The sequence below is a fragment of the Martes martes genome (genome assembly GCF_963455335.1).
Source record: "Martes martes genome assembly, chromosome: 7".
Classification (NCBI taxonomy): domain Eukaryota; kingdom Metazoa; phylum Chordata; class Mammalia; order Carnivora; family Mustelidae; genus Martes; species Martes martes.
The window spans coordinates 52,407,392-52,479,480 of record NC_137894.1 but is presented as its reverse complement, the minus strand read 5'-3'; the positions used below and the strand labels follow the sequence as shown (position 1 = coordinate 52,479,480).

The 72,089-nt window shown below is 39.3% G+C and overlaps 2 protein-coding genes and 1 pseudogene across 3 annotated transcripts; 1 reads left to right on the top strand and 2 right to left on the bottom strand.

The window, feature by feature from the left end:
• Positions 1-2,536: 2,536 nt before the first annotated feature.
• Positions 2,537-2,938, top strand: LOC308346649 (NHP2-like protein 1; annotated as a pseudogene). The gene has a single exon. The product of its transcript is annotated as an NHP2-like protein 1 (transcript).
• A 29,265-nt stretch (positions 2,939-32,203) lies between these two features.
• On the bottom strand, positions 32,204-33,147 carry LOC308346648 (olfactory receptor 4F21-like; the record flags this gene model as incomplete). Its single annotated transcript, XM_080809703.1, is given in 2 exon segments — positions 32,204-33,130; positions 33,133-33,147. Coding segments are annotated over 2 exon segments (942 nt in total).
• A 30,349-nt stretch (positions 33,148-63,496) lies between these two features.
• LOC308346846 (olfactory receptor 4F17-like) lies at positions 63,497-64,465 on the bottom strand (the record flags this gene model as incomplete). Its single annotated transcript, XM_080809893.1, has 1 exon — positions 63,497-64,465. The coding sequence occupies exon 1, from the start codon at positions 64,412-64,414 to the stop codon at positions 63,497-63,499; it is 918 nt and encodes a 305-aa protein (XP_080666019.1). The 5' UTR covers positions 64,415-64,465.
• Positions 64,466-72,089: the final 7,624 nt, after the last annotated feature.

Sequence of the window (72,089 nt, the reverse complement as noted above, 5' to 3'; positions counted from 1 at the left end):
CCCAAAGATACAGATGTAGTGAAAAGAAGGGCCATCTGTACCCCAATGTTTATAGCAGCAATGGCCATGGTCGCCAAACTGTGGAAAGAACCAAGATGCCCTTCAACGGATGAATGGATAAGGAAGATGTGGTCCATATACACTATGGAGTATTATGCCTCCATCAGAAAGGACAAATACCCAACTTTTGTAGCAACATGGACAGGACTGGAAGAGATTATGCTGAGTGAAATAAGTCAAACAGAGAAAGTCAAGTATCATATGGTTTCACTTATTGGTGGAGCATAACAAATAATATAGAGGACAAGGGTAGGTGGAGAAGAGAAGGGAGTTGAGGGAAATTGGAAGGGGAGGTGAACCATGAGAGACTATGGACTCTGAAAAACAACCTGAGGGTTTTGAAGGGGCGGGGTGGGAGGGTGGGGGAACCAGGTGGTGAGTGTTAGGGAGGGCACAGATTGCATGGAGCACTGGGTGTGGTGAAAAAACAATGAATACTGTTACACTGAAAATAAATAAAAAATTTAATTAAAAAAAAAAAGAAAAAGAGAGAGAGAGGGACAGGAAAAAAGAAAAGAAAAAAAGAAAAGAGAAGACCCAGCCCAAACGGGCCCCAAAGGTAAGTTTTATAAAGTATACGAACAAAAGCAGACCGACAAAAAGACCGACAAAGTAAATGAGAAGGAAAAAAAAAAAAAAAGAACCCAGCCAAAATGAACCCCAAGTATAAGATTTATATACTACCAGAGCAAAAAGAAATACACAGAAACACTGACAGAAGAAAAAGATGAGAGGGTGGTTATAAATTCTCAGTTGGGTGAAGAAGGTTATTTTGATTCTCACTGGATGTATCTTGATATCTTTGTTAAAGGACTCAAATTTCCTGAGACAAAAGGACATTAAAACTGGTTTATACACAGGGGTAACGTTGACTGGGGAAAGGGGGTTACCTTGAAGCTTATCTCTATATGAATATTAAAAAATAAATAAAATTTTAAAAATTTTAAAAATAGTAAAGCATAACAAAAACAGGTATATGTATCCAAAAAGTTCAAGTTAAAAGGTTATTATGGAATTTGTTGTACTGAACATCTCATTGTGATGGTAAATAGGTTAAAATTTTATTTAAAAAATTGAAAAGAATAAGAATAGTGGGAACAAATGAAAATAAAAGTTGTATCTATGAAGTGGTTGTTGTCCTCTTGTTTTTTTGTGTGTGTTTTTTGTTGTTGTTGCTTGTGTGGTTTCTTTGGTTTTTGTTTTTTTGGCTGACTTTCTGGGGGAGGGGCCTGCCTTGTTGTTTTTCAGGCAGTCTCGCTAGAGTTGAGTCCTCCTGCCCCCTATCAAGGGGCTAGGCTCTGAGGAAACCGGTTTTTCAGACTTTTGTTCTCTGGAGGGTTTTTCCCCCCCTCCCCTTGGCAGCTTTTGTTGGCTGTTTGGAGGTTTAGAGGGAAACAAACTGCACCCAGACCTCAGTCTCAGAGAGAAGCCTCAGTCTTTCCCCTCTGGGTGCTCCAGAGCACATAAATTGCCCCTCTACTGCCAGCAGAGCACGTCCCCAATCACAGTCTCAGGGGTCATAGGAACTCCCGCTTTTACCCAAAACCATGAGAAGTAGTAATCCAGAGAGCTGGCTTCCAGCGGCTGCCTCTGCCATGGCTGTCTGAGTAGGTCCAGTACTCTGGAGAGGTCCAACCAGAGATAGCATACTGAGATTTTCACGCTGGCCCGGGCTGGGAGTGTTCAGATTCTCCTGGTCCTAGAGAGCACTGGCTAGTGCCTGCTCTTACCTCTCTCAGGGGAGGGTGTGGAGCTTGACTCAGACCCCGGTCACACAGTGCACATGCAGAGTACCAAGGCTGTGTTTCTAGAGAGTGCCAGCTGGCATCCACACCAGACCCTCTCACACGAGCCGCCACCCAGATGCTCTCCTGCACACCAGCGCCTCAGGATCCAAGGCCTGGCTTCTTCACTGCACTCTCTCTGGCTCAGTGCCAGTGATGGCCATCCTGGGTCCCCGGTCTTAAGGCCCTGTCCCTAACCGCCTGATTCCACCAATTTCCTCTTAAGATCTTTTGCTCTTTTTGAGTGCTTTCCACCAGACTCCAAGTTAATGCTGGTCCCCAATCATAAGGCACTCTCTTATGGGGGTATTACTTTCCAATGGGTTGCTTCTGGTGGCTCCCTCCCCCTTTTGTTTATCTCCTGATATCAGTCCGATGTTCCCACTCTGCTTTACCTGTCCACAGGTGTCTTCTGCCCCCATAGAGGTCTAGAAGTGTATAATTCTAATCTCAGGCTGATTTCATGAGTGATCAGAGTTCTTTGGTAGATAATGAGCTCACTTTAGGGGACTGGCTGAAACTGCACCTCCTACTTCTCCGCCATCTTGTCTCCCAGCATCTGGAAAGATGCTTTTTTATTATAAAACTGCACCTGTGCCATTCCTCCCATGCAACCTTCTGGTCAAGGCAGGCTTGCTCCTGCTATTAAGTCCCCTTGCTCTGAGGGGTGGTGGGACTGCAGAAACACAGATATGACTGAGAGTGATATAAATCCGAAGGTCTACCCCCTCGCGGATGCCCACCTCACCAAGAAACTACTGGACCTTGTTCAGCAGTTATGTAACTAAAACAGCTTTGGAAAAGAGCCAATGAAGCCACCAAAACTCTCAACAGAGGTGTCTCTGTGTTCATCATGATGGCTTCAGATGCTAAGCCCCTGGAGATCATCCTACAACTTCTGCTGCTGTGTAAGGATTAAAAATGGGCCCTAGGTGATTGTGTGCTCCAAGCAGGCCCTGGGGTGGGCCAGCAGGGTTTCCGAGCCTATCATTACCTGCTCTGTCACCATCAAAGAAGGCTCCCAGCTGAAGCACCAGATCCTGTCCATTTAGCAGTCCACTGAAAGGCTCTTAGTCTCAACCAGTTGCCTCTGACCCACTCTTCACTGAGTCCTCCCCCTCGCATTGTGTATCATATTGTCTGTATTATCATTTAGTTTCTCTAGCTACCTTCTCTTGTCATATTCTAGTACTAAATCTGGGTTTTGCATTTTTGTATTATTTTTCTTTTGCTTTACAGGTTGTTATTCATATATTAATCCCCCACCCCACTCCAATCTTCCATTCTACTCTCTCTGCTGTGCTATCCTCCCTTTTTATAAAATGAGCTAATGCTGAGACAGAGTTAAACAAAGTGTTGAGGGGCACCTGGGTGGCTCAGTGGGTTAAGCCTCTGCCTTTGGCTCAGGTCATGATCTCACGGTCCTGGGATCGAGCCCCGCATTGGGTGCTCTGCTCAGCATGGAGCCTGCTTCCCCCTCTCTCTCTTCCTCCCTCTCTGCCTACCTGTGATCTCTCTCTGTCAAATAAATTAAGAAAAAAAAAACAGAAAAAAACACAGTGTTGATACCTTTGAAAGACAAGGAAGAGCCAGGACAGAGATCTGGTTCCAGTGCTCAGGTGCTAACTTCGTGTTTTATGTAGGACATGATGGATGTAAATACCATTCACTTAGTATCCCTTGTGCCTGAAACACAAAATCATTCCATATGTATGTTAGGGTCGATTTAATGTTAAAACCTGTTTAGCTATTAGGGCCTGCTTAGCCAGAGCAACTCCATATTGCCTAGGTAGCCATAGTGTTGTTTACATCCACAGACTTCATTCCGGGAATAAACGCCCCAGCAGTTCCTGGTATCGGTTCTGGGTATCGATTCTGGGAATAAACGCCCTAACAATAGAAGCCACATGCCTTGAGGTCTGCAGTTATGCACTATAAAATGAGCCTGTAAGATCGGGGCGCCATCGCTCTCTTATGAGGTGGCCCTGACCGGTCAGTCTGGTTTCTGATGCCTGGCATGGAAATAAAGCTTTGCTTAACCTTTGCTTGTATCAGTCTCGCTCCTTTGATCACAGACCCCATCTTCTGGGGGCTCGTCTGGGATCAAGCATCGAGAACTGAGCCAGCATCAGATTTCTGGGAAAAGCCTCTGGAGGTAAGATCTCGAGATCCCGTTCTGCGAGATCCTGTTCTGTCTGTTTGCGGAGCTCCAGGGGTGTGGCCCACCAGGGAGAAACTGGATGCAGTATTGCTCCCCAGGGCTGGAGTGGATGCAGGGACGCCCCATCCCTCCACTAGTAGATCACCAGGGGGGTTGAGTCCCCCTAGGCGGTCAGGGGACAGAGAAAATCCCCACCAGTGGCAGGTTGTGTTTTTGAGTTGGGATTATATCTTGCACACCCTTAGACTTGATATCTGGTTGAGGAAGGGCCGCTGGGTCTGTGGTTGTCTTTGTCTTGTCTTTTTGTTGTCTGTTGTGTTGCTTGTTGTGTTTGAAGAAATGGGGCAAGCAGGGAGTAAGGGACCTGTGACACCCCTAAGTCTTGTTCTCCAGCATTTCAAGGATTTTCAAGGTAAAGCCACCCACTCGGGTGATAAGGTTTACCCAGGAAAACTAAAAACACTCTGCCAGTTGGAGTGGCCCACTTTCTCCACAGGATGGCCACTGGAAGGACATCGTGGCCTGGTGATACCTGGTGGACGAGCCACCATCGTGGCTCCAAGTCTCACCTTCCCCCTACTAACAAAATTTAATTAGTCTCTTGGAGACTGTCTTTCTTACCCAGCAGCCCACCTGGGTGGATATTCAGCAGCTCCTTATGGCCCTCCTTAATGCGGAAGAGAGGGATCGCATTATGCGAGAGACCCATAAGGTGATAAGTGAGAGACTTGGCCGGGACCTCGATCCCCGGTGAATGGAGGACTACTGACCAAAGGAACCCCCTGACTGGAATCCAAACTCCGGTGAAGGTAAGGAGAGCCTATGTTTCTACTGCCAGGCTCTGCTGGGAGGCCTCCGTGCGGCTGTGAGGAGACCCCTAAATTTATCTAAAATTAGTGTGGTGACTCAAGGTAAGGATGAGTCTCTGGGGGCTTTTCTAGAAAGGCTTATTGAAGACTATAAAATGTATAGCCTGATCGACCCTGAGGCGACTGAAAATCAGAGGGCAATAAATCTTGCCTTTGCCAGTCAGTCAGCCCCAGATATAAGGAGGAAACTTCAGAAAATTGAAGGATTTGAAGGGAAGAATCTGACTGAGTTAGTGGGAATAGCAGAAAAGCTGTTTAACAACGGGGATACACAAGAAGATGAAAAAGAGACTAGAAAAATAGTTAAAGTTTTAGCATTACATAAGGCGGGAAAGAGACAGGGGGAAAGAGGTCAGTGGAAAAGGAAAAGGCAGGTAGGAGATGGTCAGTGGAAAGAAAAGCCTAAGCACAGAGAAAACAGGTGGGAAGACTTAGATTCAGATCAATGTGCTTACTGCAAGGAAAAAGGACACTGGGCCAGGGAGTGCCCTAAAAAGAAGACAGCAATGCTGGCCACCAAAGACTGAAGGGGCCATGGTTTGGAGCCCCTCCCCAAACCTTGGGTTAAAATTGAGGTGGAGGGGAAATCAATTGATTTTTTCGTGGACACAGGAGCCCAATTTTCATCATTACTAAAGCCTATGGGAAAACTATCTGGAGAGGAAGTCTGGGTACAAGGGGCAAATGGCACAGAAAGACATAAATGGACAACAGAAAGGACTTTAAATTTGGCCTTGGGAGTAGTCAAACATCGATTCTTGGTCCTCCCTAATGCCCCGTATAACCTAATGGGAAGAGATCTCCTCCACAAACTACAGGCTGGCATTCAGTTCTCGGAAGGAGACTTGACTGTGACTTTGGGACAACCCACTGTGCAGATGCTTGTGGCAGCAGTAGATGAACAGCTGCTTTATGAGCCAGTCTCAAAACCAGAGGATACAGGGGAGGAAAGCCTTCTCCAAGCCCTACAGATTGAGTTTCTCGAAGTCTGGGCAGAAGGGAAGCCTTCTGGCGTGGCCAAGGGACGGCCTCCAGTAGTGGTACAGTTAAAAGCGACGGCTATGGCCGTTCACGTCTGGCAGTACTCCCTCCCCTGGGAAGCAAAGGAAGAGATCAGGAAACACATTAACCACCTCTGAGGAGACGGGGTCATAGTTCCTTGCAAGTCTCTAGGAAACACACCTTTGCTGCCCATCAAAAAGGCCGAAACTGGGGAGTACCGACCTGTTCAGGACTTGCGGGAAGTTAACAAATGGGTTGAAGATATCCACCCGATGGTGCCTAACCCCTATACCCTACTCTCCCTCCTGGGCCCCAAAAGAACTGTGTATACCGTCTTAGATCTCAAGGATGCATTTTTCTGCATACCTTTGACAAGGGAGTCTCAGCCCCTCTTTGCTTTTGAGTGGTCCGACCCACAGGAAGGGTTCCAGGGCCAGCTCACCTGGACAAGACTTCCCCAAGGATTCAAGAATTCACCCACCATCTTCAATGAGGCCCTACAAGAGGATTTGCATGAGTACAGAACCTCCAACCTGGGAGTCACTCTGTTACAGTATGTTGATGACTTGCTAATAGCTGCTGAGGACTATGAGTCATGCTTGTGGGGGACAAGAGCTCTCTTACAGACTCTACAGGAAAAAGGGTATTGGGTTTCAGCAAAGAAAGCACAGCTTTGTCAGAGCCATGCCACTTATTTAGGCTTTGATCTCCACAAGGGAGTGTACTCACTGTCTGAGTCCAGGAAACAGGTGATCACCCAATACCCCCGCCCCATCATGCCCCAACAAGTGAGGGAGTTTCTTGGGACGGTGGGCTACTGCAGACAGTGGATACCGCGGTTCACAGAGATTGCCTGACCTCTCTACAAACTGACTAAGGGAGGACTCACTACAGTAGAGTGGACAGCTGAGGCAGAAGGAGCACTTCGAGAATTACAAACAGCCTTACTGAGTGCCCCAGAATTGGCCATCCCAGATGTTACCAAGCCCTTCCACTTGTATGTGGATGAAAAGGCAGGGGTGGCCAAAGGAGTTTTGACTCAGCTCTGGGGCCTTGTCAAAGGCCAGTAGCCTATCTTAGCAAGAAACTAGATCCAGTAGCGGCTGGGTTCCCCCCTTGCCTCTGCATAATTGCTGCCACTGCCCTCCTGGTCAAGGATGCAAGTAAATTGACTTTGGGTCAAAATCTCATCTTCACCACCACTCATGCTATTGAGGGCCCCCTCCGGACCCCACCAGACCAGTGGATGACAAGCGCCCAAGTGACGGGGTATCAAGCCCTCCTCCTCAACAAACCGAAAGTGACTTTCTGACCCCCGGCGGTGCTATATCCAGCCACGTTGCTGCCAGAGGAGCTGGTTGACCACCCATACGACTGCGGGGTGGTCCTAATCAAGATCACAGGAATAAGGCCGGATCTCAGAGACACTCCTCTCCCGGATGCGGAGATGACTCTGTTCACAGACAGGAGTAGCTACATGGCCGATGGAAAGAGGTATGCGGGGGCTGTGGTGGTTTCTCCTGAGCAGGAGCTCTGGAAGGCGGCCCTGCCACACAGAACCTCAGCGCAAAAAGTGAAGCTGATTGCACTCACCAAGGCACTGCAGATGGCCAAGGGTAAGACTGCCAACATCTATACGTACAGTAGGAATGCCTTTGCTACTGTGCATATACATGGGGCTATTTATAAAGAAAGGGGCCTATTAACAGCAGAAGGAAAAGAATTAAAAACAGAGGAAAAATATTGGCTCTTCTTCTGGCTATTTGGGACCTGAAAGAGGTGGTGGTTATGCATTGCCCGGGGCACCAAAAGGGGACTGATCTGGTTTCAAAAGGAAACCAATTAGCAGATCAAGTCACAAAGCAAGCAGCCTGAGAAAGGTGCAAGAACTGGTTACACTCCTGACTCCAGCTCTACCAGAAAAACCAGACTATTCAGAAGAAGATTTACAATATTTACAAAAATGGGCTAAATTAGACTATGAAGGGGATTGGGCTAAGACTAGGACAGGAAAGTTAATTCTTCTTCAAAGACCAGGAAAAAAATTAGTAAGCCAAATACATCAGGGCACTCATTTAGGGACCCTCAAGCTTAAGGAGTTCATGGGCAAGCAGTTCCAGGTTTCTAAATTAGGGCGTATGGCTCAGGATGTGGTTGATAGATGTGCTTAATGTCAGGCGGTAAATGTGGGAGGAAGTAGGATGCGAAGAGGAAAAAGAGAAAGAGGTAGGAAACCAGGAATTTATTGGGAAGTGGATTTTACAGGGATGAAACAAGGAAAGTGTGGACACAAGTATATGTTAGTTTTTGTGGATACCTTTTCAGGCTGGGTAGAGGCTTTTTCCGCCAAACATGAGATGACAGGAGTGGTAGCCAAAAAGCTACTAGAAGAAATAATTCCTAGGTTTGGTTTGCCTCTCGCGGTCGGGTCAGACAATGGTCCTGCATTTGTGAGTTCAGCCTCACAGGCATTGGTCAAGGTCGTGGGCACTAATTGGAAACTATACTGTGCCTACCATCCCCAGAGCTCCGGACAAGTAGAGAGAATGAACCGGACTCTTAAAGGGACCTTGACAAAGTTAATTCTGGAGGCTGGAGGTGGATGGGTGGTTCTCCTTCCCTTCGCCCTCCTTAGGGTGCGGTGTACTCCCTACTTAAACAAGATCACCCCATTTGAAATAATGTTTGGGAGACCCCCTCCACTCTGCCCACAGCTACAAGAGGTTGCCCTAACAGAAATAACTGATCAGTCTGTACTCCAGTCACTGCAGGCTCTACAGTCTGTCTTAAAAAGAGCCCACGCAGGGTTATGAGCTGCCTACACTGAGACGGAGACAGAGGTGGAACCACATCCTTACCAACCCGGAGACTTGGTTTGGATACGCTGCCACCAAGTGGGAAACTTGGAGTCTCATTGGAAGGGACCGTTTACTGTCATCCTATGGAGGACCCGAGAGATTCCAACATCTTACTGCAGGGATAGAATGGACAAAGCATGTGGTTCCCATCTTATTCCTAGAAAAAGGGGGGCTTTGTGTAGCCCTGGGAGAGAAATGCTGCTTCTGGGTAGATGAGCATGACCAACAACTCAGGAACTCCCAGGGATGGTATAAAAGTTTGTTCAACTGGTCTCCATGGATGACTTCCCTAATATCAGCAATTGCAGGCCCCCTGGTTTTACTGTTACTAATGCTACTTTTTGTCCCCTGCATTATTAATGCCCTAATGTCATTTGACCAAAAAAAGAATTGGAGCGATAAAAATGTTAGTCCTACAAACTCAATATAACCCCTTACAACAGGAAGACATAGAATTGGCTGAAGAGTCAAGGAATTGACTAGTCTCCAAAGAAAAGGGGGAAATGTTAGGGCCAATTTAATGTTAAAACCTGTTTAACTATTAGGGTCTGCTTAGCAAGAGTGATTCCATATTGCCTAGGTAGCCATAGTGTTGTATACATCCATGGACTTCATTCCAGGGATAAACACCCCAGCAGTTCCTGGTATTGGTTCTGGGTATCGATTCCGGGAATAAATGCCTTAACAATAGAAACCACATGCCTTGAGGTCTGTGGTTATGCACTATAAAACGAGCCTGTAAGATCAGGGTGCCGTTGCTCTCTTACAAGGCAGCCCTGACTGACTGGTCAGTCTGATTTCTGATGCCTGGCATGGAAATAAAGCTTTGCTTAACCTTCGCTTTGTATCAGTCCCACTCCTTTGATCACGGACCCCATCTATGTGTTTGCTCTCTGGGGGATTATGTATTATTTGGGGAGAAAGCATGTATTCTGTGAGGTTGTTAGGTGTATGTCCAAGTTTCACTAGCCAATATGACCCAACTGTCTGATTTGGTAATGTGATGTTATTCTCCCTCTCCCCCAAGTCCCAAACATGCCCCTGAGGGTGGTACAGCAGCAGCATACCAAAGAGATGTGCTGCAGAATTCCAGAGGCTGCCTGGTCAAGTTAGACATGAGGTAGCTGACCTAGATCTTGAAGGAGTCCAGAGCGGCTAGAAAAAAGAGGGTTAGCTGATGCTGGAATGAAGTCTGGACAAGTCATGGAGACCTGACTGGAAGCTATAGAAAAGATGCTGGAATCGAGGAAACATCCTCTCTGGTGGTTGGGGATGTCTCCAGTGGACAACTGGTACCAGCTCTGAGAGCTCTTACCCTTGTTGCCTGCCATGATGTAGGCCAGATGTATGTATTACTTATCACATCAGAAGGGCAGTGCTAGTGTGTTATTCCTGTGAGCATCCTAATAAAGAAATATATTCATGCTCAAAAAAAAAATGCAGCTGTCATGGTTGGTCCCTCTTTCTATTCCCCTCAATTCCTCTTTAGTTTCTACTCTTCGGTAAAATATTTGTGTCAGAAGTTTTCTCTTATTAAAAATACTTCATCCTTTTATTTTACACCATCACTCTCTTATTCTCAAATTTCAATCATTGCATTATATGGTCTTATCAAATCAATTCTACACACAAAACCTTTTGATATGTTTAATCTGTCTCCATAATGTGAAGATTTTCCAAGACTCATGTGCTTCTGACTTTTGTGCTCTCCAATTCATTTTAAACTTTTTCACTGTGCAAAACAGACATCTGGCCTCAGTTATTCCTGTCCTATTTGAGAACTAAATTCTGTTTTAAACAGGAGGAAGGAAATTTCAATCCTCTACCTCCAGGATTCTGGTGTGTTTCCCTTTCCTTCAGTATTACTTTCCTCCACGTTTGAAGGATATAGCCAATGCCTAGTATAAGAGGTTATTCTCAGAGTCAGAAATCTTCTGGCCCGCATACCAGGGGATGGTACAGAGAAGCTGATAGCTACAAGTTCTGAGATGGAACTGTTCAAGGACTAACCAGGTTGTGTGAAAAAAAAAAAAAAAAAGCAGGAAAAGAGGGTTAGCAAGAGAAATTCCCAGTGGCAAAAAAAAAAAAAAAAAAAAAAAAAAATCTTTTGGGAAGGGAATCCAGTATTTTTTTTTTTTAAGATTTTATTTATTTGACAGAGAGAAACACAATGAGAGAGTGAACTGAAGCAGGGGGAGTGGGAGACGGAGAAGCAGGCTTCCCTCCAAGCAGGGAAACTGATGTGGGGCTCGATCCCATGACTCTGGGATCATGACCCAAGCTGAAGGCAGACCCTTAACAACTGAGCCACTAAGGTGCCCTGCCAGTATTATTTTAAATGAGATTTTAAAAACTCAGGGATCAGAGCCCTTCCTAATGAGGTTAGAGTGATCCTATCAAACATAAATTATTCTAGCTTTTTCATGACTCTATTAAGCAGGTATAGAGCATTACTGAGGAAGACGATTGGACTGGAAGTTAGGCTGACTTCTAGTTCTGGCCCTGTGAATGTAACACTGTGAACACACTGGCTAGCTGTTTACCCTCATGGGGTTAGTTCTCCACTGGCAGAATGAAGTAACTGAAAAAGATTCCCTCAAAGTTCTTTCCCCCTTCTACACAAACTTATAATTCTGATAATCTTATTTGTTTAATATGTGTCTATATTTCCTGTTTAAAAGATGGGTCTCCCCAGACCCTGAATGACTGAAAAACTTTACATCTCCAAAAGGAAGGATAGCGAACTTTGTGGAGACTTGGCCTCTGATGAACTCCTGAGAGCCTCACAAAGTAACCAAGATTTTCTGAAAAGGTAGGGAAACAAGTGCACGGTCTTTTTCCCCAAAAAGCTCTCTCAGGTCATCAGGATTTTCTCATCAATGATACATGGTAATCTGAAATGTTTGTTAACAGAAAGGGTGAAAATTTCTTCACTCAGCTCAATACCCACTTTTTATGTATATATAACTGGGTTATCACCAGGAAGTACAAGTTTGTGGAGAAGGTACTATTAAATCAATTTCTCTATGTATTTGTGAGGACTACTGTTTTGTTTCTTCCATGAGCAATTCAATACCTATTTCTAGGAAATTCTAGGAAATATTTTCTAGGAAATACATGTTTCCTGGGCTTTTTCTATATGCCAGCCACTATTTTAGGCAGGTGATATACTGTTAGACAAAGCAGAAAGGGTCCTATATCATAAACTTCAATATTATATTTATGAAAAGCTATAAAATCCTCTTTATTTGTCTTTTAGGATTTTCTTTTCCATTTTCTTATCTCTTCTTTTATTCTCCCAGTCTCTTTCCAATCCATCTTTATTCTTCCTTTCTTCTCTGCTTGTTCCTTATAGATTCTACTGATTGTGACTCCACCACATTGATTGCACTCACAGTTCCATCTTTTGTATTGTGACTGTCTCATTTTAGAATAATTTAGATCATTAACAGATTAAATTACATGTTATAAATAGAAGCTTAGAGTCTTTAAACTATTATGTTCGTGTAAGATATTCCTGCTTAAAAAAAGTTAATTATCACTCAAACTCCAAGACACACATTTCAGCAGTACTAACAGTAATAAAAATTTCCCAAATCTCACAAATTAATTCAGAGACCTTAATTGACTTTGTAATATGAAACACCCACTTTCATGGTGACAGTCCTAAAGCATTAGGTTTATATGTTTCATCGCAGCCTAACAGGACAAAACATATTGCCTTAAGAAGTCAACATAATTCTTCATCTGCAACCTTATTAAAGGCACTGAATTGGGTGGTTAGTTTATGAAATCACCAAACACCTTTTGTTCAGCAGCATAGAGGGTATTGCCATGAAATTTTCCAGGGATAATATCATTAATTCTATAATGTTTCCCAGATTAATTTCTCTTCCCCAAATTCTTTGCCCCTATGTCTCTGTAACTTGGATGATTTAAATATGGGTAAAAAGTCCAGTGACAGTAGTATGGATGAATTGAAAATAAAACATAGAGGGGGAAATCTGTCCATGATGGCGATATAGTAAGGTCCTGAACTTACCTCCTCCTAAAGAATAACCAAGAGCTGACTGAATACCTTCTGCATAACTAAAGATTGAAGGGTAAGAGAGAATAGCCATAGGGAAGAGACAAATATACAGTAAGAAAGGAAACTTCCACCATTGATGTTGCAAAGTACAGTGAAGAGGGATCATGCTGAGGGAGTGGAAGTGCATTTATCTGCCCTGGGGCATAGTAAAACAGCCACAGTTTAAAAGAGCAACTAGTACACAATAGAGCCAATGTCAGAACTTCAAGTGGCAAGGGAGCTGCTGGAACTATCTCTGGATTGGAGGAGCTAGCAAGTGCCATAGTTTACATTACCCCTCCACCTTGAGAGTACAGACCAAAGCAGGGTCTGGATGCCACAGCCAGCCTGCTGTTTCAGAGTGCCCTGGGCCCCTATCCCACACCAGCCCTAGCCATCCCACTAAAGCAGCCCCAAGGTAGTACACACCAGGACACCCCTGCTCACTACAGCTCGAGCAGCTGCACCAAGATGACAGAGGTGCAAAACACCCCTGATTATTCCTTGCCCAGACCACTGCAACTTTAGATGGCTGGCTAGGGAGCCCCCAGTGAACAGTACTCAGGGACCTCCTAGCTAATGCCTACTTTAGCTCCAAACTCCTCAAAGGGGCACCTCCTGAGCTGAGCACACCAGGGCACCCCAGCTTATACCCACTTCAACTTCAGCTATCTTGCCAGGGCACCCTCAGTGTAGGGATTCTCTGGACACTCTAGCTAATGTCCACTTTGATTTCAGCTATTCTGCCAGTGTACCCTCTGCTCGGAGAGACCAGGTACCACACTGGCCCACACCTAACTTCAGTTTGAGCTGCCCTGCCATGGTACCCTTTATGCAAAGAACCCCAAGACCACCCCAGCCACACCCACTTCACTTACTGCTATCCTTCCAGGGTGCCCCTTCATAGTGACCTAGGACACCCTGACCTCTATCCTGTCTCAACTCCAGCCACCCTACCAGGGCACTCTCCGAGCAGAGTATTGGAACGCCATGGTTAACACCCACTTCAACTTCAGGTATCCTGCTAAGGTGCCTTCTTTGTGTAGAGCCTCAGGAACCCCTAGCTTGCACTCACTTAAGCTTTAGTTGTCTTGCCAAGACACCTGCTGCAAGGAGACACCAGGGACCTACTGTCCCGCACCCTGCTTTACCTCCAGCCACCCTGCCAGGATACCCTCCATACTGGGCACCCCAGGACACCCCAGCCTGGACCCACTTCAGCTTCAGCTGTCCTACAAGAATGCCCTCTACATAGAGAGCCCCAGGACCTCCAGCTCGCATCCATGTTACTTTCAACCATCCTGACAGAATGCCCTCTGCACATTGAGTCTTGAGACACTCCTGATCTGCATTCGCTTAAGATGCAGCAGTCCTTTCAGTGTTCTCTCTTCATAGAGAACCTCAAGGCTCCCCCAGCCGAAGCCCACTTTAGCTCCAGTCATCCGACCAGGACAGCTCCAGCATAAAGTGATCTGTGACCCCCAGTCCATGCCAGCCATAGCTTGAGGTAACCCATAACCTTCAGCCTACAAAATTCACCAAGTATGCACAGGCTACACAGGAGACAAATAAACAAAAGACAATTTCTGCAAGTTTAGAAGAAGCTGCTCCTCCTAATTCAAAGAAATAAACACAAAGTTAAGTGACATGGGGAGACAGAGGAATATGCTCTAAAAGAAAGAACAAGACAAAACCTCAAAAAGAACCCAATTAAATGGGGGCATCTGGGTGGCTCAGTCAGTTAAGTGTTTGCCTTCAGCTCAAGTCATGATCCCAGGGTGCTGGGATAGAGTCCCAAGTGGCACTCCCTGCTCAGTGGGGAATCTGCTCCTCCCACTCACTCTGCCCCTCCCCCTTGCCTGGACATGCTCTCTCTCTCTCCCCCTCTTGTCTCTCAAATAAATAAATAAATAAAATCTTCTAACAAAAGCAAAACAAAATAAAAAAAATTTCAATGAAATGGAGGAAACCAACATACCTGATAAGGACTTTATAGTAATGATCATAAAGATGTTCAGCAGGCTAGAGAGAAGAGCAGAACAACTCAATAAGACCTTCAATAGAGAAATAGAATATATATTTTAAAAGAAAGCAGAGTTCAAGAATACAATAACTGAAATGAACAATACATAAAAAGAAATCAACAGTAGATTAGTGGATGCAAAACACCCAAGCTGATCAGACAAGATGGCAGAGAAGTAGGAGGAGATGCCATTTCAACCTCTCCCCTAAAGTGAGCTGATTACCTACCAAAGAACCATGACTACCCATGAAATCAGCCTGAGATTAGAATTACACACTTCTGGGTCTCTACGGGGACAGAAGACACCAGTGGGCAGGTAAAGTGGAGTGGGAACATCGGACTGATATCAGAAGATAAACAAAAGGGGGAAGGAGCCACCAGAAGCAACCCATTGGAAAGTAATATCCCAATACGAGAGTGCCTTGTGATTGGGGACCAGCATTAACTTGGAGTCTGGTGGAAAGCACTCAAAAAGAGCAAAGGATCATAGGGAGAAATTGGGGAAATCAGGTGATTAGGGACAGGGGCTTAAGCCTGCGACCCAAGACAGCCACCACTAGTGCTGAGCCAGAGAGAGTGCATCGAAGATGCCTGGTCTTGGTCCCTGAGCCAGTGGCATGCCTGAGAGCATATGGGTGGCGGCACCTGTGAGGGTGAGGGAACCACACCAGCTGGCAGAACCACAGCCTTTTGCTGTGTGTGCCCACGTGTGTGTGCACACGCACGCTGCGTGACCAGAGTCTGAGTCGTGCCCTACACCCTCCCCTGAGAGAGGTGCGTGCAGGCGCCAGCCAGCCAGCACTCTCTAGGACTTGGAGAGTCTGAGCACTCCCAGCCTGGGCCAGCATGAAAATCTCACTGTGCTGGGAACCTGGGTGGCTCAGTGGGTTAAAGCTTCTGCTTTCGGCTCAGGTCATGATCCCAGGGTCCTGGGATCGAGTCCTGCATCAGGTTCTCTGCTCAGCGGGGAGCCTGCTTTCTCCTCTCTCTCTGCCTGCCTCTCTGCCTACTTGTGATCTCTGTCTGTCAAATAAATAAAATCTTTAAAAAAAAAAAGAAAATCTCATTGTGCTATCTCTGCTTGGGACATCTTTGGCGGTCTGGACCTGCCCAGACAGCCACGGATAGTATTTCTCTTGGTTTTGGGTACAGGCGGGAGTTCCTGTGACCCCAGAGACCATGACTGGGAATGAGAACGTACTCTGTCAGTGGCAGAGGGGGAATTTATGTGCTCTGGAGCACCCAGAGGGGAAGAAACTGAGGCTTCTCTCTGAGAGGGAGGTCTGGGTGCAGTTTGCTTTCCTCTAAACCTCCAAAAACCACCAAAAGCCACCAAGGAGAGAGAAAACAAATGAACAAACAAAAAAACTTCAGAGAACAAAGGCCTGAAAAAGGGGTCTCCTGAGAGCCCAACCCCTTGATGGAGGCAGGAGGACTTAACTCTAGCAACACTGCCTGAAAACCCACGGGGCAGGCCCCTCCCCCAGAAAGCCAGCCCCCCTCCAAAAAAAAGACAAGAGGACAACCACCACTACTTTGTATATACGACTTTTATTTTTAACTCGTTCCCACTATTCATTTTTATATATAACTTTTTAAATTTTTTTATTTTTTTATATATAACTTTTTAACCTATTTACCATCACAATGATTGTTCAGTACATCAAATTCCATAATAACTTTTTAACCTGAACTTTTGTGATACATACACGTGTGTTTTTCTTTTGCTTTTCTATTTTTAATTTATTTTATTATTATTTTTTAAATATTCATATAAAGATAAGCTTCAAGGTAATCCCCTTTCCCCAATCAATACTACCCCTATAGGTAAACCAGTTTTAATCCCCCTTTATCACAGGAAAGTTGAATCCTTTAACAAAGATATCAAGATACATACAGGAAGAATCAAAATAACCTTCCTCATCCACAATGAGAATTTATAACCACTCTCCAACTTTTTCTTCTGTCAGTGTTTCTGTGCATTTTTTTTTTGTCCTGGTAAAATATAAATCTTATACTTGGGGTTTTTTTTTTGAAGAGGTTCTTTTATTTATTTATTTATTTATTTTCTCTTATCTATATTTTTTATGTTGTTCAATGTTTAATTGAAAAGCAAAGTAGGAAGGATAAAGAAAAAAAGCAGCTAAAACCAATCAGCTATGATTTTATGCCTCATGAACATCATTTTTCCCCTTTCCTGTGGTGTGCTATGTCTTAATCTGGAGTTTTCTCAAGGATGATGGTTTCCCACAGAAATATTGTTCTGTGAACAATGTCTGCTATTTTTTTTATTTTTTTAATAAACATATAATGTATTTTTTTTCATATAATGTATTTTTATCTCCAGGGGTACAGGTCTGTGAATCGCCAGGTTTACACACTTCACAGCACTCACAATAGTACAGTACATACCTTCCCCAATGTCCATAACCCCACCACCATCTCCCTCCCCGACTCCCCGCAGCAACCCTCAGTTTGTTTTGTGAGATTAAGAGTCACTTATGGTTTGTCTCCATCCCAATCCCATCTTTTTTCAATTATTCTTTTCCTATCACCCGAACCCCCCATGTTGCATCTCCATTTCCTCATATCAGGGAGATCATATGATAGTTGTCTTTCTCCGATTGACTTATTTCGCTAAGCATGATACCCTCTAGTTCCATCCATGTTGTCGCAAATGGCAAGATTTCATTTCTTTTGATGGCTGCATAGTATTCCATTGTGTATATATACCAGCTCTTCTTTATCCATTCATCTGTTGATGGACATCTAGGTTCTTTCTATAGTTTGGCTATTGTAGACATTGCTGCTATAAACATTCAGGTGCACGTGTCCCTTCGGATCACTACATTTGTATCTTTAGGGTAAATACCCAGTAGTACAATTGCTCGGTCATAGGATAGTTCTATTTTCAACTTTTTGAGGAACCTCCAGGCTGTTTTCCAGAGTGGTTGCACTAGCTTGCATTCCCACCAACAGTGTAGGAGGGTTCCCCTTTCTCCACATCCTCACCAGCATCTGTCATTTCCTGACTTGTTAATTTTAGCCATTCTGACTGGTGTGAGGTGATATCTCATTGTGGTTTTGATTTGTATTTCCCTGATGCCAAGTGATATGGAGCACTTTTTCATGTGTCTGTTGGCCATCTGGATGTCTTCTTTGCAGAAATGTCTGTTCATGTCCTCTGCCCATTTCTTGATTGGATTATTTGTTCTTTGGGTGTTGAGTTTGCTAAGTTCTTTATAGATTTTGGATACTAGCCCTTTATCTGATATGTCATTTGCAAATATCTTCTCCCATTCTGTCCGTTGTCTTTTGGTTTTGTTAATCGTTTCCTTGTGAAAAAGCTTTTGATCTTAATGAAGTCCCAATAGTTCATTTTTGCCCTTGCTTCCCTTGCCTTTGGCGATGTTCCTAGGAAGAAGTTGCTGTGGCTGAGGTCAAAGAGGTTGCTGCCTGTGTTCTCCTCAAGGATTTTGATGGATTCCTTTCTCACATTGAGGTCCTTCATCCATTTGGAGTCTATTTTCATGTGTGGTGTAAGGAAATGGTCCAGTTTCAATTTTGTGCATGTGGCTGCCCAAATTTCCCAATGCCATTTATTGAAGAGGCTGTCTTTTTTCCATTGGACATTCTTTCCTGCTTTGTCAAAGATTAGTTGACCATAGAGTTGAGGGTCTATTTCTGGGCTCTCTGTTCTGTTCCATTGATCTATGTGTCTGTTTTTGTGCCAGTACCATACTGTCTTGATGATGACAGCTTTGTAATAGAGCTTGAAGTCCGGAATTGTGATGCCACCAACTTTGGCTTTCTTTTTCAGTATTCCTTTGGCTATTCGAGGTCTTTTCTGGCTCCATATAAATTTTAGGATTATTTGTTCCATTTCTTTGAAAAAAATGGATGGGATTTTGATAGGGATTGCATTAAATGTGTAGATTGCTTTAGGTAGCACAGACACTTTCACAATATTTTTTCTTCCAATCCATGAGCATGGAATGTTTTTCCATTTCTTTGTGTCTTCCTCAATTTCTTTCATGAGTACTTTATAGTTTTCTGAGTATAGATTCTTTGCCTCTTTGGTTAGGTTTATTCCTAGGTATCTTATGGTTTTGGGTGCAATTGTAAATGGGATTGACTCCTTAATTTCTCTTTCTTCTGTCTTGTTGTTGGTGTAGAGAAATGCAACTGATTTCTCTGCATTGATTTTATATCCTGACACTTTACTAAATTCCTGTACAAGTTCCAGCAGATTTGGAGTGGAGTCTTTTGGGTTTTCCACATATAGCGTCATATCATCTGCAAAGAGTGATAGTTTGACTTCTTCTTTGCCAATTTGGATGCCTTTAATTTCTTTTTGTTGTCCGATTGCTGAGGCTAGGACTTCTAGTACTATATTGAATAGCAGTGGTGATAATGGACATCCTTGCCGTGTTCCTGACCTTAGAGGAAAAGCTTTCAGTTTTTCTCCATTGAGAATGATATTTGCACTGGGTTTTTCATAGATGACTTTGATAATATTGAGGTATGTGCCTTCTGTCCCTACACTTTGAAGAGTTTTGATCAGGAAGGGATGCTGTACTTTATCAAATGCTTTTTCAGCATCTATGGAGAGTATCATATGGTTCTTGTTCTTTCTTTTATTAATGTGTTGTATCACATTGTTTGATTTGCAGATGTTGAACCAAACTTGCAGCCCTGGAATAAATCCCACTTGATCGTGGTGAATAATCCTTTTAATGTACTGTTGAATCCTATTGACTAGTATTTTGGTGAGAATTTTCACATCTGTGTTCATCAAGGATATTGATCTGTAATTCTTTTTTGATGGGATCCTTGTCTGGTTTGGGGATCAAGGTGATGCTGGCCTCATAATATGAGTTTGGAATTTTTCCTTCCATTTCTATTTTTTGGAACAATTTCAGGAGAATAGGAATTAATTCTTCTTTTTTTAAATTTTTTATTTATTTTCAGTGTAACAGTATTCATTGTTTTTTCATCACACCCAGTGCTCCATGCAATCTGTGCCCTCCCTAATACCCACCACCTGGTTCCCCCAACCTCCCATCCCCTGCCCCTTCAAAACCCTCAGGTTGTCTTTCAGAGTCCACAGTCTCTCATGGTTCACCTCCCCTTCCAATTTCCCTCAACTCCCTTCTTTAAATGTTTGGTAGAATTCCCCTGGGAAGCCATCTGGCCCTGGGCTTTTGTTTGTTCAGAGATTTTTGATGACTGTTTCAATCTCCTTACTGGTTATGGGTCTGTTCAGGTTTTCTATTTCTTCCTGGTTCAGTTGTGGTAGTTTATATGTCTCTAGGAATGCATCCATTTCTTCCAGATTGTCAAATTTGTTGGCATAGTGTTGCTCATAATATGTTCTTATAATTGTTTGTATTTCTTTGGTGTTGGTTGTGATCGCTCCTTTTTCATTCATGATTTTATTTATTTGGGTCCTTTCTCTTTTCTTTTTGATAAGTCTGGCCAGGGGTTTATCAATCTTATTAATTCTTTCAAAGAACCAGCTCCTAGTTTCATTGACTTGTTCTATTGTTTTTTTGGTTTCTATTTCATTGATTTCTGCTCTGATCTTTATTATTTCTCTTCTCTTGCTCGGTTTAGGCTTTCTTTGTTGTTCTTTCTCCAGCTCCTTTAGGTGTAGGGTTAGGTTGTGTATTTGAGTCCTTTCTTGTTTCTTAAAAAAGGCTTGTATTGCTATATATTTTCCTCTCAGGACTGCCTTTGCTGTGTCCCACAGATTTTGAACCATTGTGTTTTCATTATCATTTGTTTCCATGAAATTTTTCAATTCTTCTTTAATTTCCTGGTTGACCCATTCATTCTTTAGAAGGATGCTGTTTAGTCTCCATGTATTTGCATTCTTTCCAAATTTCCTCTTGTGATTGAGTTCTAGGTTCAGAGCATTGTGGTCTGTAAATATGCAGGGAATGATCCCAATCTTTTGATACCAGTTGAGACCTGATTTATGACCCAGAATGTGATGTATTCTGGAGAATGTTCCATGTGCACTAGAGAAGAATGTGTGTTATGTTGCTTTGAGATGAAATGTTCTGAATATATCTGTGATGTCCATCTGGTCTAGTGTGTCATTTAAGGCCTTTATTTCCTTGTGGATCTTTTGCTTGGATGATCCGTCCATTTCAGTGAGGGGAGTGTTAAAGTCCCCTACTATTATTGTATTACTGTTGATGTGTTTCTTTGATTTTGTTATTAATTGGTTTATATAGTTGGCTGCTCCCATGTTAGGGGCATAGATATTTAAAGTTGTTAGATCTTCTTGTTGGACAGACCTTTTTAGTATGATATAGTGTCCTTCCTCATCTCTTCTTATAGTCTTTGCCTTAATATCGAATTGATCTGATATAAGGATTGCCACCCCAGCTTTCTTCTGATATCCATTAGCATGGTAAGTTGTTTTCCACCCCCTCACTTTAAATCTGGAGGTGTCTTAGGGTCTAAAACTCATATTGATATTAACATATAGTAACATATTGATGGGTTTTGTTTTTTAATCCATTCGGATACTCTGTGTCTTTTGAATAGGGCATTTAGCCCATTAACGTTCAGGGTAAATATTGAGAATATGAATTTAGTGCCATTGTATTGCCTGTAAGGTGACTGTAACTGTATATTGTCTCTGTTCCTTTCTGATCTAATCTACTGCTTTTAGGCTCTCTCTCTGCTTAGAGGACCGCTCTCAATATTTCCTATAGAGCTGGTTTGGTGTTTGCAAATTCTTTCAGTTTTTGTTTGTCCTAGAAGCTTTTTATCTCTCAAATTTTCAATGATAGCCCAGCTGGATAAAGTATTCTTGGCTGCCCCTTATCTATTTTTGTCTGTCTTTTTGTTTGTCTGTTTTTGTTTGTGTATTTCACAACATTTTAACCTATTCAACATCACATTGAGATGTTCAGTACAACAAATTCCATAATAACCTTTCAACTTGAACTTTTTGGATACATATACCTGTTTTTGTTTTGCTTTACTATTTTTAAAATTTTTAAAATTTTATTTATTTTTTAATATTCATATAGAGATAAGCTTCAAGGTAACCCTCTTTCCCCAGTCAATGCTACCGCTGTGTATAAACCAGTTTTAATGTCCTTTTGTCTCAGGAAATTTGAGTCCTTTAACAAAGATATCAAGATACATCCAGGGAGAATCAAAATAACCTTCTTCACCCAACTGAGAATTTATAACCACCCTCTCATCTTTTTCTTCTGTCAGTGTTTCTGTGTATTTCTTTTTGCTCTGGTAGTATATAAATCTTTTTCATTTCACTTCATTTTGGCTGGGTTCTTTTTTTTTTTCCTTCTCATTTACTTTGTCGGTCTTTTTGTCGGTCTGCTTTTGTTCGTATACTTTATAAAACTTACCTTTGGGGCCCGTTTGGGCTGGGTCTTCTCTTTTCTTTTTTTCTTTTCTTTTTTCCTGTCCCTCTCTCTCTCTTTTTCTTTTTTCTTTGTCTTTGGTGGGGACTCCCGATTGCTCAGAAGCATCCCAGGATGCACCTTGCCTGTACCACGGTTAATACATTCAGCTACACATCCATTCAGCCATCTCTCACCAAAATGACTAGGAGGAGAAACTCCCTACAGAAGAAAAATTCAGAGACTGGGCGCTCTCCATCAGAGCTATTGGATATGGACATAGACAGTATGTCAGAAAGGGAATTCAGGCTAACAATTATCCAGGCAATGGCTAGGTTGGAGAAAGCCTTTGATGACAAAATGGAATTGATTAGGGCAGAAGTGAAAGCCACCAGGGATGATGTTAACCATGCTCTCAATGAGCTCCAATCTAATCTAAATTCTCTAACAGCTAGGGTAACTGAAGCAGAAGATAGAATTAGTGATCTAGAGGACAAACTGATAGAGAAAAAGGATCAGGAGGAAGCCTGGAACAAACAGCTTAGAAGACATGAAAACAGAATTAGGGTAATAAATGATGCCATGATATGTTCCAATGTCAGAGTTATTGGAATCCCTGAGGGGGGAGGAGAAAGAAAGAAGACTAGGAGATATAGTTGAACAAATTCTCCATGAAAATTTTCCCAATCTGGTGAATGGAACCAGCGTTCGTGTCCTAGAGGCAGAAAGGATCTCCCCCCAAGATCATAGAATCTAGAAAGACCTTGAGACACCTGATTGTGAAAACTGATGAATCAAATTTTAGACAGGCGCTCTTGAAAGCAGCTAGGGTGAAGAAATTCCTTATGTACAGAGGAAAGCCCATCAGAATAACGTCAGACCTGTCCACAGAAACCTGGCAAGCCAGAAAGGGCTGGCAAGAGGTGTTCAGGGCACTAAATGAGAAGAACATGCAGCCAAGAATAATTTATCTAGCAAGACTGACATCCGAAATGGATGGAGAGATAAAGAGCTTCCAAGACCGGCAAGGCTTAAAAGAGTATGTGACCACCAAGACGGCACTACAAGAAATATTAAGGGGGGTTCTATAAAAGAGGAAAAAACCCAAGAATATCATTGAACAGAAATTTATGGAGACAATCTATAGAAACAAAGACTTCACAGGAACACAATGTCAATAAAAACGTATCTCTCAATAATCACTCTCAACGTGAATGGCCTAAATGCACCCAGAAAACGGCACAGGGTTGCAGACTGGATAAAACGACAGGACCCATCCATATGTTGTCTACAAGAGACCCATTTTGAACCTAAGGATACATCCAGACTGAAAGTGAAGGGATGGAGAAGCATCTTTCATGTCAATGGGCCTCAAAAGAAGGCCAGGGTAGCGATTCTCATAGCAGATAAATTAGATTTTAAAGTAAAGACTGTAGTCAGAGATACAGAAGGACACTACATAATTCTTAAAGGGACTATCCACCAAGAAGATCTAACAATTACAAATATTTATGCCCCCAATAGGGGAGCGGCCAATTACATAAGAAAACTGTTAATCAAGATAAAGAGTCATATTGATATGAATACATTAATAGTAGGAGAACTTAACACGCCACTCTCAGTAATAGATCATCCAAGCAGAAAATCAATAAAGAAACAAGAGCATTGAATGACACATTGGACCAGATGGGCCTCATAGATATATACAGAACATTCCACCCTAAAACAACAGAATACTCATTCTTCTCGAGTGCACATGGAACCTTCTCCAGAATAGACCACATACTGGGTCACAAATCAGGGCTCAACCGATACCAAAAGACTGAGATTATTCCCTGCATATTCTCAGATCACAATGCTTTGAAACTGGAGCTCAATCACAAGGAAAAGTTCAGAAGGAACTCAAACACCTGGAAGCTAAAGACCCCCTTGCTTAAGAATGCTTGGACCAACCAGGAGATCAAAGAAGAACTTAAACAATTCATGGAAACCAATGAGAATGAAGACACTTCACTCCAAAACCTATGAGATACAGCAAAGGCGTATCCTAAGGGGGAAATACATAGTCATCCCAGCCTCCCTCAAAAAAAATTGAAAAATCCAGAATACACCAGCTGTCTCTACACCTTAAAGAACTGGAGAATCAACAAAAAATTAAGCCAACTCCACACACAAGAAGGGAAATAATCAAGATTAGAGCAGAGATCAATGAGATAGAAACCAGAGATACAGTAGAACGCATCAATGAAACTAGAAGCTGGTTTTTTGAAAGAATCAGTAAGAACGATAAACCATTGGCCAAACTAATCCAAAAGAAAAGAGAAAAGGCCCAAATTAATAAAATTATGAATGAAAAGGGAGAGATCACAACTAACGCCAAGGAAATAGAAACAATCATCAGAAATTATTATCAACAGTTATATGCCAATAAGTTAAGCAACCTAGATAAAATGGATGCATTCCTAGAAAACTATAAACATCCAAAACTGAATCAGGAAGAAATTGACAACCTGAATAGACCGATATCTAGTAACGAGATTGAAGCAGTGATCAAAAACCTCCCAAAAAACAAGAGTCCAGGACCTGACAGAATTCCCTGGGGAATTCTACCAAACTTTCAAAGAAGAAATAACACCTATTCTCCTGAAGCTGTTTCAAAAAACTGAAGCAGAAGGAAAACTTCCAGACTCTTTTTATGAAGCCAGCATTACCCTGATCCGCAAACCAGGCAAAGACCTCGTCAAAAAGGAGAATTTCAGAACCCATATCCCTGATGAATACGGATACTAAGATTCTAAACAAGATTCTAGCTAATTGGATCCAATAGTACATTAAAAAGATTATCCACCATGGGCAGGTGGGATTTATCCCTGGGTTCCAAGTGTGGTTCAACATTTGCAAATCAAACAATGTGATAGGACTAATCAATAAGGGAAGAGAGAAGAACCACACGGTTCTCTCAAAAAGCATTTGACAAAATCCAGCATCCATTCCTGATTAAAACACTTCAAAGTATTGGGATAGAGAGAACATTCCTCAACTTCATAAAATCTATCTATGAAAGACCCACAGCAAATATCATCCTCAATGGGAAAAAGATGACAGCCTTCCCTTTGATATCAGGAACACGACAAGGGATGACCACTCTCACCACTCTTGTTCAACATTGTATTAGAAGTCCTAGCAACAGCAGTCAGACAACAAAGAGAAATAAAGGCATTCAAATTGGCAATGAAGAAGTCAAACTCTCTCTCTTCACAGATGACATGATACATTATATGGAAAACCCCAAAGACTCCACCCCCAAACTACTAGAACTCATACAGCAATTCAGTAACGTGGCAGGATACAAAGTCAATGTCCAGAAATCAGTGGCTTTCTTATACACTAACAATGAAAATACAGAAAGGCAAATTAGAGAATCGATTCCATTTACTATAGCACCAAGAACCATAAGATACCTGGGAATAAACCTAACCAAAGAGGTAAAGGATCTGTACTTGAGGAACTACAGAACACTCATGAAAGAAACTGAAGAAGACACAAAAAGATGGAAGACCATTCCATGCTCTTGGATTGGAAGAATAAATATTGTTAAAATGTCTATACTGCCTAGAGCAATCTATACTTTCAATGCCATTCAGATCAAAATTCCACCGGCATTCTTCAAAGAGCTCGAGCAAATAATCCTAAAATTTGTATGGAATCAGAAGAGACCCCAAATTGCCAAGGAAATGTTGAAAAAGAACAACAAAATTGGGGGCATCACGTTACCCAATTTCAAGCTTTACTACAAAGCTGTGATCACCAAGACAGCATGGTACTGGCATAAAAACAGACACACAGACCAGTGGAACAGACTAGAGAGCCCAGATAGGGACCCTCAACTCTATAGTCAAATAATCTTCGACAAAGCAGGAAAAAATATACAGTGGAAAAAAAGGCAGTCTCTTCAATAAATGGTGCTGGGACAATCGGACAGCTATATGTAGAAGAATGAAACTTGACCATTCTCTTACACCATACACAAAGATAAACTCGAAATGGATAAAAGACCTCAAGGTGGGGCAGGAATCCATCAGAGTCCTAGAGGAGAACATAGGCAGTAACCTCTTCGCCATCGGCCACAGCAACTTCTTTCAAGATATGTCTCCAAAGTCAAAGGAAACAAAAACAAAAATGAACTTTTGGGACTTCATCAAGATCAAAAGCTTCTGCACAGCAAAGGAAACAGTCAACAAAACAAAGAGGCAACCCACGGAGTGGGAGAAGATATTTGCAAATGATAATACAGGCCAAGGTCTGATATCCAGGATCTATAAAGAACTCAAACTCAACACACACAAAACAGGTTATCATGTCAAAAAATGGGCAGAAGACACGAATAGACACTTCTCCAATGAAGACATACAAATGGCTACCAGACACATGAAAGAGTGTTCATCATCACTAGCCATCAGGGAGATTCAAATCAAAACTACATTGAGATACCACCTTACATCAATTAGAATGGCCAAAATTAACAAGACAGGAAACAATGTGTGTTGAGAGGATGTGGGGAAAGGGCAACCCTCTTACACTGTTGGTGGGAGAGCAAGTTGGTGCAGCCACTTTGGAAAACAGTGTGGAGATTCCTTAAGAAATTAAAATAGAGATACCCTATGACCCTGCAATTGCACTACTGGGTATTTACCCCAAAGATACCGATGTGGTGAAAAGAAGGGCCATCTGTACCCAATGTTCATAGCAGCAAAGGCCACAGTCACCAAACTGTGGAAATAACCAAGATGCCCTTCAACGGACGAATGGATAAGGAAGAGGTGGTCCATATATACTATGGAGTGTTATGCCTCCATCAGAAAGGATGAATACCCAGCTTTTGTATCAACACGGATGGGATTGGAAGAGATTATGCTGAGTGAAATAAGTCAAGCAGAGAGAGTCAGTTACCATTGGCTTTGCTTATATGTGGAGCATAAGAAATAACATGGAGGACATGGGAAGATGGAGAGGAGAAGTGAGTTGGGGGAAATCAGAGGGGGAGACAAACCATGAGAGACTGCAGACTCTGAAAAACAATCTGAGGGTTTTGGAGGGGAGGGGGGTAGAGCATTGGGTGAGCCTGGTGGTGGGTATTATGGAGGCACGTATTGCATGGAGCACTGGGTGTGGCGCATAAACAATGAATTCTGGAACACTGAAAAGAAATTTTTTTAAAAAAAGCATCTTTCCTATCTGTCTGTTCAGCCACAGGATGTACATTTTTAGGAGAAGAGAAATTCAGAGAGCTTAATTTCTGTGCATAATCTTCCCTCAAGAAAAAGCTGTACAAAAGATTCTCCAAAATGGGAAATAATTAGCTACACAGGAGAGTGATCAACTGTTGTCACAGAGAAGACCAATAGTGAGCCCGGTATTAGTTTCTCTTGGGGAACTAAACCTTTGAGTCACATTGGCTTCCCCAAGAGAGAAATTGTGAAAGAGAAATTGCGTGGTAATGAAACAGAGGGGAAGAGGGATGGTTTGTAGGCAGTATGTTGGTTTGTGTAAAAATATCCCTATATTGGTTACACGATCTTTGGGATGAAATCCTTAGAAGCACTGGGATAGGGAAAGAGGGTGGGAAAACATATCCTGAGTATACAGACATACCTTCGCTCATGTACCATACTTGAAGAAATAGATGTAAAACCCCTGATATGTAGAGATAATTCTTTTTTTTTTAAGATTTTATTTATTTATTTGAGAGAGAGAGACAGTGAGAGAGAGCATGAGAGAGGAGAAGGTCAGAGGGGGAAGCAGACTCCTCACGGAGCTGGGAGCCCAATGGGGGCCTCGATCCTGGGACTCCAGGATCATGACCTGAGCCGAAGGCAGTTGCTTAACCAACTGAACCACCCAGGTTGCCTGTAGAGATGATTCTTAAGACTGACAGTGGGAGAATGTATTGATCATTTTCCTCTTATCAGTCATAGCCTATGTTAACCTGTATATATTTACCTGTGGTCCCAAACTTTGGAGTGTTGAGGATGAAGTTCTTCTTGAATGTTTTTGACCCTTATATTTCCTGAGTTGACTGTATACAGGTAAAATTTGTATGTAATTAGATCAAGTTCTTAAGACATCAAGGGAAGGAGATTAAAAGCAAAAGAGGAAAATGTAGGGAGTTAGAGTTGTTTCTAAGAGGAGCATGTTTACCTGAAGGAGATACTCATTCAAAGGACCTATGATAAGGCTTTGTAACAAGCCTAGTGTATCTCTGTAAAAGTAAGTCTTTCTTGATTTTTGATGTGGAAATATAAAGAATAAGATCTCCAGGCTATCATGGGGCTCCAAAGTGTGAAGGATCTATCTTTGTTTAGAACTGCATTTATTTAGACCTGTATTTTATTTTCTCAGGTCAGAAACAAGGAAGAATCTTAATTCTCTAGTTATGGAATGATAGTCTCAAATTAATTTTCAAAAAGTATTGACATTACAAAATGTATAAACAAGAATACAAACTGTGGAATCCTGTGGGCTGATAAAAAATAAATAGCTAAGCATGGTCAGTTGCATGAATCATAGTATATATCAGATGAGGTAAAGCAATTTATTTACCTAGAAGAAGCACAACTACTCTGAGATAAGAGGAAAATTTCTCCTGTTGCTTCCCAACCTTCCAAAAGCTCTTCTGCAACACAGTGCCCTATAAAATCATTCTATCATGTCAGTGTGCTCCTGTTCCAATATACCAGTGTTCTAAGTCAGACACTGGATACCAGGCAGAACAACAGATTAAGATGAATGAGCAGCATCTAGGTAAAAATAAAGTCCTGAGGAGTTGGTCAGGTAGACACAGAGCAAGCTGTGATTTGAGAGCCATCCTCTAAGGAATGGATCTTGGGTTTGCTTGGCAGCAGAAAAGGCTGCTGGGTCAAGAGGAGCAGGCATTGCTAACGTAGAGTTTATGAGACTTAGAAGTATTAGAGAGGGTGGAGACCACTAATTTATTGGTTGATGCAGCTGAGATTGGCCCAGGCTTTGAATTGGCTTAAGTCTACAAAAGGTACTCATTAGTAGATTTCACTGTATTCAGGACACACAGACAAGAAAATTAACTGAGAAAAGGAGAAAGAAAAGGACAGAAGTTCTGTAATCCTATGACCTTTGACTGAATGTACAAAGAAAGCCCAAACAGTATTCAAGAAACTATTCACGTTATTTGTTTTTACTCTTTGTTGGTCTTGCTCATTTATTTAATGATAAACATTTATTGAGCATTTTCTGTAGAGTTCTTACTCATTAACATTATATCAGTGACTATGATGGACCCAGCCCCTTCCTCATGTGGAACTTAAACTATAATGAGGAAGACCTACATCGAATAAGAAATTATTATAGTTCATTATTATTAATTATTATTATTGATGTTACAAAAGTGGCATTAGGGAGTGGTACAATATATACAATGGAAGGAGTTCTTCTGGACCCAGGATCTTGGAAGTGTTTCTTGATAAAAGAATGTTGAAACTGAGATTTGAAGAATGAATAGATATTAATAGGCAAAACATGAAGGACAGATGTTTGAGACAGAATGATTAGCCCGGGCAAAGCCTCGAGATGAGAGAGAATGAAGTTTGTTTGTTTGTTTGTTTGTTTTTAAAGATTTTGCTTATTTATTTTATTTTAGAGAGAGAGACAGAGGGATAGAACCTCAAGCAGACTCTGTCCTGAGCACAGAGCCTGATGCAGTACTCAGCTCTGGGTTCAGTCTTATGAACATGAGATCATGACTTGAGCTGAAACTAAGACTCTGAAGCTTAAGGGACTGAGCCACTTGGTGCCCAGAGAAAATGAAGTTTTAGGCAAGCAAAAGAAAATAAAATTTCCTCTGGAATTGTCCTCTGAGCCGGGAGAGGAGGATGAGGGCCAGGCCTTGGATCGCCTGATAAATCTTGAAAGAGAGTTTGTATTTTAACTTAAGAGCATTGGTAAGTATGTGAGAGGTCTTAGGGAGAACAAGCATGTACTTAAATTTATACTTAAATCTCTCATTCTGAATGTAGATAATGGGAATAAAGGCAAATGAGCTTTGAAGGGAGAAGACACATAGTGACTCATACTCGGTTTGAAAAATGACATGTGAAGACTTAGACAAGAACGGTGACATTTGGAAGAAAGCAAAGGACATATTTAGGAGGTGTTTAGAGGTTGGAATTAATATGATTTGCTGATTTATTGAATATTGGCGATTGTGGATGGAGGAGTCCATTATTACTCCTAGATTTTGCACTGAGAGACTGGGTTAATATTGGTGCCACTTACTGTGACTAGGGACCTGAAAGAAGAACAGGCTTGAGGATAAGATAATTAGTTTAGTTTCAGATATGCTGAGTGGGAGATGCCCTTGAAGCATCAAGCCAGTAGGCAGTTAGATTTATGAAGTAGGAACTCAAGAAATAATACCCTGGCTTAAGAATAAAAGCTAATAATAAAATTAGCCGAGATGGTAATTAAAGCCAAGAGAATGGATGTCCCCTAGGGAAAGAATACGGAGTGAGAAAAGACCAAAGTTGCAATTCTGAGGAACACTGAGTTTGGTGGTGGAGCAGATGAGAGAACTCAGCAAACTGTTACTGGGAAGGAATTCCCCAAGAGTAGGAGGGAAAAGCGGGAGACTGTACCATCTCAGAAGCCCAGTGGATTGTTTGTAAGAGGGAGTGGTTAACAATGATCAAGTAAAGGACTTCCCATCCAGATGAATACCAAAGCATTAAAAGAAGTATTAATGATTAATTTACATGGAGTAAGCAGAGATGTTATTGAAAAGGTTCCTGGAGAAACACTGGACAAAAAATATAGGCATTATTTTCCTTAATTGAGTAGATTTTATTTACAGAGAAGTATAAACAAATAAATGAAAACATCTGTACTTTAATAAAGCACTTATTCCAAATGTAGAAGTGCTCAATCAAATTGAATATGCCTTACCACTTTTGGCTTTTTATTTATCTAAGATACATAAACTTTGGGGGAACATTTTGTCGGATCAGCAAACCATATTCGAAGAAGCCAGAATCTCTAAACATACATCTTAGGGTGATTATTCTTCAGTGAAACAGCTATTAGTTTTAAATTTTAGTTAATTAAATTTTTAAATATTTTATTTATTTGAGAGACAGCACAAGCTGGGGGCAATTGCAGGGAGAAGGAAAATCAGGCTCTCTGCTGAGCAGGGAGTCCCACATGGGGCTCAGTCTCAGGACTCTGAGATCATGACTTGAGCCAAAGGCAGATGTTTAACAGACAGAGCCACCTAGGTGCCCTGAAACAGCAATTACTTTTATGGAGTTTTTTTTTTTCTTTGAGAATAAACTAGGATAATTGAATATTTGAAAATCTTCATCTTTAGAATAGTAGAAAGTGAGACAAAATTTCAGAGATCTGTGGTTTGTGTTTATTTGAAGTATTTATAATGCAAAGAATTACACTTCTCTATTTATAGCCAATCAAATCTAAACAACTAAAATAGCATGCTTAATCTAAGTAACAAATAGTTGATTTTGTTTCTTATTCTAAGTTAAACTCAAACTAAAATAAAAATTAAAAAGTAGAATTTATTGATTTTGATTGACTCAAAGTTACATTTTATCTATTAAATCCATAAGTTACCATGAGATATATTTATCACTTGTTTGACATATGTCTTCATAATTGAGAGTAAATACAATTAGCAAGTCACAGAAAAAGGTATTTGAATGCTAAGTTTACTCCTATAAATCAGCTCAGTTTTCTTTCTCGCCTTTCTTCTCAATGTAAGTAGGTGATGTCAATTTATTCTCTGTCATTAGCAAAAAAAGTCACCTCTGACTCAATAATCAATTTCTACAGGGGGACTTTTGTTGAACTATCATAACAATAGTAGTTCTTACCATTGTAATGATGATAATCACATGACTTGCAGTGTTCTTGGTGAGCCTGAAGCATGTGGTATCTAGATCTGCTCCAATTCATTGTGAGATCCCATGAGGACCCACGATCCGTTTGCCCAGTCTTCTCATGGCCGCTCCCATGTCTTTGTTTCTTAATGTACAGATGGCAGGATTCAAGAGGGGAGTGATAGCAAAATCAACAATGAACAAGTACTTATCCAGTGATGTTGTGGGGAAAGGCCACGTGTAGAGAAACATGCATGGTGTAAAAAACAAAATCACTACAGTGATGTGAGGTGACAGTGTGATAAATGCTTTGGATAAGTCTCCCGAAGAACGTTTCCAGACAGTGACCAAAATGAAGATATAGGATATAATTAAAGAGAAGAAGGTAGCCATGGATATAAACCCACTGTTAGCAATGATTACAAACTCTAGCTTGTAGGTGTCTACACAAGCAAGTTTCACGACCTGAGGAAAATCACAGTAAAAACTATCTACTTCATTAGGGCCACAGAAGGGCAAGTTTATGACAAAAACAAACTGAGATACAGCATGGATTATCCCCACTATCCAGGCAGTCACTACGAAGGAAACACACGTTTTGGGGCTCATGATGGTCAAGTAGTGGAGAGGCTTACAGATTGCAGTGTACCGGTCATATGCCATGGCTATGAGCAGCACCATCTCACCTCCACCCATGACATGAATAAAAAATATCTGTATTATGCATTTTGGAAAGGAAATGATTTTGCGGTCAGCAAAAAGATTAGTGATTGCTTTGGGCACTGTGGTAGAGGACAGACCTAGATCAAGGAGAGAGAGGTTGGCTAATAGGAAGTACATGGGAGTGTGTAAATGAGAGTCAATAATTACCATGAACACAATGAAGAGGTTTCCCAGGATAATTCCCATGTAGAACACAGAGAAGAACCAAAAGAGAAAAAGATGCATCGCCCATGAATTTGAAAGTCCAGTCAATACAAATTCAGATACCACAGAGAGACATTTGTTGTATCCATTGGCTCAATCAGTAGAGAAGATGCTGAAGTATTCTAAAGGTAGAAAATAAGGCAGAATTGAGAAATATGGGAACTGAACATTGATATGTTGTTTGCCCATCAACGATTTTGTGGAAAATACGTGGCAAGTGTCTAATCTAAAAGTTCAAATACATACAGAGAGGACAGGGGAAAGGAAGGAAAAAAATAGAAATGAGATAATCAAAAGTTAGGCTAGGATGACAGGGAAAGAAATCATGTGAGAATAAGGCAGGTAAAGTGGAGGAATTAGGAGCAAAGAGTAACATCTTCCTGGTAGAAAGCTTCTTTACCACGCTCATTGAATAATAATTTGGGCTTCTTCTGTCTTCTCCATATATATTCAAGAAAACGTCTTCTGTGTCATAAATAGTTAACCATGATTTGAATGTTCAAACCCTTAATCATATTTGTGCACAGATACTGTAGCAGAATGTACTCTTTGATTATTCTTTTACTTCACACCTGCAAAATTTCAGGCATTAATCACTCATGCAATAGTGAATAGTGACCAGACAATGAGTGTAAGAGTGTTGACTCTAAGAGCAGTCATAGCTTAAAATGAATAGGCTTAGTCCTCTGATAGTTTCCAATATTGTGACTGCAACCAGTGCCTTGGGTAATTAAAATGTACCTTAAACTGGTGAAACGCTAAATCCCAGAGTGTCAGCAGACTCTGAAAAAGGGCTTCTACTTACTTTGCTAGGATAGAGATTTTGTGCTTTTGATAGGTCTATTTTAGGATTAATAAGTGGCAATTCAAACACAAAACTGAGAGATTGGTGACTTTACTTAAACAAAATGTTTAATCATGATATACTAAGAGCATGTGAAAACTACATGACCCCAGAGAGTCATGGAAGATAAAGGTCATGAGAGCTTGTCTTCAAGTATTTGAAGCTTAGTTTAACTAAAATGCTATTTGAAGGTGAGTAAAATGGCTACAAACAACTTTTTCAAGGGAAATATCTGTTATCACTATGGATAAATAGAAAGGTTAAAGATGGGGAGCATAGATGGTGCAGTCGGTTAAGCATACAACTTCTTGGTTTCGGCTCAGGTCGTGATTTGAGGATCGTGAGATAGAGCCCTGTGTGGAGCCAGAGCCCCATGTGGGCTCTGTGCTCAGCAGGAGTCTGCTTGAGATTCTTTCTCCCTCTCTCTTTGCCCCTCCCGCTTGTGCTCCCCCCCCCCCTCAAATAAATACCTAAATCTTAAGAAAAAGAGCAAGGCTGAAGATATGTATAGATAGCTTGTATTTGGATCCATTCATTATTTAATGTAAAAGGAAAAATTAAAGGTACATTTCAAAGAAATGATTAGAAATGAGAAGATACTCAGAAAGGGGGATTTGATAAGATGAGCTAGGCCATCATAAAGAAGCAAATTTAGACTTGTTGAGATGTCTGCTAAATTATTAAGAATAATTATTTATAAAAGAATATGCATTTGATGTGCTCTTTATACACTACAAAAATATGTAACTATATGAATCAACATTTTAGATCATTTTGGATAATGACATTTTAGGTGCTTCTAATAGTAAAAATGTTGACCATCTATGTTTTGTTGTTTTCTACATTAGCCATGTATTTGTAATAAAAATTATGAAAAGGAGGAAATGGACCTACAAATACGGAGAATAAACTGGTAGTTGCCAAGGAGAGGGTGACTGAGGGATGGGCAAAATAGTGTAATGGGTAGTGGGATATAAAACTTGCAATTATGGAGTAAATAAATCACTGGAATGAAAGTTACAGCACAGAGAATATTGTCAATGGCACTGTAATAGCATTGTATGGTGAGGTATGGTAGCTACACTGTGGTGAGCATAATCAAAATAATAATAATTATGAAAAGGAATTGGAAGGAAAGCAATAAGAGAGGGGCAAGAACAGGAAAAAGAATTCTATGAAATATATGGTTGGAGTAGAGTATGCATATATGTGATAGAAATCGATTATTAATTATTACTATTGTTATTATTATTTTGATACCAACATTCCTCAGCAAGTGATGATTTCTGGGGATACTATGAAGAAAACCTTCATGTTTCATATCTAATTTTAACCAGAAAGGTACAGGCTTCCCTGCTTAGAGAACATTAATATACATGAATGAATTTTGGGTCAAGGAGTATAATGACTGGATGGCATTTTACAGAATGCTGGTGTGTTTGTTATTTGGAACAGGCAAGTCCTACACCAAGAACAGGAAAACACTAACCATAAGCCACTCTTTGCCTTGCCAACTGAAATTTCCGTATATTTCCTTATAGTCTCTAAAAGAGAGAACACCTATCTGTTTAGGTATTTGATGGAAATTGCCACACTTTGTAAGAAGGTAGGTTCTTATTTTAGCCATGGGTTGAAATATGAATAATCTATGTGACTTGACCATGGATTGGTGTCAGAGGGGCATGTAGCCAAGTTTTGATGAGATACAGAACAATGACTTCTGTGGAAGGTTTTCTTTCCCAGATTAAAATACAAAGATTAATGTAGAGAAGTCTCTTCTAGCTCTTCCATTCCTGCATTCGATATTAATGTGATGCCCAAAGATGCAGCAATCATGACCTTTGAGAGTCTACATGTTAAAGATGATATTATGAACAGATAGAAAAATAATCCAGTCTAAAAGGTCTTTGATGGATGTCAGCAAATGTCTGCCTTCTTAGGACACCTGGGTGGCTCAGTACGTTAAGCGTCTGCCTTTGGTCAGGTCACGATCCCAGAGCTCTGGGATCCCGAGCCCAGCATTGGGCTCCCTGCTCAGTGCAGAGCTTGCTTCTCCATCTCCCACTACCCCTGCTTGCCCCCTCTCTCTCTCGCTCTCTCTGTCAAATAAATAAAATATTGGGTATTATGGAGGGCGTGTATTGCATGAAGCACTGGGTGTGGTGCATAAACAATGAATTTGGAACACCGAAAAAAAAATGAAAAAAATATTTATAAAAAAAGGTCTACATTCTGATATCCTATAATGGAATAAAAAAAAAAAACTTTAAGAGACTGTAAGTCAGGCATTGTTAACTTCCTGAAGCTGAATGCATTTTTGCATTCTTAGTCTTTGCATAACAGAGCTCTCTTGTTTTTTCTCCTACATCTCTAACTTCTTTCACTGATGCATGGATTTTTTTTCCTGCTTATTTTTGAGGGTTCCTATGTAACTCAGGAGACCTAAATTTTTTTTTTCATTTCAAACATGCTTCATTCTTTTAACTACTCCCCACTTAAAAGATTTCTATATCTATAGCTCTATTCCTGGACTCCATATCCAAGACTGTACTTTAGTACATAAATGGACATCCCTCGAGCACTTCAAAGTTAAATTGTGCAAGTCTGAGCTCATGATTTTATCCCCTTTTTAATGTCTTGGGAAATATCATGACTATTATCTCTCAGGTGCCTAATCCAAGAATCAAGAGGCAACTTTTCTCCCCTCTCACCTTATATGACAGACAGGAAATTGTACCTCTTGAATATTTCTGTTTTGTGTCCTGGTCTTCATTTCCACTGTCAGTTTTATTTCAGATTTATATATTTTTCATTTCCGAATGATTTCTCTCTCCAATCTTAGCTACGTTTAGTCTCATTTCTATACTCTGCTTTCAGATTTATCTATCTAAAACTCAAATATGGTCCTATTACTCTCTACTCTAAGCCTTTGGTTCTATCATTCAGGATATTTAAAATTCAATTGTGGTGGTGCCCGGGTGGCTCAGTAGGTTAATTGTCTGACTCGGTTTTTGCTCAGTTCATGATCTCAGGTTTATGGGATCAAGCCTTGTGTCTGGATCAGCATTCAGCACAGAGACTGCTCAGGATTCTCTCTCCATCTTTTTCCTTCCCCATCTGCACCTCCCCACCCTCTCTGTCTCTCTCAAATAAATAAAAATATACTATGGACTCTGAAAAACAACCTGAGGGTTTTGAAGGGGCGGGGTGGGAGGGTGGGGGAACCAGGTGGTGGGTATTAGGGAGGGCACAGATTGCATGGAGCACTGGGTGTGGTGAAAAAACAATGAATACTCTTACGCTGAAAATAAATAAAAAATTTAATTAAAAAAATATAAAACCTTAAAAAATAAAATTCAATTGTGTATCTTCTAAGAAACTTTATGAACTGAACACATTACTATATATTTTTTTCACATTTCATCTCTTTCATATACTTTCATGTATGCTATTCCTTGTCATTACAAAGTGGAACTGTCTTTGGCTCTTAGACCTAATAACTTGGTTGCCATTTTAGTCCTGTCACTTGTGAGTTATATAAACTAGGGTAAGGTAGTCAGTTATGCTGATGATATTTATTTGTCCATAAAATGAGAGGTGACTAACTTCACCAGATGTTATGAAGATTTGAGAGTACATGGGTATAACTATCTGACAGAAATGTTAATTCCCCTTTTCCTTTATCCTTCAAACTTCGATTAAATGCTAGTTACCCTGAAGTATTTATTGATGATCCCATGCAAAATAGTGTCTATAAACTATTGTTAAATCTTGTATCTTCTTTTTAATAAAGCATATTATAATTTCTTATGGATATTAGTCTTCCTATCACCTACGCCTTCTTTGAGAAAAGAAATCTTTAACCAACTTTGTATACCCCAGTAGTTAGCACAATTTCTGGCACAAGGTAGGCACTACTAAATGAGAATCTTCACTGACATTCATAAGGGAAAGTTCAAGAGACGTGGCAAGAAAATCAGGTGCTTAGAAGCCCCTAGGGGACGTATAGTGGAGAAGAAATATTCACCAAATGACTTTGTGAATTGACCTCATTGACACCTGCACACTGATGGGAGAGTGGAAACCAGTCTGGAAGCCAGTGACCTCCTTGCCATGACAATGTCCTCACAGAGTGACCTCAACACCCCACAGTCCCATGTAGATCTAAATCTAATACAATAAAACTAGCAAAGGTACAAACTTTCCTCTTCATTTTTTGCCTCCAGCAAAATGTGTATAGTCATTACAGATATCTGGAACTTTCCTCAAATTATGGTGTAGTATTATTGCATGCTACAGAAATATTGCTGAACAGAAAAGCATCACCATAGATTTGGAAAAATTCAGTAATTTAGAAGGACAGGAGGGTTATCATAATAACCTATGAAAAGCTATTCACTACATGTATGAGGAACAGAATGTTTATGTACACTTAAAACTATGTTTATAGATTTCAGTGCACATGGAACAAATTGGAACTTTGGATGAATGAAACTGAAAAGATGCATACTTTGTCATTAAGTTAAAAAAGATTATAAAACACAAAACATCACATATAATGTAAATGTATATATGGAAATATTTAGACTTTATACCACAGTATCTCTAAGTTGTGGGATTTTAGGTGATTTTATTTTTTCCTAAATATGAACTCTTTTTTTCTATATTTATTATAAATGATATTTGTAGATTTTCTAATTTCCAAAGAAAATTTGAAATTAGTCAAAGTAATAGGAAAAACGATATAGGAGCAATTTTATAAGTAGCATTATTATGTATAACTAATAGCAAACGTACTGGAGACAGACTACCTGGATTCGAATCTCCATCTCCTTGGTTTATGGACTACGTGTCCTTGGGTGAGTTGCTTCACTTCTCTGTCCCTGAATTTCCTCAACTGTAAAATAGAAATGATAACAGTACTTACTTTATAGTGTTGTTGTGAGGATTAAGTGAGTTAATACATGGCAAACAGTGGAACATGCTGTGTCATATAATAAGTATTCAGTAAGTTTTTAAAAATAATGATGATTTTTAAAGACTTGATTATTTTTGCTTTCCACAGATGCAGATAGCTTGCTCTGCTAGACTGTGCTCTGTCTGAATGAAATAGACAAAACAAAGTTTTATTTCCATGAATCTAATATCATAGAAAAAAAGGGATGGAAAATTGAAGCCCTTTCACATATCAGTTTAATAAAGATGTGGGCTCTTTGAAGAGAAATTAACCTAACAATACAATTGAAATCATGAACATGAGACCTGAATATTCATATATATATATGTATATATATATATATGTACTGTATAAGTGAAAATCATTCAAGTAAAGAGCATGAGCAGAAAGAACCTTGAGATAGAGAGGAAAAAGGTTTGGGAACAAAATGTAACCAGTTTTGGGGGAGTTAGAGAGCACGTTTCATTTGCACCTGCTCAGGCACAGGTCTCACTCAGCAAGAGCTTCAAGAGATTGAAACACACAGACAGTTCACACCCTTTTGAATCACGACCGTTTCTTAAGACAGAAAGTTATAAATAGTTCCTACCATTTGGAAGGGAGTCATTTAGCTGGAGTAGATGGTAGGACTGGGTAGAGTCTATAATTTCTTCTAATGGAAACCATGTCTTTGTGTACACTGATTTTCCCAAAGGTAAATTATCACAACTTGCAGAAGAGATCCAGGGAAACTGCACAGTTTGATGTGGTGATCTGTGACTTTGTGCTTTGATAATTTTTTTTTTTCAAATTAGAGAATGTTAGGTTTACTTTAGTTGCCCATTGTGTTATTGCGAGTTACATGAACCACTGATAGTATCAGTTTGTCACCACTATCAAGTTTAAAGAAACTATCCTCTTATACTCTTAACAGCTTATCTCTTGCGAATTTTGAAAAATAATGAATTAATATTTGAACAAACCAGGGGAATTCCAAAAGTAGTGCAAATTTAGATTTGAAAATCTTAGTTGGGGGGCATCTGGGTGGCTCAGTGGTTTAAAGCCTCTGCCTTTGGCTCAGGTCCTGATCCTGGGGTCTTGGGATCAAGCCCCGCTTTGAGCTCTCTGATCGGCATGGAGCCTACTGCCCCCCCCCTCTGCCTGTTGCTCTGCCTACTTGTGATCTCTGTCAAATAAATAAATAAAATCTTTAAAAAAATAAAAAAGAAAATCTCAGTTGGTATTTTTAACAACTTTATGGAGGTTTAATATTCTGCCATCTCATAGCTGTTTTGAATCCTTGTAATGAATTGAAGAGTAGTTATGTACTTAAACTCTCAAATTCAAATGTAGTCATTTAAAAATATCTTTATATCAATATATATTGTGTCATTGTTTTCATACTTTCTTTCAATATTTTATTGTTTATATATTTTTGTTTTTGTTTTTGTTTTTGCTTCCCCCATTTTATTTTATTTCTTTTCAGTGTTCCAAAATTCATTGTTTATGCACAACACCTGATGCTCCATTCAATACGTGCCCTCCTTAATACCCACCACCAGGCTCAAACCCCCCACTCTCCTCCCCTCCAAAACCCTCAGTTTATTTCTCAGAGTCCACAGTCTCTCATGGTTTGTCTCCCCCTCTGATTTCCTCCATCTTTTAATTTGGCTTTCTTTAGTTTTTTGAACGTATTTGTCATAGCTGATTTGAAGTTTTAGTCTGCTAAATCCAAAATCTGGGTTCCTTCAGAGATAGTTTCTATTGTCTATTTATGTCCCTCTGAGTATAGATATTATTTACTGGTATTTTTTGTATATTTCATACATTTTTGTTGAAAACTGGATGTTGTAGGTAACATGATATAGAAACTGTGAATTCCAATTCTTCCTCACACCTGGAGGATATTTTATTTTATTTTCATTTTATTTTTTATTTTTTATTAACATATAATGCATTATTAGCCCGAGGGGTATAGGTCTGTGAATCACCAGGTTTACACACTTCACAGTACTCACCATAACACATACCCTCCCCAATGTCCATAACACAACCACCCTCTCCCTACCCACCTCCCCCTGGCAACCCTGTTTGTTTTGTGAGATTAAGAGTCTCTTATGGTTTGTCTCCCTCCCGATCCCATCTTGTTTCCTTTTTTCCTTCCCTACCCCACAAATCCCCCACGTTGCCTCTCAAATTCCTCCTATCAGGGAGATCATATGATAACTGTCTTTCTCTGATTGACTTATTTCACTCAGCATAATACCCTCTAGCTCCATCTATGTCATTGCAAATGGCAAGATTTCATTTCTTTTGATGGCTTCCTAGTATTCCATTTTATATATATATATATATATATATATATATATATATATATATATATATATCACATATTCTTTATCCATTCATCAGTTGATGGGCATCTAGGTTCTTTCCATAGTTTGGCTATTGTGGACATTGCTGCTATAAACATTCGGGTGGATGTGCCCCTTTTGATAACTACCTTTGTATCTTTAGGGTAAATACCCAGTAGTGCGACTGTTGGGTGGTAGGGTAGCTCTATTTTCAACTTTTTGAGGAACCTCCATGCTGTTTTCCAGAGTGGCTGCACCAGCTTGCATTCCCACCAACAGTGTAGGAGGGTTCCCCTTTCCTTGGAGGATATTATAATGGATGTTTCTTTTCTTTCATGTTAGTTTTTCAAATTTAAATTCAACAGCCAACATATAATACATCATTAGTTTTTAATACAGTGTTCAGTGATTCATTAGTTGAGTATAGTACCCAGTGCTCATCATATCACGTGTTCTCCTTAATGCCCATCACCCAGTCAACTTTTTATTTATTTTTTTTTTTGTTTATTTATTTATTTTTTTAGGGAACAAGTTTATTTTGATTTTTCTGAAAGTATCAAGAACTATGAAAAATAAGTTAAATATTTGGCCATACCAAAAGCAAAATACAAGTAAAAACAACATTTAGAAATCATGTGTGACCTTACACAAACATGTTTCAAGATACTAAGTATAACACTCTTTCCTCCACAGATCAAAACAAGTTTATTAAACCACAATACTGGAGTTTTTAAAATTGATATATCTTAAAAAAATTAAAAGGAAATAAAAAGAAACCACTGAATTTCCACCCTGGAAATTTGTCATTTATAAAACAATATCCTCAAATGTCAGTGACAATAAAGTTGGGAAACCTTTCACATATCAATAAAGGAATTAAGGTTCCAACAGAACACAGTGCTTTACAGCTGGGGAAGAAGAGCTTTTGTCACACTCAGGTCTTACCAAATACAAATAAATATAAGGTTAAAAACGAGCTACTAAATCAAAACCTTTCTGTAGAGTAGCAGCTTTCACAAAGTAAAAGGAATCCAGTTCTGCAGAATTAGGCGTTCTAAAAGCATATGGCCACTTTTATTCCCAAATTCCCAGAGTCTTGCACTATCAAAATAAAATTATCTTTTTCTTGGAGTAAGCCCAATGAAGGCACCAAAATCCTCCTCCATGTTCACGCAAATGACACTTAAAATGCTTTTATCATCCTTTCATGATGACCTCAACCTATCAAGAGTTAACACTTTAAATATCTAAAGATCTAGAAGGAAGCTCCAGCCCCATCTGCATTAACCAAGGTCCAGTCTATAACAGACCTTGCCCCTCCCAAATCCTTCTAGTCTGGACCACTAGTTCAGGAGGATAAAAATACATTCCCATATTCCCTAGCCATTAAACACAGACATTGGTGCAGGAAGACTCAACATTTTTACTACTACTAACCTGTTTCAAACTTAATAAACCTATCTCCAAAAGTGAATTTCACAGCCTCTTAACATTTATTCTTAATCTGTACTTAGTATGCAGCCCTCTTTGGTTTTTACAGCTGTAAAACCTCTTTGGTTTTTACAACTGTAAAAACGCTTCCAGTGTTTTTCAGTAGTTTCACCCTGGAGGAAACCTTGAAAAATCTTCCAAAATTAAGGGAACCCTCATAGCATGGGAGTATGAGCATTAAGTTAAGGATACTCTTATTTCACAAAAACCCAGAACTATCAGAATTTGACTCACAGAGTTCTTTTTCTTTTCCTGGAGAAAATCTCAGGCCAAGATTCAGAGAAGAGGTTCCTCACTCAGTCATACACCAGTTTTAGGAAAAGGAGAGAAAATGCTATTTAATTAGGTTTTGCAGTTTTTCACGGAGAGTTTTAGTTAAGGCTCCAGACTTGTTGCTAGCTTTTCTTCATTCTCAAGCCCAACTGGCTGTGGAAACATTTTAAGGGTTCCTTTGGCAAACTGGAAAGAACCAGGATGCCCTTCAATGGACAAATGGATAAGGAAGATGTGGTCCATATACACTATGGAGTATTACGCCTCCATCAGAAAGGATGAATACCCAACTTTTGTAGCAACATGGGCGGGACTGGAAGAGATTATGCTGAGTGAAATAAGTCAAGCAGAGAGAGTCAATTATCATATGGTTTCACTTATTTGTGGAGCATAACAAATAACATGGAGGACAAGGGGAGATGGAGAGGAGAAGGGAGTTGAGGGAAATTGGAAGGGGAGGTGAACCATGAGAGACTATGGACTCTGAAAAACAACCTGAGGGTTTTGAAGAGGAGGGGGATGGGAGGTTGGGGGAACCAGGTGGTGGGTATTAGGAAGGGCAAGTATTGCATGGAGCACTTGGTGTGGTGCAAAAACAATGAATACTGTTATGCTGAAAAGAAATAAAAAATTGAAAAAAAAAAAGAGTTCCTTTGGCAGAGTGATAGTTCCAAAGAGTCTCTTTCTTTTTAATCTGAGAATCTTATCACTTTCAAGAAAGCACATTTTCTTCAGGACCTTGCAGAAACTTGTTTCATTTGTTCATGTGATGAAAAATGTCTATTGAACAGAGTAGTTTCTGTAGCCTTCCTTCGGCTCCTAAGCACTCAACAAAATCTGGCCTAATATCTCCTTGTATGTACTCAGGCAATTCACCTTTCAACTCAAACATCCTGTTGAGAACTCTTCTACTGACAAGCCACTGGATTTCTGTATGTAGACTTATGTGCTCTTCATTCAGACTTTAGTTTAGTTTTGTTTTTTAAACATTCTTATATAAAGGGGTCTTTAATAATAATTTCTGCAGCATTATCCAGAACTTTCTTCATTTCATCTCCAAGTGTTTTATATCAGCACCTCTCTGTGAAGAAAGCCATGTGCTATAACATCAACATCAGGATTTTACCAAAATCAGCAAAACTGATGAGCGCCCAAAGTACAGATGACAGACTTTCAGCCTTCAGATATGAAGACCCATTAAATTTATACTGCCTTTGTTTTGAGAGGCTCCTCATAGCAGAAAAAGCTTTCTTGAATTTCATCATCATTTACCAATCTTACCAAAGCTACAGTATGACAAATATTTGTGAAATCTGTTGACTTATCAATCCAGATAGAGAAGCTGCTGCTTTTCAGTTAATTTTTTAGCATCAGGTGACATAAGTTAATTTATCAACTGAAAGTGAAGCTTTTTCAATTTCTTGTACTTCTTCTTGCCCTAGCATTTTAACATTATGTTGAGATTAGATTCTTACCAACTATGTGAATTTTTCTTTTCTTGGTGTAAGTGCTGCTACTAAATAATTTGCTTCCTAGACCTTTCACTGAATGTGATTTTTTAAAAAGATTTTATTTATTTATTTGACAGAGAGAGAGGCAGAGAGCACAAGCAGGCAGAGAGGCAGGCAGAGGCAGAGAGAGAAGCAGGCTCCCCACTGAGCAAGGAGCCCGATGCGGGGCTCAATCCCAGGACCCTGAGATCATGACCTGAGCCGAAGGCAGCGGCTTAACCCACTGAGCCACCCAGGCGCCCCCGAATGTGATTTTTTTATTTAAGATTTTATTTTTAAGTAATCTCTACATCCAACATGGAGCCTGAATGTATCACCCTGAGATCAACAGTCTCATGCTGTATGGACTGAGCCAGCCAGCGTGCCACTGAATTTTTTTTTAAACAAAAGTTTACTGTTTTGATATTCCAGATGCTATTAAAATAACACAACTTTTTATTTAAATTCCAGTTAGTTAACATACAGTGTGATATTAGTTTCACATGTAGGATTTAGTGATTCATCCCTTACATACAACACCCAGTGGTCATCACAATTGCCCTCCTTAACTTACCACCCACTTAACCCATCTCCCAGTCCATCTTTCCCCCAGCAATCATGAGTTTGTTCACTGTAGTTAAGACTGTGCTTTATGGTTTGCCTCTTGCTTTTTTTCTCTCCCTGTTCACACCTGTTTTTTTTTTAATTAAATTCTTCATATGAATGAAATCATATGTGTATTTGTCTTTCTCTGATTGACTTATTTCACTTAGCATAATACTCTCTAGAACCATCCATGTTGTTGCAGATGGCAAGATTCCATTGTTTTTTATGGCTAATATAGTCCATTGTGTGTGTGTGTGTGTTTGTGTATTGTGTATTTCACTTCTTTATCCACTCAGCAGTTGATGAGCACTTGGGCTCTTTCCATAATTTGACTATTGTTGATGATGTTGCTAAAAACATTGGGGTGCATGTATCCCTTTGAATCAGTATTTTTATATTCTTTGGGTAAATACCTATTAGTGCAATTGCTGGGCCATAGGGTAGTTGTTTTAAACTTTCTGAGGAAGCTCCATACTGTTTTCCAGAGTGGATGTACTGGTTTGCACTCTCCCCAACAGTGTAATAGGGTTCACCTTTCTCCACATCCTCACCAACATTTGTTGTTTCCTGTGTTGCTAATATTTGCTATTTTGACGGGAGTGAAGTGATATCTCATTGTAGTTTTGATTTGTATTTCCCTGATGATGAGTGTTGTTGAGCATTTTTCATGTGTCTGTTAGCCATTTGTATGTCTTCTTTGGAAAAATGTCTATTCATATCTTCTGCCCATTTCTTACCTGGGTTATTTGTTTGGTAGGTGTTGAGTTTGTTAAGTTCTTTATAGATTTTAAATACTAACCCTTTACCAGATGTGTCTTTTGCAAATATCTTCTCCCCTTTGAAAGGCTGCCTTTTAGTTTTGTTGATCATTTCCTTCACTGTGCAGAAGCTTTTTATCTTGATGAAGTCCTAAGTTCATTTTTGTTTTTGCTTCTCTTGCCTTTGGGGATGTATCTATTAAGAAGTTGCTTCAACCTAGGTCAGAGAGGTTGCTGCCTGTGTTGTCTTTCAGGATTTTGATAGTTTTCTGTCCCACATTTAGATTTTTCATCCATTTTGAGTTTATTTGTGTGTGTGTGGTATAAGAAAGCGGTCAACTTTCATTCTTTTGCATGGTGCTGTCCAGTTTTCCCAAAATCATTTGTTGAAGAGTCTTTCTTTTTTTCCATTGGATATTCCACTTTGTTGAAGATAAGTTGACCATTCATCTCTTGGTTTTCTATTCAGTCCTGTTTATCTATGTGTCTGTTTTTGTGCTAGTACCATACTATTTTGATGACAACAGCTTTATAATATAACTTGAAGTCTGAAATTGTGATGCCTCTGGCTTTGCTTTTCTTTTTCAAGATTGTTTTAGCTATCTGTTTTTTTTTGTGGTTCCATTCAAATTTTAGGGTTGTTTTTTCTAGCTGTGTGAAAAGTGCTGGTGTTACTATGATAGGATCACGATAAATGTGTAGATTGCTTTGGGTAGTGTACACATATTGACAATATTTGTTCTTCTAATCCATGAATATGAAATATTTTTCCATTTATTTGTGTCATCTTCAATTTCTTTCATCAGTGTTTTACAAGTTTTCAGAGAACAGATCTTTTACCTCTTAGGTGAGATTTATTCCTAGGAAACTTATGATTTTTTTTGGCAATAAATGAGATTGATTCCTTGATTTCTCTTTTTGCTGCTTCATTATTGGTTAATAAAAATGCAGCACATTCCTGTATGTTGACTTTGTATCCTATGATCCTACTGAATTGGTGTATCAGTTGTAGCAATGTTTTTTGGTGGAGTCTTTTGGGTTTTCTTTATAGAGTATCACGTCATCTGCAAATGGTAAAAGTCTGACTCCTTCCTTGCTGATTTGGATGCCTACTATAATATGTTTCTTATAATAAGGTATTTCTGACTTATTGCTTATTCTTAGTACTGACTAAATCTTGAAATTAGCATGTAACATGAGTTCCATGAGAATGAACTGAGTAAAAACCCATAATTACCCTTAAAATAGTGATTCTCAACCCAGGATGATTGTGTTGCTTAGGGGACATTTGGTAATGTCTAGAGATATTTTTAGTTATCTCAGTGTGGGGGTTGAGCTTTGCTGCTACTGGCATCTATTGGGTATAGGTCAGACATACTGCCAAAAATCCACAACATATAGGACCCACAAAAGGACTTAGATTCCTCAAAATGTAGTTCTGAGTTTGGTTGACAAACCCTGCCTTACGTAAGTTGGTTACCTTCCTATATTTTGCAAATCATAATATGCTTTCAAAACAAGAGAATGCTGTATTTATTTACTTCCTGATATGTCATAGATTTCAGTTAAAGACTTACTGCCTGTCTTTTTGAAAATTTTGTGATTTTGGTTTCGCTTTGATAACAGCTCAGCTTTTGTTGCTTATATATTTTTGCTTTTAAAACACTTTGGAAACTTTTTATATTTTGTTGTACTCTCTGTGACTTCCTGCACTCATTTATTTTACCATTCATCAAAAGGAACAGGCAATAGTGCACTTAATACTATTTATGCAGAAGTAAGGGATGCTAGAGGGGCCTGTGGGAAAATAATTAACTTGTAGATAATAATGTGGTCTATGAAGACATGTTTTATTTATAATATTCAATTTTATATATTTTGATAAATATTTTTCTTTCATTTTATATTTTTAATTAAATTTTTTATTTATTTTCAGTGTAACAGTATTCATTGTTTTTTCACCACACCCAGTGCTCCATGCAATCTGTGCCCTCCCTAATACCCACCACCTGGTTCCCCCACCGTCCCACCCCGCCCCTTCAAAACCCTCAGGATGTTTTTCAGAGTCCATAGTCTCTCATGGTTCACCTCCCCTTCCACTTTCCCTCAACTCCCTTCTCCTCTCCATCTACCCTTGTCCTCTATATTATTTGTTATGCTCCACCAATAAGTGAAACCATATGATACTTGACTTTCTCTGTTTGACTAATTTCACTCAGCATAATCTCTTCCAGTCCTGTCCATGTTGCTACAAAAGTTGGGTATTCGTCCTTTCTGATGGAGGCATAATACTCCATAGTGTATATGGACCACATCTTCCTTATCCATTCATCCGTTGAAGGGCATCTTGGTTCTTTCCACAGTTTGGCGACCGTGGCCATTGCTGCTATAAACATTGGGGTACAGATGGCCCTTCTTTTCACTACATCTGTATCTTTGGGGTAAATACCCAGCAGTGCAATTACAGGGTCATAGGGAAGCTCTATTTTTAATTTCCTGAGGAATCTCCACACTGTTCTCCAAAGTGGCTGCACCAGCTTGCATTCCCACCAACAGTGTAAGAGGGTTCCCCTTTCTCCACATCCTCTCCAACACACGTTGTTTCCTGTCTTGCTAATTTTGGCCATTCTAACTGGTGTAAGGTGGTATCTCAATGTGGTTTTGATTTGAATCTCCCTGATGGCTAGTGATGATGAACATTTTTTCATGTGTCTGGTAGCCATTTGTATGTCTTCATTGGAGAAGTGTCTGTTCATATCTTCTGCCCATTTTTTAATATGATTATCTGTTTTGTGTGTGTTGAGTTTGAGGAGTTCTTTATAGATCTTGGATATCAACCTTTTATCTGTACTGTCATTTGCAAATATCTTCTCCCATTCCGTGGGTTGCCTCTTCGTTTTGATGACTGTTTCTTTTGCTATGCAGAAGCTTTTGATCTTGATGAAGTCCGAAAAGTTCATCTTTGCCTTTGTTTCCTTTGCCTTTGGAGACATATCTTGAAAGAAGTTGCTGTGGCTGATATCAAAGAGGTTACTCCCTATGTTCTCCTCGAGGATTCTGATGGATTCCTGTCTCACGTTGAGGTCTTTTATCCATTTTGAGTTTATCTTTGTGTACGGTGTAAGAGAATGGTCAAGTTTCATTCTTCTACATATAGCTGTCCAGTTTTCCCAGCACCATTTATTGAAGAGACTGTCTTTTTTCCACTGGATATTTTTTCCTGTTTTGTCAAAGATTATTTGACCATAGAGTTGAGGGTCCATATCTGGGCTCTCTACTCTGTTCCACTGGTCCATGTGTCTGTTTTTATGCCAGTACCATGCTGTCTTGGTGATCACAGCTTTGTAGTAAAGCTTGAAATCAGGTAACGTGATGCCACCAGTTTTATTTTTGTTTTTCAACATTTCCTTAGCAACTCGGGGTCTCTTCTGATTCCATACAAATTTTAGTATTATTTGCTCCAGCTCTTTGAAAAATACTGGTGGAATTTTGATTGGAATGGCATTAAAAGTATAGATTGCTCTAGGCAGTATAGACATTTTAACGATGTTTATTCTTCCGATCCAAGAGCATGGAATGGTCTTCCATCTTTTTGTGTCTTCTTCAATTTCTTTTAGGAGTGTTCTGTAGTTCCTCGAGTACAGATCTTTAACCTCTTTGGTTAGGTTTATTCCGAGGTATCTTATGGTTTTTGGTGCTATAGTAAATGGAATCGATTCTCTAATTTGCCTTTCTGTATTTTCATTGTTAGTGTATAAGAAAGCCACTGATTTCTGGACATTGACTTTGTATCCTGCTACATTACTGCATTGCTGTATGAGTTCTAGTAGTTTGGGGGTGGAGTCTTTCGGGTTTTCCATATAAAGAATCATGTCATCTGCGAAGAGAGAGAGTTTGACTTCTTCCTTGCCAATCTGGATACCTTTTATTTCTCTTTGTTGTCTGATTGCTGTTGCTAGGACTTCTAATACTATGTTGAACAAGGGTGGTGAGAGTGGGCATCCTTGTCGTGTTCCTGATCTCAATGGGAAGGCTGCAAGCTTTTTCCCATTGAGGATGATATTTGCTGTGGGTTTTTCATAGATAGATTTGATGAAGTTCAGGAATGTTCCCTCTATCCCTATACTTTGAAGCGTTTTAATCAGGAACGGATGCTGGATTTTGTCAAAAGCTTTTTCTGCATCAATGGAGAGGATCATGTGGTTCTTCTCTCTTCTGTTATTGATTTGTTCTATCACATTGATTGATTTGCGAATGTTGAACCATCCTTGTAACCCAGGGATGAATCCCACCTGGTCATGGTGGATAATCTTTTTAATGTGCTGTTGGATCCTGTTTGCTAGGATCTTGTTGAGAATCTTAGCACCCATATTCATCAGTGATATTGGTCTGAAATTCTCCTTTTTGGTGTGGTCTTTGCCTGGTTTGGGGATCAGGGTAATGCTGGCTTCATAAAAAGAGTCTGGAAGTTTTCCTTCTGCTTCAATTTTTTGAAACAGCTTCAGGAGAATAGGTATTATTTCTTCTTTGAAAGTTTGATAGAATTCCCCAGGGAATCCGTCAGGTCCTGGGCTCTTGTTTTTTGGGAGGTTTTTGATCACTGCTTCAATCTCGTTACTAGATATCGGTCTATTCAGGTTGTCAATTTCTTCCTGGTTCAATTTTGGGAGTTTATAGTTTTCCAGGAATGCATCCATTTCATCTAGGTTGCTTAGCTTATTGGCATATAACTGTTGATAATAGCTTCTGATGATTGTTTCTACTTCCTTGGTGTTAGTTGTGATCTCTCCCTTTTCATTCATAATTTTATGAATTTGGGCTTTCTCTCTTTTCTTTTGGATTAGTGTGGCCAATGGTTTATCAATATTATTGATTCTTTCGAAAAACCAGCTTCTAGTTTCGTTGATACGTTCTACTGTATCTCTGGTTTCTACCTCGTTGATCTCTGCTCTAATCTTGATTATTTCCCTTCTTATGTGTGGAGTTGGTTTGATTTGTTGTTGATTCTCTAGGTCTTTAATGTGTAGAGACAGCTGGTGTATTCTGGATTTTTCAATTTTTTTGAGGGAGGCTTGGATGGCTATGAATTTCCCCCTTAGGACCGCCTTTGCTGTATCCCATACGTTTTGGAGTGAAGTGTCTTCGTTCTCATTGGTTTCCATAAATTGTTTAAGTTCTTCTTTGATCTCCTGGTTGATCCAAGCATTCTTAAGCAAGGTGGTCTTTAGCTTCCAGGTATTTGAGTTCCTTCTGAACTTTTCCTTGTGATTGAGCTCCAGTTTCAAAGCATTGTGATCTGAGAATATGCAGGGAATAATCTCAGTCTTTTGGTATCGGTTGAGCCCTGATTTGTGACCCAGTATATGGTCTATTCTGGAGAAGGTTCCATGTGCACTTGAGAAGAATGAGTATTCTGTTGTTTTAGGGTGGAATGTTCTGTATATATCTATGAGGTCCATCTGGTCCAATGTGTCATTCAATGCTCTTATTTCTTTATTGATTTTCTGCTTGGATGATCTGTCTATTTCTGAGAGAGGTGTGTTAAGATCTCCTACTATTAATGTATTCATATCAATATGACTCTTTATCTTGATTAATAGTTTTCTTATGTAATTGGCTGCTCCCATATTGGGGGCATAGATATTTACAATTGTTAGATCATCTTGGTGGATAGTCCCTTTAAGAATGATGTAGTGTCCTTCTGTATCTCTGACTACCGTCTTTAGTTTAAAATCTAATTTATCTGATATGAGAATCGCTACCCCGGCCTTCTTTTGAGGCCCATTGGCATGAAAGATGCTTCTCCATCCCTTCACTTTCAGTCTGGGTGTATCTTTAGGTTCAAAATGGGTCTCTTGTAGACAACATATGGATGGGTCCTGTCGTTTTATCCAATCTGCAACCCTGTGTCGTTTTATGGGTGCATTTAGGCCATTCACATTGAGAGTGATTATTGAGAGATACGTTTTTATTGACATTGTGTTATCTTTGAAGTCTTTCTTTCTGTCGATTGTCTCTATATTTCTGTTCAATGCTATTCTTAGGATTTTTCCTCTTTTATAGAACCCCCCTTAATATTTCCTGCAGTGTCGGCTTGGTGGTTGCATAGTCTTTCAAGCCTTGCCGGTCTTGGAAACTCTTTATCTCTCCATCCATTTTGAATGTCAGTCTTGCTGGATAAAGTATTCTTGGCTGCATGTTCTTCTCATTTAGTGCCTTGAATATATCTTGCCAGCCCTTTCTGGCTTGCCAGGTCTCTGTGGACAGGTCTGACGTTATTCTGATGGGCTTTCCTCTGTATGTAAGGAGCTTCTTTGTCCTAGCGGCTTTCAAGAGATTGTATCTACAATTATGATTCCTCAATTTTACTATGAGGTGCCTGGATGTTTTTTTTGAATTTATAATCTTGGGGGGGGGGACCTTTCTACTTCTAGTACATGAACACTTGTTCCATTCGCAAGATTGGGAAAATTTTCATGAAGAACTTGTTCCACTATATCTTCTAGACTTCTTTCTTTCTCCTCCCCTTCAGGGATTCCAATAATTCTGACGTTGGAACGTTTCATGGCATCATTTATTTCCCTGATTCTGTTTTCGTGGCTTCTAAGCTGTTTGTTCCAGGCTTCCTCCTGATCCTTTCTCTCTATTTGTTTGTCCTCCAGATCACTAATTCTATCTTCTGTCTCAGTTACCCTAGCTTTTAGAGAATTTAGATTAGATTGGAACTCATTGAGAGCGTTGTGAACCTCATCCCTGGTGGCCTTCAGCTCTGCCCTAACATTATGAACCTCCTCTCTGGTTGCTTTCAATTCTGCCCTAATCAATTCCGCTTGGTCATCCATGGCTTTCTCCAACCTAGCTATTGCCTGGATAATTGTTAGCCTGAATTCTCTTTCTGACATATTGTCTATGTTGATAGCCGTTAGCTCTGTTGCAGAAGGCCCATCCTCTGTATTTTTCTTCTGTTGGGGATTCCTCCTCCTAGTCATTTTGGTGAGAGATGACTGGACAGATGTAGCTGGATGTATCGACCGTGGTGCAGTCAAGGTGCACCCTGGAACGCTTCTGAGCACTCAGGATTCCCCACCCAAACGAGAGAAAAAAGAAAAGAAAAAGAAAAAAGAGGGAGAGAGAGAGACAGGAAAAAGAGGGAAGATAAAAGAGAAGGTTCATCCCAAATGGGCCCCAGGGTAAGATTTATGACGTATACAAACAAAATCAGACAAACAAAAAGACTGATAAAAGTATATGACGAGAGAAAAAAATATATATATATATAAGCAAAAAAAAAGGAGGAGCCTTGTCAAGAAGAACCCCAAGTATAAGATTTATATACTATCAGGACAAACATAAATACACAGAGACACTGGCAGAAGAAAAAGATGGGAGTATGGTTATAGATTCTCGGTGTGGGCGAGGAAGGTTATTTTGATTCTTCCTGGATGTATCTTGATATCTTTCTTAAAGGATTCAACTTTCCTAAGAAAAAGGGGGATTAAAAATTGTTTCACCTATAGGGGTAGCATTGCTTGGAGAAAGGGGGTTACCTTGAAGTTTAACTCTATATGAATATTAGAAAATAAAATAAAAAAGGAATAAACTGGACTAAACTAAATTAAAATTTTTTTTTAAAAATTAAGAAAATAGAAAAGCAAAAGAAAAACACATGTGTATGTATGAAAAAATTCAGGTTAGAAGTTTATCATGGAATTTGATGTATTGGACATCTCACTGTGATGGTAAATAGGTTAGAAAATTATCTATATAAAAAAAGAAAAAAAATGAACCAGAATCGTGGGAAAGAATTAAAAATAAAAGTTGTATCTATGAAGTAGTGGTGGTTGTTCTCTTGTAGTCTTTTTTTTTTTTTTTTCTTTCCTGATTTGTTTTCTGGGGGAGGGGGCTGCCACGTGGGTTTTCAGTCAATGATGTTCCCTGAGTTAAGTCCTCCCGACCCCCTCAAGGGGGTGGGCTCTGAGAAAAACAGTTTTTTCAGGTTTTTGTTCTCTGGAGGTTTTTATGTTTGTTGACTTCTTTTCTCTCGCCTTGACAGCTTTTGATGGTTTTTGGAGGTTTAGAGGAAAGAAAACTGCACCCCAACCTCCCTCTCAGAGAGAAGCCTCAGTCTGCTCCCCTGCAGGTGCTGCAGCCGCAGGGCCGCTGGCAGAGCAGGTTCTGAGTCTCGGTCCCTGGGTACGCAGGATCTCCTGCTTGTACGCAAAACCAAGGCAGCTGTGGCTGTCTGGGCAGCTCCAGACCGCCAGAGAGGTTCCAAGCAGCGATCGCACACTGAGATTTTCCCGCTGGCCGGGGCTAAGAGCGCCTGGCTTGCGCGCAACTCTCCCAGGGGAGGGTTTGGGGCGCGGCGCCTCCAGCTCTATCGGCTCTATCTCCGCGTCGGTCCGAGAACACCAGGCTGGGCATTCGTGCACCTCTCTCAGGGGAGGGTGAGGCACGCGCAGATCTCCAGTAAGGTGCGCGTTCTGCCGTCTGGTGTGGCTCCCAGCCCCTCAAGGGAGCCGGACTCCACCTGTTCTGGGGCGCACTGGCGGCTCCGGGACAAAGACCAGGTTTCTCCACCGCACTCTCTGGCTCAGCGCCAGGGGAGGCTGCCCTGGGTCTGGGGACTTAAGCCCCTGTCCCTAGCCGCCCCGATTCCCACAATTTCCCCGCGGGATCGATCCTTTGCTCTTTTGAGTGCTTTCAACAAGACTCCAAGTTAATGCTGGTCCCCAGATGCAGGGCACTCTCGTATTGGGGTATTATTTTCCAATCGGTCACCTCTGGTGGCTCCCTCCCCCTTTTGTTTATCTTCCGATATCAGTCCGACATTCCCACTCCACTTTACCTGCCCACTGGCGTCTTCTGGCCCCCGTAGAGATCCAGACGTGTATAATTCTGATCTCAGACTGATTTCATGGGTGATCGGAGTTCTTTGGTAGGTAATCAGCTCACTTTAGGGTACAGGTTGAAAAGGTGCCTCCTCCTACTTCCCCGCCATCTTCTCTTTCATTTTACATGTGAAATACAAAATACAAAATAGAAGTAGTTGTAAAATACAAAATAGAAGTAGTTGTAAGAGGAATGTGGACATATTTCTGATTTCATGGGAAAGCTCTAAATATATCATATTATCTCCTATGTGTCCTGTAGTTTTTGCATAAATACTGCTTATCAGAATAAGTTCCCTTCTATCTGATTTCTCTAGGGCTGCTGTAACAAATCACAAATTTTGTGGCCTAAGAACCCAGGAATTTATTTTGTCAAGGTTCCGGAGGCTAAAAATTCAAAATCAAGGTGTTGTCAGGTCCATATTCCCTCTGAAGACTCCAGGGGAGATTTTTTTTTTCTCTTTGCTTTTCCCATCTCCTGGCATTCTTTGGCTTCTGAAACATAATTCCAATCTCTGCCTCTGTCTTCATATAGCTTTCTTCCTTGTGTCTTTTTGTGCCCTTTTCTGTCTCTTTTAAGGACACCTGTTGGATTTAAAATCCATCCTAGTTCAGTGTGATGTTATCTTGATCCCTACCTTCATTACATCTACAAAAACTCTTGTTTCCAAATTAGATCACATTCTGACATTCTGGGTGGACATGAATTTTATGGGGACACTATGCAACCTCGTACACTTTTTATACCGACTTTGCTGGGACTTTTGCTATGAGGTTTTTTGAGAATGGGTATTGGATTTAATAGAATGCCTTTTCTATATCTACAAAACAGGTGGTGTGATTTTTTCCCCCTTCATATACTTGATATAGTGTATTCCTTTGATTGATCTCCAAATGTTAAAACAACCTTGCATTCTGAGATACAACTAACTTACCCTGGTGTTTTCTCTTACATATATCAGTGTTTCTATTTTGTTATTACTTTTTAGATTTTTGTATCTGTGTTGAAGGGATATGCAAATTGGTTTATTATTTTCCTTTCTTATAATGTTATTGTCTTTTTAAATACTCCGGTTATTGGAAGGAAAGGCTTATTACCTGGTCAATAACCATTCTGTTTCATGATCAACGAAAAAGGTTCAAGTGGGGAGAGAGACAGAGACAGTGAGAGGTATAGCAAAGAGGAAGGGAATGAATGGGAGTAACAGGAAAAATTGACTTGGTCAACTCTCCATGAAAACATGGTAACTGATTCTCTTCCTAGTGGTCTCTATTAGAAGATAGAAAATGGAATGGTCACAAGATATACCTTGTCACTTTAGTTTGCTCATGGTAAATGACCCTGGAGTTTATGTTTTATGAGACAGAACCCATAACAAAATATTAATGTTTACTTTATGCTTATTGGAATATAAAAAGGGGATATGTCATGACCAAAATACCTCCCCTTTTGTAAGTGATATCCTTCATGTACATTGGAGACTTAATCTGTTATATCTGGGCCAGGTACCATCCTCATGCAACAAGAGAGAACCTGAGAAGTTATGTTGGCACTCTCAGACATCTGCTTCACTTGGATCTTGCAATTGTATGTATCCATGAGTTATTAGAAAAGTGTATAAATGAGTAAGAAGTCTGATAGTTATGTCTTTGGTATGACAGGCCCTTTATTTTATATCTGTCAGATAAGCTGTTTCACTTTTAAAAATCTATATTTCTAAAAGAAATTCACAATATTTTTTCTTGTTACTTTTTTGGAGAATTCCCTAGTGGAATTGTTTAAGTATTTCTTTTTCTTTTTTATTGGAGTGGAACTTGTCAGTCAGGTTTCAACCAGTAGAGTGAAATTATATAACTTATTTGAACAATGAGAATTCAGCTTAAGGAATCATTAGGTGTAACATGTTAAACAAGGTAATTTAAAGGATAAATGGTTGCATTCTCCTCAACTAATCTAATGCTTGCACAGTGGACCCATGAATGAAGAACACATCATGGTAGAAAGGAGGGCTGTGTATAGGCTCTACAGGGTGAGCTATTACATGTTACTGCCACTGTAGACTGACCTGTCCGCAGTACAGGAAGAGCCTTGAATTGGTACCATGTTTTAAGGACTGAAATAAATCAGTTGAGAGTAGTTACTGACACTGAACACTTTCTAAACTATAGGGGACAGAGATTTATCCTTTGAGGATTCATTTATATATTTTGAGTATTTATTACCTTTTCTACTTTGAGCATTTGGCTGCACCACTATCCAAGTATTCACAGTGTTTGATTTCCAGCATGAAATCTTGCATAATATTTCCTTAGACCAAGACTACTCACTTTGTAGCTAAGAAGGTAAATGAAAGCATGCAGAACTAAGGAACCTGTTTTTCCTTTCTACATTGCATGATTAGGAGCTATGGATCTGATAGAACATTGGAATAGCCTCTTAAAGTTACAACTGAGGCACCAGCTTGAAGATGATACCATGTAGAGGTGGGGTCTGTGCTTCAAGATATGTGCTTTGATCTATGACCTTCAGATGGTGCTGTGTCCTCCATAGTTAAAATACATAGGTTTTGTAACCAAAGGTGTAGAGAAAACAGTAGTGTCTCCTATCAGATCTCAGTGAAGTTTGTGTGCAGTTTCTTTTCTGCTCTCAAATTTTAGGTCTTGTTGTAGTGGGGAGAATGTTTCTTTTGGGAGACAGTATGGGTTATAATAAACCTAAAATGTTTACCTGCTTTTCTTTCATTTGGGGTTCTTCATATTGGAAGACCAGCATTTAGAAGATTGAGTTACCTCATTTTTATCACATATTGGTTAAATACCAGGTTTCTGCTTCTTACTGAGTGATACAGTAAAGAGTTTGTCTAAAACTAGGGATCACTGAGTCATGCCTTGTTGGCTCCATGATGGATGACAGCAGTAGTGGAGCAACTGTAGCAACAGTATATTGGTGAGAACACTAACTCGGGCTCAGACTGCTCATAAAAAACTGGCTCACTTTAGCAGGCAAGTAACATAGATCATCAGGAGAACTGCCTGAGAATAGGGGGATTTAGAAAGGGTAATAGAGAAGAATATGACTGTCAACTATGAGTAACAGTGCTGCTGTAACTTGTCACTTCTGTTTTGTCTTCTTTTTGTGAAAATTAAAACAACCATCACTTTGAAGAATCTGTGACAGGATAAGGAAAGGCGAACTAAGTTCTTTAAAAAGTGGGATATACTGTGACAGTTTTTGCTTCCAAACAAGGAAATGTTCCTCTATTGCCAGCACCTTATGGTTTCTCCTCTGGCTTTTTATAATGCACAGTATTCTGTTTGGGAAAGACTGGACATGCTAACGAGTTAATACACCCTTTAAAAACGAAAGAGTATTCCAGTAGGGTGGAGTTAAGTTGGCGGAGGAGTAGGGGGTGTTAAGTTTTCCTGGTCCTTCAAATACAGCTAGATAGTTATGAAATCATTCTGAACACCTGTGAAATCTATTGGAGATCTGAGGAAAATGCTGCAATTCTGTAAGTAGAAAAGTGACCACTTTTTGGAAGGTAGGAGGTACAGAGACTTGAATCTGGGGTGATATATCTGAGGAAACAGTGGAGGGGAGGGAGCCTGCTTAAGGAGGCCACCACAAAGTATTTTAAGTATCAGAGCATGAAATTGGAACTTTTATAAGTCTGCTATAAGTCTGGAACTTTTATAAGTCTGTGGGGTATATTCCTGGCATAGAGGTGCTCAGGAGGTAAAGTGGGGCTGACTAATTTTGCTCAGTGTAATACTCTCTGGTTCCATCCATGTCATAGCAAATGGCAAGTTTTTATGGCTGAAATATATATATATATATACACACACACACACACACACACACACACATACATACACCACATCTTTATCCATTCATCATTCCATGGATACCAAGGTAATTTCCATCATTTGGCTATTGCAGAGAATGCTGATATAGATGTTGGGGTGTATGTATCCCTCTAAATTAGCATTTTTGCATTCTTTGTGTAAATACCCAGTAGTATTTTCTAGCACCTCAGTTCCAGTGACAGGTCTCATTTCACAAGCAGACCAAAGCACATCTAATTAAAAGTATTCATTATTCTAATTAAAAGTATTCAGGCCAGGGACCAAACACTTCCCACTATAGGCAAGGAGAGCCTCTGCAGATGACTGGCCTGAAGTATAGAGCAGCCAAAACACAATAGCAGAGTGCAGGAAGCACACACTGGGGACATTCCCTGAAGCAATAGGCCCTGGGTACTACATGACTCCTTCATAAGGCCATTACTTTCAGAAGCAGGAGATATAAGTGCTTTTCTAACACAGAGAAGAAGATAGAGACTTAAACAAAATGCAAAGACAGAGGAATTCATCCCAAATGAAAGAACAAGATAAGGCCATGGCCAGAGATCTAGGTGAAACAGATATAAGTAACATGCCTGATGGAGAATTTAAAGCAACAGTCATAAGAACACTCGCTAGGCTTGAGTAAAGAAGAATGAGGGAGACCATTATCATGGAGATGAAAGAAGTGAAAAAAGAACTAGAGATGAAAAATGCAATAAACCAGATTGGAAACAAGCTTGTTGCAATGAACAATAGGCTGGAAAAAGTAGATGAATGAATTAGTGTCCCAGAAGCCAAAATAATGGAAAATAATGAAATTCAACAAAAGAGAGAAAGAAGAATCATGCAACATGAGCATAGACTTAGGGAACTCGGTGACTCCACCCTATGTATTTTGATGGGAGTCTTTAGTCTATTTACATTTGAAGTGTTTTCTAAAGCAGGTGCATTTTGCATTCCCATTTATTGATGAGGGTTCCATTTTTTCTTCATCCTTGCCAACACTTGTTATAATCTGCTTGATTAGAGCCTTCCTAATTAGATGTGAAATGATATCTTAATTATATGTGAAATGATATCTTAATGGGGTTTTGATTTGCATTTCCATAATGGTTAATGATGTTGAGCATTTTTCAATTTAATTAATGATTATTTGATATCTCTTTTTTTTAAATGCCTATTAATTTTTTTGGTCACTTTAATTATTGAGTTGCAAGAGTTCTTTATATATTTGGATATGAGGTCCTTACCTTACATAATTAGCAAATTTATTCCCATTCTATGTCTTTTGCCTTTCTTGATGGTGACATTTGGAACAAAAAAAGTATTTCATTTTGACGAAGTCTAATTTTATTTTATTTTTCTGTAGCTTATGCTTTTTGTGTCATATCTTTGGAGGTATTTTTTAGATAAGAGTAACACTGAAAACAAAACACTTCCAGTAAAGACCACTCTCTGTATTGTGGGCTGGGCTTTTCTGCCTTTGGACACAATTTGCAACATCAGCTATTCTTCCCTGGGTCTCCAGTCTGCCAGCCTTTTGCATTTGGTAGTCTCCACAACTGGGTGAGCCAGTTCTTTAAAATCAACACACACACACACACACACACACACACACACACACACACACACCCGGACACACACACACACACCCATACCCTATTGTTCTGTTTTCTGGAGAACCCAACTAATACAAAATTCATGTTGTGTCTGTTTTCTATCAGTGAGTTCTCTTTTGTGTAATATTTCTATTTCCACTTATTTGGATTTAATGTACTTTTTTTCTCCTAACTTTTTAAGTGAGAAGCTTAAATAATGCTCTCTACTACTTAAAACACAATGTTAAACTAATACATTTCAAAGTTCTCTTTAGTTGCATAAAAATTTTTGACATATTCTAATTTTATTACAATTCAGTTAAAGTATTTTCAGATTCCATTGTAATTCTTCCTTGAAAGTGTTCAGAGATAGATGGTTAGTTTTAATATACCTGGGCTTTTCTATATATCTTACCATTGTTGCTTTCTAATTTAATTGAATTGTGGTCAGAGAATATATATTGTTAAGGTGTTAATATTGAAAGTTTTTGAGATTCCTTTTATGACTTATCTTAGAGAACATTTTTCTTTTGATTTAATTTTATTTTTAATTATGTAAAAACATTTACATGATTTCAATGTCAAAACTGTAAAATAAGACATATTCTGAAAAATCTAGCTCTTATCCCTGCCCTTTGCCCTATGTCTTCCTCTCTCCATAAGAAACCATTTTAAATTTTTGGTTTACTGTTCAAAATACATTTCTATAAGTATTTACAAAATATATGTTTATAAACTATATATACATACAAGCCTAATACATGTATCCCCATTCGAACATAAAAATTAACATCCTGGAGATATTCTTTTTTTTTTAAATTTTTTATTTCTTTTCAGTGTAACAGTGTTCATTGTTTTTTCACCACACCCAGTGCTCCATGCAATCTGTGCCCTCCTTAATACCCACCACCTGGTTCCCCCAACCTCCCACCCCCCACCCCTTCAAAACCCTCAGGTTGTTTTTCAGAGTCCATAGTCTCTCATGGTTCACCTCCCCTTCCAATTTCCCTCAACTCCCTTCTCCTCTCCATCTTTTTCAACTTACTGTTTTTATTTAACATATATCTTGGAGATTCCTCCAGAGCTGTTATTTGGAGATATTCCTCAGCAATTTTTATAGTACCATAGCGTTCCATTATGTATAATTTATGCAGTTTTTTTCTCATTTTCTTTTGGGTATTTTCCAATCTTCTGCTATTAAAAACAATGCTGCCACAAGTAACCTTGTGCATTGGTTATTTTGTATTTTTGAAATATGTTGTTAGGATAGAATTAGGATTGTTGGATGAGAAGTTAGTAGCATGGTAAATTTTATAAATAATGTCAAGAGGGAACACTATTTTGTATTCTTATCAACAATGCAAATGGTGCCCCTTTCTGTATAGCTGAACCAACAGTTTGTATTATTAACTATTGAAGTCAAATATTTCATACGTTATGGTCAAAACTGATATTCACGTTGGTTTTACTCTGTATATATCTTAATATGAGAGAGCTTGAACCTTTTTTTATGTATTTAAGCATCATTTATATCTCTTTAAATGTCAATTATATATTCATGTTTTGCCCTTTTATCTGTTTGCTGGTATTTTTTAGAAGTTCTTTACTGTTATAGCTATTGTTATTTGTGATGTGAGTTGTAAACACTTTTTTCTAATATCACATTTAACTTTTATGCCTTGCTCATGGTTTTATCATACATTTAAAACTTTAATTTGATATAGTTAATATTATCAATCTTTACCATATTCATGGGATACAAAGATATAATCCATGTTTTTTGTTAATCTTTGTATAGTTAAGAAAAAAGACTTAGGCTTGAATTTAGTTAGAAATTGTCCTGGCATATGGCATGAGGAATAGGTCCAATATATCATTTCCTGTACTGTTGTCCAGTTGTTCTACCATGACATTACCAGGTTCTCCCTTCCTCCACTGATTTGAAATATTGCCATTATCATATACTTATTTTCTTATGTGTTTTTAACCTACTACTGGAGTTTCTATTCTCTTTTTTTTTTCCTGTGGCAAACATAATTTTGATTCTCTTATCATTTGACTCTCATATTAATTCAAGCTTCACTTCGGAAAACTACATTCTTTTTTTTTCTTAGAATATTTAATCTTCAATATTAGCCTGATTCAGTGGTTCTTGCTGGAGAGTGGAGCTATTTATCAGACTCATTTGCCAAGATTTAAAAAAAAATTATATCCCTGTACTTCTATCTTGACTTTTTGGCATGTCTTCCTAGCATGGTAGGATGTATGAGCATGGGTACACACGAGCAAATAAACGCACACTTACAACTATGATGTCCTCAAATGAGCATCTGTTAAGATTGGTGTATATCCTATTTTTCAAGTATGTTGGGATAAAATAAAGGTTGAGAACTTTTAGTTTGTTGGCATATAGGCTTTTTATAATAATGACAGTAGTACTTGATATTTATTGCATCCAGATAACTTGCCACAAAATGTGCTATTTATCTGATTTATATTTTTGTCTCATTATCCCTCATAATAACAATGTGTATAGGTATTATTATCCTTCTTTTGCACACATGGAAACTGAGGGTTAAGCAGGTTAGACAAAATGCCTGGTCATGGTTAGTAATGCATAAGTAGAGTTGAACCCATCTCTTTTGACTTCCATATCTATGTTCTTAAAAGCTAACCATGGAAAATGACATGGGTGGACCCAAATGATGTACTTTTTGCCAACCTGTTGAGAGACTTGGATCCTTTTACTGCGTATGAGCTTTTGTTGTATGCACAGGATGTTAAGTGCCTATTAGGCAGACTCCCTTTTCCTGTCACTCTTGATGATGAACTCATGGATTATGGGTTGCTCTAGTGATTGGAGAGGAACTATGAACTGTTACAGTGTGAAGAGTTTCTTTTCTAAACCTCTTAAAAGTTAGCTGATAAATACTCTGATCACTAATGATATTTTTTGAGTGAGGTGTGTGGCAGTTGCTTCCTTAATGTTTTTAGCGAAAATGAGCCAAGTAAAATGTAAAAAAAATTATAAATCAGGCTAGTTTCTGTCTTTCCCTGTATTATGCTCAGGACTGCTCAGGTAGTCATAGGCGCATACAAATATTGACAGATTTTTGCCATTGTTTTGAGGATTAGTGAGATAATATTCGGAAAGCATATCAACATGTTATCTGTATCTAAAAATATAAAATGCAAAATGTCAAAGGATAAACTGAGACGGTATATGTGAAAGTTCTTAAAGTATTACTAAAGGATATGGAAATGGAAGGTAAGATTTTCATGAGGTTTACTAAATAATTCATCAACTTTGCTATGTCATTGTCTTAGATTAGCCTTACATTTACAGGAGATCTAAGACTTTTCCCTAGAGTACACATTCCATTTTCTCAACTGTTTCATTGCAGTCTTCATGTCCTTGTTCCTCAGCGTGTATATAATTGGGTTCAAGAGAGGAGTGACCACAGAATAAAACACAGCAAGGGATTTATCTAATGACTTGATGGGGAACGGCCAGGCATAAATGAAGATACATGGTCCAAAAAGCAAAAGAACTACTGTGATGTGAGCAGTCAAAGTGGACAGGGCCTTGGATGACTGGTGTGAAGGGCGTTGTTGGATGGTCACTAGGATGATAACATAGGAGATGATTAGGAAAACAAAAGAACATACAGTGAGCACACCACTGTTAGCAATGACCATGATATCCAACCTATAGGTGTCTGTACATGCAAGTTTGATAACTGTACGTAGGTCACAATAAAAGCTGTCAACCTCATTGGGACCACAGAAAGGTAAGTTCACTGCAAAGGCCAACTGGCTCACTGAATGGAGGAAACCAGTCCCCCATGCAGCTGCCACAAGGCCAACACATACATTGCCACACATAACAGTAGTGTAGCGAAGGGGGTTACAGATTGCTATATATCTGTCAAAGGCCATGGCTATAAGGATCACCAACTCACTCCCACCAAAAAAGTGAAGGAGAAATATCTGAGCAAGGCAGCCCTTGAAAGAGATGACTTTGCATTTACTGAAAAAGTCAGCAATCATCTTGGGGGCTGTGACAGAAGACAGACACAGGTCAGTGAGTGAGAGGTTAGCCAGCAGGAAGTACATGGGGGAGTGAAGGTGGGAGTCAGAGGCCACAGTTATGACAATAAGAAGGTTTCCACACACAATTCCTACATAGAATACAAAAAAGAACACAAAGAGGAAAATCTGCAATTCCTGAGAATTGGAGAGTCCCAGAAATATGAACTCTGTCACCATGGAGTAATTTGTGTCACTTATTGATTCATTCCAAGAAACAGCCTCTGTAGTTACCTTGGAGAATAGAGTAAGAAGGAAGTCAGAATTATTAGATTCCAATTCAAAGTCTCATTTTGTACTATTCTCCTCACTCACATAATGACTTTCTGTGGTTTATTACACAAACACTTTCAAAATGCACACAATATAAACCTACCACTTTATCCTACACTCTTTTCTTGATGATGCCTTATATTCCAGTTATTCAAGTCTACTTAGTATTTCCATTTATGCTAGGCTTATCCTAATAAAATACCTTTGTTCATGCTGCTCTCTCTGCCAGATTAAGTCTGTACCCCCAGCCTACATTTAGCTCCTCTTCCTTGAGCTCCAAAACAGTTTATATTCTGTAACCACTCTCTTAGCTCTTAAGTAAATGCAATATTTTATGATCTTTACATTTATAGCAGCATTTTATGACATCCATTTTTGAAAAAGTAGTCTTAGGGGTTTTGTAGCCCATCATGATAATTTTATATTTTGGTCATTGGAAACCTCTCCAACAAACTAAGACAAAACCTTATTCACAGTTTTGCTATGTGTGGCAATTTGTAATGCATAAGTTTTTTTTTAAAGATTTTATTTATTTGACAGACAGAGATCACAAGTAGGCAGAGAGGCAGGCAGAGAGAGAGGGAGAAGCAGGCTCCCCGCTGAGCAGAGAGCCCGATGTGGCGCTCGATCCCAGGACCCTGGGATCATGACCTGAGCCAAAAGCAGAGGCTTTAACCCACTGAGCCACCCAGGAGCCCCTGTAATGCATAAGTTTTGAATGTAATCCATGGACATTTTAAGGTCCCTACTTGTCTTATTTTTACCATTTTTACAAAAGTGGATACTAATTATATTCAATTCTTACGGTTATTATGAATTTCAAATGAAATAGTAAAAGCAAAGTTTTTTGGACAGTTTTTGTATTTAATGAGTGCACAATAGATTTAGACAATTATTAGCAGTAAGATTTATCATCTTCTGATTCATAGAGAAACCCTGGCTCCCCAATAATCATTAGTGGATTTTACTTGTAGCCTAGAAATAACAATCATGACAAGATGGTTGAATTTCAGCTCCTTGTTCTTCCGTTTTCCCATCTTTAGAATGAATGTACTGGATTAAAAATTCTCAACATGCCCACTAATCTAATACTCTATAGTGAGGGACAGAATTCCAAAATAATTTTCATAGTTTCTCAGAAGCTTGGATAGAAATGTCAGAGTTAAGACAGATGTAGAGATCCAGTCTTAGGAGAAGTTAAAATAAATGAAGATTGTAGAAAAGAAGGTATGAGGCCTTAAAGAGAATAGAATTCATACCATTTAGTGATATGGAAGTGCTTAGAAGAAAAAGATTTAATCCAAAATAAAATTAAAGATGAAAAATGGAATAAAAATAACAGGGGGATAATAAAAGGTGATTCAGTGGTGAAATGAAAAGTGAGAAAAATGCAAAAAAATTGCATGAGAGATAATGTGAAAGCGTTTAGTAGGAGATAAAATTGAAAAAGGATTCTGGAATGCCTGCTAAGGTGTTTTATTATGAGTACAGCACAGAACTGTTGAACAATTATGTGCAATTGTTTAATACAAATTTCTAACAAATAGTGAATAGTCTATGCATAATAGCCATTGTTAAGGTAGTAAGAACAGGACATTTGTCAACAGGATGTGGGAGATTTAAAAAAAATAATGTAAATGATTTTATTCTGAGTGATTGTGGAAATAGATGGATCCTAAGTAGGCTTGAAAGTATAGTGTGTTATTATTACCAAATTTCTTGGGGAGTAGTAGTATTTCTTTTCAACATTTCCCTAATCATGGATATTACATTCCCTTTGGAAATTCCACTTTTCTCTTCCATATCCCAATTCCATTACTTAGCCCTATCCACTAATACTCCCTATTACTCTTTTCAAAGTTCTGTATGAATTTAGCAATTCTAATTTTATTTCCATGTATAAAGAGAAGTCAAATTATAAAACAAGCATAACCCCTCTCTTCCCTCCTGCTTAGCACAGTAATAAATATAATCATAGTGATCATTGACAACAGAGAGGAAGGGATTCCTGTTGTGAGATCATTTCTGATGTGACTGATTGGTTAAGATGGTTCTTAAGAATCAAAGTATGCAACTTATAATGGAACTTCAGTAATTACTTATGTACTGCAACCATTTCATTTCACTGAGAGGACAAACTTGATACTCACATCTCCATAAGAAATATACCAAGGGTGATAGCTGACCAGTGGTTTCTCTTCTGCAGTGAAAAGACTTTATACCATGGTAACAAGAATTCGGATATGCTGTTCCTCAGCAAGAGGAATTTCTTGCTCACTGAGTTAAGACGTCTCATTTCCTGAGTGTATGTTATGGAGGAGTGAGTGATGATGGTAGATTCTCAGTTATAGGGGACCTGCTACCTATGTAATCCTTTCAAAGCTCATATCTGATTCTTCAAAAATGGCTCAAGGAGCTTGAGAAGAATTCTATTGATTCTAAGTTAAACATTAAGTTTATTGAAGAAGTTCTCCAGAGTCTTCGACACTGGCTATAGCATTCATGAAGAGCCAGCTACAAATGAGTAAGAAAATCTTTTCCTATGTACTAGATTAAACTTAAAATTCAACAGCGAGGGCATTACATTTGTCCTAAATATATTTTACCCCTGTTTAAAGAAAAATACCTAAAGTCCCCATAAGTTTCACTGAGATTGAAGTCAGGAGACTTGGGGGTTTTAGTACAAAGTTACTGTGTGATTTTGGCATGTGATTCAGAATCTCAAAGCCTTAGTTTTCCTGTTTACAAATAAGCTCATTGGACCAAAAGCTCTCAAAGACAAAATTCCATAACTCTAGAAGTATGATTAACACCTATATGTGAAAGAAATATCCCAAACCCGATTGTATTGTAGGAAGGAGGGAAAGAGGTGGGTAAGAGAACACTGCTTCTGGGTATATGGAAAAGGGATCATTAAAGAGAAAGGAAAGAAGAGATTAGCCTGAAAGACTCAGAGGGACTAAACACTTAGAACACTTGTATAACATATACTAAGTTTTATAACACACCTAGGACAACCCTTGTTAATAGTCATACTAACTCTTCTAAATATTTGAACTGACCTCACAGGATCCTTCCATTTTTCTTGAAGGTGCCCATGCAATTGAATTCTGCCAAATGGGTTCTTACTAATAGAAGCATCTCGTTGTCAATAAAATGCTACACTGTGGTTAGTTCTGCTAATATATTTCACTTTCATCATTCCACCTACCTCCTTCATATCTGAAAGAGACTGCAACAATTTTCAGAGCACGGAAGAGTACAGATTTTCCTTTTTGTACTTTGTCTTGAAGCAAAACATTTCCAAGAGAATAAAGTGTGTCTGATTGGTGTTCCTTAATAAGTCACTTGGTAAAAGCCATTTATGAGTTGACCAGAGGCAAGTGAGGAGATCTGGAAATAGCCAACCTGAAGTTTGAGTGCTGAGACTAAATCATATAGTCTCACAGGTTTTTCCCTTGAGGATACACATGGAATCTTCTTGAGTTAGGGGCTGTTGTCACAATTTCTCAGCTTTCTTAGGTATTTCTAGTACCTCACTGAATCTAAGGTTGATTTTTTTTTTCTGTGCAAATGAAACTTTATTTTCTTATATGTACATTTCCTTTAATTCTCTTTACATTCAAATATAGTCAACATACAATGTGATGTTACTTTCAAATGTATAAAACATTGATTTGACAGTTCTTTACCTTACTCAGTGCTCAGACACTAAGTGTAGTCATCGTCTGTCAACATACAACATTATTACAATATTACTGACTTTATTCCATACGCTATACTTTTCATCTCTGTGACTGACTTACTTTAAATTGGATGTTTGTATTATGAATCTCCTTTATTTCTTCCATACTCCACCCATCTGCCCTGTGGCATCCACCAGGTTTTCTTCTCTAAGAGTCAGTTTGTTTTTTGTTTGTTTTGTGTTTGAGATTTCACCAATAAGTGATATCATATAGTATTTGTCTTTCTCTGTTAAAGGTGACTTTTCTTTTTTTTAAAAGAGTCATAGTGAAAGCAATAAGATAAAGTTCCGATATTAAAATCCAGAGGGAGGAGTCAAGATGGCGGAGAAGTAGCAGGCTGAGATGACATCAGGTAGCAGGAGATCAGCTAGATAGCTCATCAAACCATTCAGAACAGCTACAAATCCAAAAGTAGATTGAAGAGGAAAAGAGAAGCAATTCTAGAAACAGAAAATCGACCACTTTCTGAAAGGTAGGACTGGCGGAGAAATGAATCCAAAGCGATGGGAAGATAGACCATGGGGGGAAGGGCTGGCTCCCAGCAAACGGCGGAGCAACAGAGTACAAAATCAGAACTTTTAAAAGTCTGCTCCACTGAGGGACATTGCTCCAGAGGCTAAACCAGGGGGAAGCCCACACAGGGACAGCATGGTCTCAGGTCCCATGAGGTCACAGAAGGTCGGGGGTGTCTGAGTGTCACAGAGCTCACAGATATTGGGGCAGAGAAGCCAGCTACAGAGATGGAGCTGAGGAGTGAGTTCTCAATTCAGGGTACCTTAAATTGTGATCCATGGCACAGGCCACTGCTCTGTGAGTGGGGACCCCACAAGACCCGGGGAGACTCCCCTGGAAGAGTGCAAGGATCTGTGGGGCCTGGAGACTCCAGGTGGGGCTGTGTGCCAGAGACAGATGCTTGGTCACAGGCTGGGTGAGCTCGGAGTGCAGTTGGAGGCCAGGGAGGCAGGAGTGATTGAGTGCTTTTCTCTGAGGGTGCACTGAGGAGTGGGACTCTGAGCTCTTGGCTCCTCTGGGCTGAAGATTGGGAGGCCACCATTTTCACTCCCATCCTCCAGAACTCTGTGGAAAGAGTTCAGGGAACAAAAGCTCCCGAAAGTGAACCTGAGCGAACTACTTAGCATGGCCCCTGGTAATGGCGGTGCAATTCTGCCTCGGGCAAACACACTTGAGAATCACTACAACAGGCCCCTCTCCAAGAAGATCAGCAAGAAATCCACCACAACCAAGTTCACTTACCAAGGAGAACAGCGGAATTCCAGAGGAGGAGAAACAAAGCATGGCATTCATGGCTTTCTCCCCATGATTTTTTAGTCTTGCAAAGTTAATATTTTTTTATTTTATTTTTTTCTTCTGCTATTTTTTAAACTTTTACCCTTTCCTCTTTCAACATTTTTAACTAGTTTATCTTAACAATAACTTTCAAAAAAAATCTTTTTTGAACCTTCATTACTATAGTCACATTTTATTCTTCATTGGATATCCTTCATAACTTTGTTTTTTGTATAGACATAGGGTTTTTTCTTCTAAAAAAATTTGGGATACAACTTCTTCTAATAGATGAAAATATACCTTAAATCTAGCACAGGGCTTTGTTCTAGTCTCCAGCCTGAGCAAATTCTCTCCACTTTCTTTTTCTTTATTCTCCCAACCAACTTATCTTATCAACTCCTTTTTTAGAAATTAAAAAAAATTTTCATCTTTATATCATATTACATCCCTTCATCGTGTTTACCCTTATATATGTTTTTAATTCTTTAATATTTGGGGAAGTAGTATCTTCTAAGAGACCAAAATACTCCCCAAATTAAGTGGGTGACCCTTTTCTATTCACCAGTCTAATATATATAATTTTTCTTTTTTATATTTTTCTTCTTTCTTTATTTTTTTTTCTGAACTTCTTTATAACCCCTTTCTTCCCTCCATGATGTGGGATCTCTTCTGATTTGGTTAAAGCACATTTTACTGGGGTCTTTGCCACACTTTAAGTATTTTATTTGCTCTCTCATATATTCTTATCTGGATAAAAACACAAAGCAGAAAAACTCACCACAAAAAAAAAAAACCAAAAAAAAAAAAAAAACAAAAGGCTGTACCAAAGGCCAGGGACTTAATCAATATGGACATTGGCAATATGTCAGATCTAGAATTCAGAATGACAATTCTCAAGGTGCTGGCTGGCCTCGAAAAAGGCATGGAAGATAATAGAGAAACCCTATCTGGAGAAATCAAAGCCCTTTCTGGAGAAATAAAAGAACTAAAATCTAACCAAGCTGAAATCAAAAAAAGCTATTAATGAGGTGCAATAAAAAATGGAGGCTCTTACTGCTAGGATAAATGACGCAGAAGAGAGAATTAGTAATATAGAAGACCAAATGACAGAGAATAAAGAAGCTGAGCAAAAGAGAGACAAACAACTACTGTACCACAAGGGGAGAAATCGAGAGATAAGTGATACCATAAGATGAAACAACATTAGAATAATTGGGATTCCAGAAGAAGAAAGAGAGGGGGGAGCAAAAGGTATAATGGAGAGAATTATTGTAGAAAATTTCCCTAATGTGGCAAAGGGAATAAACATCAAAATCCAGGAGGCACAGAGAACCCCCCTCAAGATCAATAAGAATAGGTCCACACCCATCATCTAATAGTAAAATTTACAAGTCTTAGCAACAAAGAGAAAATCCTGAAAGCAGCCCGGGAAAAGAAGTCTGTAACATACAAGGGTAAAATCATTAGATTGGCAGTGGACCTATCCACAGAGACCTGGCAGGCCAGAAAGAACTGGCATGATATATTCAGAGCACTAAATGAGAAAAACATGTAGCCAGGAATATTATATCCAGCTAAGCTATCATTGAAAATAGAAGGAGAGATAAAAAGCTTTTAGGACAAACAAAAACTAAAAGAATTTGCAAACACCAAATCATCTCTACAGGAAATATTGAAAGGGGTCCTCTAGGCAAAGAGAGACCCAAAAGTAGTAGACCAGAAAGGAACAGAGACAATATACAGTAACAGTCACCTTACAGGCAACACAATGGCACTAAATTCATATCTCTCACTAGTTACCCTGATTGTAAATGGGCTAAATGCCCCAATCAAAAGACACAGGGTATCAGAATGGATAAAAAGCAAAACCCATCAACATGCTGTCTACAAGAAACTCATTTTAGACCCAAAGACACACCCAGATTTAAAGTGAGGGGGGTGGAAAACAATTTACCATGCTAATGGACATCAGAAGAAAGCTGGGGTGGCAATCCCTATATCAGATCAATTATTTTAAGCCAAAGACTATAATAAGAGATGAGGAAGGACACTATATCATACGCAAAGGGTCTGTCAAACAAGAAGATCTAACAATTTTAAATATCTATGCCCCTAAAATGGGAGCAGCCAACTACATAAACCAATTAATAACAAAATCAAAGAAACACATCAACAGTAATACAATAATAGTAGGGAACTTTAACACTCCCCTCACTGAAATGGACAGATTATCCAAGCAAAAAGATCAACAAGAAAATAAAGGCCTTAAATGATACACCAGACCAGATGGACATCACAGATATATTCAGAACCTTCCTTCCCAAAGCAACAGAATACACATTCTTCTCTAGTGCACACGGAACGTTCTCCAGAATAGATCACATCCTAGGTCATAAATCAGGTCTCAACTGGTATCGAAAGATTGGGATCACTCCCTGAATATTTTCAGACCACAATGCTCTGAAGCTAGAACTCAATCACAAGAGGAAATTTGGAAAGAACCCAAATGCATGGATACTAAACAGCATCCTTCTAAAGAATGAATGGGT